General features: G+C 41.5%; 1 protein-coding gene and 1 pseudogene across 5 annotated transcripts; one reads left to right on the top strand and one right to left on the bottom strand.

Annotated features, from left to right (window-relative positions):
- The first annotated feature begins 7,480 nt into the window (after window positions 1-7,480).
- Window positions 7,481-45,492, top strand: LOC119245978 (NACHT, LRR and PYD domains-containing protein 12). 5 transcript variants are annotated; one of them, XM_037512095.1, is made up of 15 exons: window positions 7,481-7,566; window positions 9,423-9,488; window positions 11,165-11,202; window positions 24,219-24,289; window positions 25,663-25,707; window positions 26,382-28,047; window positions 30,170-30,259; window positions 34,212-34,382; window positions 34,497-34,667; window positions 36,681-36,854; window positions 37,542-37,712; window positions 37,819-37,989; window positions 38,290-38,460; window positions 38,579-38,749; window positions 45,203-45,492. In XM_037512095.1, exons 3-15 carry the CDS (start codon window positions 11,186-11,188, stop codon window positions 45,282-45,284), a joined length of 3,171 nt encoding a protein of 1,056 aa, XP_037367992.1. In that variant the 5' UTR covers window positions 7,481-7,566; window positions 9,423-9,488; window positions 11,165-11,185; the 3' UTR covers window positions 45,285-45,492. The 5 variants fall into 5 exon arrangements, with proteins under 5 accessions (XP_037367992.1, XP_037367998.1, XP_037367996.1 ...); XM_037512101.2 differs by lacking the exon at window positions 45,203-45,492 and adding an exon at window positions 39,432-40,053; XM_037512096.2 differs by lacking the exon at window positions 7,481-7,566 and adding an exon at window positions 8,239-8,766.
- Window positions 45,493-52,187: 6,695 nt separating this feature from the next.
- On the bottom strand, window positions 52,188-53,262 carry LOC119245558 (60S acidic ribosomal protein P0-like; annotated as a pseudogene).
- Between the last annotated feature and the right edge of the window lie 5,856 nt (window positions 53,263-59,118).

The raw sequence follows: 59,118 nt of genomic DNA, 5'->3' as shown, positions 1-59,118 counted from the left end.
CTAGTACTGGCTAATCTAACCAAGTGGGATTTTGAAGTGTCAGATGATCACATATTACATGTAGCTTTTGATAAATAATAGAAATCAAGGATTTATTATAAAGGAAACATGTATGTGTATATATAACATAAAATGAATAAATGGTCTGTTATATATTCATTTTATAATTATATATACATAAACTTTTCAGTTTGCTCATTCGAATGAGAAATATACTGGAAGAGAAAATAAATGATACCATCCGTTTTTGTCCCCCAGAGGGATATCAACATCAGTGAATATTTCTCCTACCCCTCCCTTTATCCACCCTTTCTTCGCTCCTGTCACATACACATGCACGTCCACTAATGACATAGATGGTGGGAAGAGCACCAGGTTGAATAAGGGGAGACTGGGGACAAAGTTGCACATGAGTTGCTACATAGCACACCGTCCACTGATGCTACCAGTGGAGTTTCTTCTGAACTGTTAAGAAATCTGCCACAGAATATTTCAAAGAAATATAGGTTTATTACCTAAAGTACATACAGTTACTAGAACTAGGTTAACAAAAAAAGAGGTTCTTTAGGAACCTGGTTTATTTACTTAATCAGTAAGAATGGAGTGTTAGAGATGCCACAGCTATTTGCATATAAATATACTTGTATTTTAGGTAAAACACTTCTGAAGTGCTTAAGAATACCTGAAAACAGTTTTATTAAACAGGCTAAATAATCATTCCTCTTGCTATCTTGTTTACACTATTCATCTACTTCGCCAACCCTTCATGGCAAATGCAGGCATAAACTACATACCGGTCTTGACTGCTATAGTTGCTTTATGGTCTGTGCTTTTTTAATTCCACTGCAGGGGTGGGGGGTGTCAGAACCAGAGCTTGCTCCTTTCCAGGAGCTATGTGTGCTTCAAGGAGTCAACTCCTTGGGGATTGTGAAAATATTTCTGTTGTATAAAGCGATAGCTATAACAAGCCCCCGGATTAGAGCCCTGGAGCAATGCTAAAACTTTTCTCCCTTCTTCGTTTATGCCACCCCAGTGAGTGTTCATTTATCAATTCATTTAACAAACTACTAGATGCCAGGTACCATACTGCTGCTGAAATATTGACAAAACACAGTTCCTACAATGGTTCTCTACCATTATGTAATAATATGGACAAAATATCGAACTAAATTCCCTAAATAGCAGTTATGTATTGCTTGTTTACCCAACAGGGAAACAAGACTGATACAGATACAGATGGCAGGCTTAAACTTACATATGTAGTAGCAAAGGCAGCTTTTCAGTTTAAAAAAAAAAAAGATGTTATTTACTGCTAATCAGGAAATGAGCAAGCTCGGTAAAATTCAGTAGTATTGGGAGATACTTTCCTATAATGGAAAGCTCATACCCTTTGGATTAAAATAATAGTAGTTCCTCTGCCATTTATTAGCTGTGTGACCTAGGGCAAATACTTCATTTCTCTGAGCCTCTGTTTCCTCTTTTGTGAAATAAAACCTACCTCACAAGACTGTTACAAAGATTAAAAAAGAGAACATGTAACAATATAAACTGCCTAGCATAGTGCCTGGCATTTAGTAAGCGCAACAGAGATCAGTCTCCTCTTGGGCCCCAACCTCAGCCGCAATACAGTGTGGCTGTGCTTTAAAATGTATGCCCTTCACTTCTAAATCACCCTGGTCTCTAGGACCTGTCCCCAAATTCTTTAACAAAATAAATGATGTCACCCTCTTCTTTATAAATCTTTTCACGGACTCCCATGGCATATTCAGTAGAAGGTCCCATACTTTGGGTTTGGCTTTTCAGGTCTCTGTTTTCCCAACTTTTTCTCCTGGCTGGTCCCCCCCACTCACCCATACACACACACACACACACTGGTTACTAGAATCAGGCTTCAATCACATAAGTTGTTCTCTGGGCCTGAACAGATACATTGTTAACAACTTTGACCCAGAGAGGACAGTAGAAATTATTCTTACATTAATGGGATAGTGTGAGAATGCTGTAAGGGCAGAACATTCCACCTCTGCCCCAGTCCAGTTTCCTTTACCTTCTCCTTGGGTCTCCCAGGCCATGCATTTTTGTGTCCTTTAGATGTTAGTGCCCTGGGATAATGCTTATATTTCCCCACCAGACTTGAACTCTTAGTCAGGACTACCTTTCTCGCCCCCAACCCTCTCAGCCAGATTAGCTTCTGACCTCCTAGGCTGTTCTCTACAGAGCTCCTGATTCCTTAGTTGCCCAACCCCTTGGTTCTCTACAGAGCTTCCCTGGCATCCTGACCATCCCCTCTCTCAGCAATAATCACATTGTATACCAGTTTTTTTTTTCCAAAATGTGGTCCTCAGACCACCTATATTAGAATCACTTGGTGTTTGTTAAAAGGGTTGATTCCTAGACCCCATTCCTGATCTACCTAATTAGAATATCTGGGCACACAGATAGAATGTTATATTTTTAACAACCTCCCCAGGTAATTCTGATGCACGCAAAAGTTTAATGTATAAAAATCATCTTCCCTGCTAGACTGTGAATGTCTTGAAGACAGGAGCTATGTCTTCTGTTGTATTTTTAACATCTGGAACAGTGAGTGGAGCAGAGTAGTCACCTGGCTAATGTTTATTGAATGAATGTATGAATGAGCAAATGAATAATCAAAGTTTCCTTCTTGTACTCTGATATCCATACTGGTATTTGTTACTTCCTAGGCAGAAAAGCTTGATTACTTCTCTACTGGGTCTGTATTGGTATTATTTTACAGATGTCCCAGGATGCATTCATATAAATGAGCATTGTCATCCTCAAAAACTCTTTGGAAGTTATTTTGGGGAAATTTCTGGAGCATGCGGCACTATTCTTTTCAATAACTTTTCCAACTTCCTTCTTTGATGAAAGTGAATTTAAGGTTTGGTTATAAGCAAAAACCATTGAGAGCTAAGCCTACTGAATAAACTGGGACATTAGACTAGGTTCGGGGTAATCAATAAAGTTTCTAAGTCAAATAATGAAAAGTGCTTTCCAAGAAACAACGTGGTAACAGAGTATTCAGAGGAGACTTTCACAGAATACTGGCATTGCCAGGGACCTTAACAGAAGTTGTTGACAAGCTCTGCCTAAACACAGCTGGGCAAAGGGAATAGGACCTGTATTTAACATCCTGGGGAAGGTGACACCATAAATTTTTGTTGTTGTTGCTCTGCTCAATCTGTTCTCCTAAAATCTTTTCTGCTAAAAATGTTTTCGTTCTATCTGCAATTGATGCTTGTTTCCACTTTTTATATGATCTTATTGAAGAAAGCACAAAAATAATCAAAAATAAAATCAAACCTGTTTTAAGATTATGAAAGAAATTTTAATGTCACATTGAAATTCTGCCTACTTGTAAGTAAGAGTAACTGCATCTGGATGTATTTTTATCATGTAATTCCATTGTGTAAATTTGGATGCAGTGAAATTCAGATTACAGCAAGATCACTTATGTTCTTTTCAGCTAAAATACACTAGGTGAATTTTCTACACTTCCATGGTTTACATATTTATATATGACTACCTGGATGGAGCAATCCATGGATGGACTTTTTGATAAGCTCACGTCAAATATTTGATACACTTTCCTCCACAGAATGGAGAAGGTGAGGCTGATAGATAAGAATCACTCCTGCAATTATTTCAATTCCTGGAGCCACTTGCACCCTCAGAACCATTGGGCTATATTTGGCTGTGTATTCCAGGTTGACCAGGCTGACTGCCATCAGGTTAGGTGAAACTGCCTTTTATGGTTTGGTTTGCTGGCTTCAGACATGTGCTGTGTTATTATGGGCTAAGAATATTTATTAGACTATGGTTGGACTATTTTTTATCAAATGCTTTACCCCAGGCTTATTTGTACCAGGAGTTTCAGACCACCAGTGTCTCTCCTAGTGACAAATCTGAGCATCTGCGAATTACACAGCCTCATCCCTCAAAAATATCCCAGCCCATCCAAAATGCTATATTATGAAATAAATAAATATATATGTATTCATGAGTTCTTGGTTGTTTTTCACTGGGATTTAATTGGGGGAATATGGGCAAAAGGTAGTGGAATTGTCTGTCTTGGAGGGAATGATCATAAAAAGTAGAGATGTGGGCAGAGAAGATTTGAGAATCTGGAAACCAAGATCCAAAATGAAGACTTTGGTTTCAGGAACAGAATTCAATCAGGAAGACTATGGAAATGAAAGTATAAGGCATAAAGAAACATGACACATTCAATTCCAGGGATTAGAGCAGAAGGTGAGAATTAAGGAAGAAAAAAGAAAATCCCAGTGCTGGAGTTCACTGATTAAATTCCGAGTAAGGCCAGAAGCCAGTGAGCAGACTTGCTGTTGAACACCTGGCCTATAGGAGGAGACTGGGAAAGTTAGGAGATCCCTCAGAGTTGCACTTGGGCAAACAATCATACCTAGACTTCACTGCAAGTCATTTTATCATGCCTTGCCTATTTTATTTTTTAAAAAACAAATTGAAGGTTTATGACAACTTTGTGTGGAGAAAGGCTGTGGGCGCCACTTTTTCCCAGCAGCGTATGCTCACTTCCTGTCTGTCACATTTAATGATGGTATATATATATATATATACACACACCCACACACACCATATATATACATATATATACCATGTATATACCATATATATACATACGTATTAGGTTTTTTTAGACAATGCCAAATTGCACACTTAATAGACTACAGTATTGTGTAAATATAACTTTTGTATGCATCCAGAAACCAAAAAATTTGTATGATTTGTTTTATCAAGATACTCGTTTTATTGTGGTGGTCTGCAATGAAGTGTGTAACATCTCAGCGGTGTGCCTGTACTCTAATCAGAGTTGTGGAAATTAAAGTGGGCATACAAACATAAATGAAGCCAAAGTGACTTGAAACAGTTTGCTGTACTGAGAGCCCACAGTAACTATAGCCCAAAGGCAAAAGGATTAAAGCATAAAAAGAATTTGGAATATGGAGGGTTAGTGGTCCAATTGGACAGCCACCTGGATAAAAGCCAAATATAGGACTATTATACACAGCTATGATTTTATATGTTTGGGGGGGTATAATGTTTGGAAAGGCTGGTTCCACTTAAGGTGCCAGGTTAAAGCGGACTTGGGGAGCTTTATGTTCCCCCACCTAAGAGCAGGGTTGACCTTAGTCTCAGTGAAGGTAGGTGAGGGCAAGTGGTCTTTTGCAAAGATTAGGAATAATATAATACAAATATTGGAAGTATGTGGAACAAGAAAGGCAATGAGAATGATTCTGTGGGGCTTAGCCTTGTACACAGAATACAAGGCCAAACGAACTGCTATTCCTCCAGCCAGTTTGGAATTTGGGCTTATTCTGATGTACAGTGGAAGGAAAAAGCCACTATGATGTACATATCTTTTTGTCCAGCTCAACGCCCTCAGTGATAAGGGAGAGCACTGTGATATACTTGAAATGTGAGTCATAGCAAACAGCTGTTAAGCACACAAAGCAAGGCCACTTTCAGACATGATTCAGCAGGTAAAAATACAATGAATCACATCTTATTATTTACACAGTGAAAGAAAAAGTAACAAGTTTCCTGCTCTTAATAGTCCTTGTCCCAAAGTCCAAAAAGAACAACACCCAAGCAAAAGGGGTCAGAGGACGACAGAGGTATTGTGGGATCGCCCATTGCTAGGAAGCCAGTTCTAGACTGCAACAGCGACTTTATCTTCTGTTACTCTATCCCAGGGGGGATGAATGAGGAAGACTTGTACCTCAAATACAACCCAAGATGTGGAGAGCAGTGAAAACCTGTCATGACAGCTTCCCAGGACAGATGGGAGATAAGGGAATGAGTGAGAGATGGCTTTGAAGCCATCCCTTGCAGGTCCCCATCCTCTCACGGTGGATCACAGGTGGTGTGCTAAGACTGCGATAAGCTGCAGGTCAAGCTTTTTACCTGCGGAGACTATGTGGACAGTGCAAGATTGCCAGGGAACCAAGGCGGAGCTCTTCTAATGCAGTTAGCTGAAGTCCCAGGCACCTTCCCTGGGGATAGGCAAAAGGAAGTGAAGTCAGGGTCTGTTGAGAAACTGCCTCTCTCCCTCTCTTCTACTAACCTATTTAGGTCCTTTCTTTCTAAGTCTCTGGGGTTAGGGTGGGGTGGGGGAGGGATTAAGGAATAATAGGACACAACACATGTAAGCCCCGCAAGATTCAGTACCAAGGCCAGAGAATTCCAAAGCGCAAGGCTTTTGCTCTCTCTGGATCTTAGTTTTTCAGCTATGAGTTGAAATTAGTTTCTAAGGTCCCTTCTAGCCCTGAAAGTATGAATTTATATAAGTCCAAACTTAGTGCACGTAGTAGTAAGAGCCTAATTTTCATACCGACACCAAGAATGTTGGGTTACAGGGAACCCTATGACTAGGAGAGGTGGATAGTGTTATTGTTATTTTAGTACCTGCATCAGATTCATTTTCGGGTGACTTGTACTCCACCGTACACACTAAACTTCCCCTACCAATCTCCCCCACTTTCATTTGCCAAGATTATTTTTGAGCTTTCAATCGTAGTCCTCTCCCCTACCCTGCTTTACTCATTAACTGCTCAAGATGCAAATGCTGCTCCAGCTAGGCCTGTCTCTCTTTCAAATTTCAGGCAGCTGTCTGGCAGTCTTCCATGTCTCCATGGAACGTGAAAAATGAAAAAGAATTCCATTTTCCAAAGGCAGAGCAAGTCACTTGATGTAGCATCCAATGGGTGTCTTGTGTGCTAACTTCCCCAAGCATAGCCTTCCTTTCTCAAGCTCCCACAAATACACCCTGTATATCACAGAGGGGAACGTCTTGGCATAGCCACTAGTCCAAGTTATTAATTATTCACTTAACAAATAATTTATTGATAAGCTTTAGGTATTGGAGTCGGTGATGGGTAAGACACCTAGTCTCTACCTTCGTGAGACTCATAACATTGAGGGGAGACAAACCATAAAGAATGAACACTTTTGTAATAAGAGAGCTCACTGATTGCTTCCCCTGTCCCTGGCATTACTCTAAGCACTTGAGATGTAGTAACTCATTGAATCCTCCCAGGAACCCTATGAGGCAAAGACTATTATTAGCTCCACAGAACATGAAGAGTTAATCCCTGTGCTTTAGCCCCAACCAGCAGATTCCCTGGCCCCTGCTGGTGAGCTGCTGGCAAGGGTCTTGGCCTTGGCTGCCTTTGGCAAGACCTGAAAGAACTTAAGACCCAGCAGGAGGAAATGGCCCAGCCCAGGGGCTCCTGGATTCCAGGTTGACAGGCAGGATTCCCGGGGCTGTGCCAGGCACCCTGAAAGCCTCCCGGCGGCAGTTTTGCCATCTTCTTTACCTCCCGCCCCCTCTTCTTTTCCCTCCCAACGCTCCCCTCAACCCCCCCTTTCCAGGCCAGCCCCTCCCTCTGAGCCGCCTCCTCTCTGAGTCATTTCCCCTTCTCCGCCCCGAAGACCTTGGCTCTCCCTCTCGGAATCCCTTCCCGCTGGCAGGAAGTAGGGGAAAGACTAACTGGCTTTGGGAACCAGGTGAGCACTTTCCCGGGCGAGGTAGAGAAAGGCGGCCCGCGGCCAGCCGTCCCGCCCGCTCCCCCATCGGAGGAGGGACCGGAAATCCAGGGTGCTCCTGCAGCCTGAGCAGCCGGCTTCCCTACGGTGTGCAGGCCCCGGTGGCCCAGCGTGGGAGGTGCCCCGCCCGCCTCATGCCTCCTGGGACGGGGGGAGGGAAGTGGCGGCCCAGTCGGGACGGGCCTGCGGGCGCGGGTGCGGGCTCGGGCCGGGCGAACCCAGCGCGCCTGGGAGGGACCTGGGGGCTCAGTCAAGTTGCGGGCGGGGGTGGGGGGAGGTCTCGAGAGGACCCCGGGGTCCAGCACGGGTGAGGGAAAAGGTTCCCGAGGCCGCGCGTGGGTGTTGGGGTGGACAGAGGGGCCGATGTGGGGATGCGTGGTGTGCAGCCGCATGTGCGCAACTACGTTTAGGGGTGTGCGTGGGGCTTGCCAGAGCGTGCGTGGGGTGCGTGCCGTTGGGGGTGCGTGCGTGTGGGGTGCATGCGTGGAGGCGTGCTTGTGGGGGAGGGGAGAAGGGAAGCATTGCTGACAGACGCGGGAGCTGTGACAGACTCTGCGTGCGTGTGTGCGGGCCGGAGGTAAAGTTGTCCCCGATCAGGATTCTTAACTTTTTGCAGGAGTGGTGAGCGGGTAGGAGGGGAAGGTGGACAACCACCCTTGGGGAAATCTGAGGAAACCTATTGATTGTCTCCTTATAATAAATTAAAAATCAAAATCAACAGGCAACTATAAATCAGAGCCATTCTGCAGGGGACGAGGAGGGAGCAGAGCGCAAGGACTGTGGTGGTGGTGCACGGGTGAACTGGTGGTGGGAATTTCACGAGGACCACACCTGAGAGGAGAAAACATACATTGTACAAGAATGATGTAAAACAAATATAAAATGGGAAAAAGTGAGCATTTAAAAAAAAAAAAAAGGAAGAGCTTTCCTGGGCCCGTGGACCCCAGACGACAGAAAATGATGGAGCTGGGTAGAGTTGGGATTTGAACTACATTTGTCTCTAGGCTCCAGATGACGAAGAGGAGAGGAAAACCAGTAGGTTACTTCAGTATTTGGCATGGGATCTTTTGCTTCTGTGAGAGGAGAAATGGAACAGGTGATGGAGCTGTTGCCTACTGTGTCTGTGGACCCATCCTGGTCTTGGCGTGGCTTACAGATTAGGTTTGTTGTTCCTCCCGGACATGGTGTGTGTCAAAAGGGCTGCACTCCTTCACGCTTCATGCCCTTCCCCATAAGATCATGGTGCTAGATGCAACAAAATCCGTTCCCCAAGCCCCACTCCCTTCCATAACAATCTCCTCAAGTCTGCTGCTCAGCTCCTTGCAGGTAGGAGCACCGAGATCTGTGGCCTTGTCTGATTTCCCCTCCTGCCTAGTCCTCAAGAGTTCAACAGCCAGTGTGTATAGCGGGGAGTGTGGTCTAAGATTGAGACGTGGTGTTGGGTGACTAGAAGATCCCATCTTGCCATGAACTCATTGTGTGAACTGATGCAATTTTCATGATCTTCCTGTGACTCCCATTCATCATTTACAAAATTGGAGACGAGCTCCTTTGTAGGGTTGTTGGAAGTGGAAATAAGACCACAGTATATTCCTAGTACAAGGAACAGTTAATAATAGCAGCATACCTAGAAATAGATCTCTAGCTATAAGCATATATATATATATTTTTTGTGGGACCCTCGCCGGCGGCCGGGGAACGAACTAGTGCTGCGCCACCAGGGGAGGCCCTGTAAGTATATATCTTCAGGTAAGTTAATATAGAAATTTTATTCAAAGAACGTATTAAACTGCTGATTTCTTGTTGTTTTCTTGTAGGCACACCTAGCTGTGTGATCCTCAGCCAAAGTCCACCAAGTTCATCTGTAAAGTCACACATCTGAAGTAAGTGAACTTGTTTGAATTCTTTCCAAAGTTCAGGTAGATAATGATTAGTCCAACATCATCTCTCAACTGGTTTGCTGCCTTGCTCTCCAAGCCTTGCCTGCTTCCCTCTCCTTCATTCTCCCCATTGGAATCAGTTATCTTTCCCCCTGAGAGACAAAATACCTGACTGGTTCAGAGCACAGACTTTGGTGTGAGACAGATCTTGTTTCAATACCAGCTCTATCCAGCCCGACCACTTTCTAGTTGTGTAACCTTGGACAAGTTATTTCACCTCCTTAAGAATTGTTTCCCTTATCTGTAAAATGGGATAATTACGAGCTCTACCTCATACAAATGTTGTGAGAAATTAGAGAGAATGCTTGTAGAATAGCCCATGGTAACTGCTCGGTAAATACTAGGTCTCAAGGGGTAAGATCAGCGAGGTTGCTAAACAAGAGTGGGTGAAGTGATGTACCATGGTCTTAGATTGAATAGTGAGTAAAACAATGAGGTGGTAATGGGAAGAGTCAAAGGATAGGAGATCTTGAGAATGAAGAGTTGAATTCTGAGAACCAAGAAGTTATAGGGGGCAGGAGGTTGTAGCCAGACATAATGATAGTGAGGTTCAGGAATTTTTCCGAAGTGGAGCATCTCCATGTTAATCAGGTAGTCTAGGACACCAGTGGCTAGAAAAGGCTAGTGAAGGGCCATGTGGTCAAAAGCTGTTGAAGTAGCAGAGATGGATGAAGGGACAGTGAGGGAAATATGATGGGTGAATCATCTGCACTCATTGAGGTTGCTCAGATGGATGGAGGATTGGAATGGAGAGAAAAATTGAGCTTCTACCAAAGCCAAGAATACACCCTGACTAATATGGAGCAATTATTTATTTCACAAATTTTCACTGAGTTCTTAGTAGATGTCAGGATATAACAAGACAGACAAGAACCCTGTTCTCATGGAGCTTACAGTAGGAGTGATAGGAGGGATTATATTACCAATCCCATCTCTAAGTAGAAAACTGCAAACAATGGTAGAGCTATGAAGAAACAATAAGAGTTCTATATGTGCTTATAGTAGGAAGACCTGATCCTATCTGGGAAGTTAGGAAAGGCTTCCCTGAAGAAGTGATGAAAAATTAATTGGGGTAGATGATGGTGGATTGGTGGGGGTGGAAGAAATGCCTGGGTAGAGGAAGCTTACGGCATGTGCAAAGGCCGGAAGCTAGAACACTTACAAGGGACTTGAAGAACTGAAAGCATCTCTGATGACTACAAAATATTAAGCAAGGGATGGCATTGTGGACTGAAGATGGGTGTCAGGCTCCCTAATTATTTGGGCTTTATTCTAGGAGCAATGAGATTACCCCTATTAAAAGGTTTTGATTAGGTGAATGACAGCAGATTTCTCTGTATTTGTATGTGTATTTTCCCCCAGTATATTTATATGTAATTGATGTATAACATTGTAGAAGTTTAAGGTGTACAGTGTATTGATTTGATATATGTATATATATTATACATATGATTATCATTATGCTTATTATTATCATAATGCTTCTTAAATAATTCAGAACTATGTGCTTATTGTAAATAATAGTGAAACAGCAAAAGTACACAAATTGTCAAAGTCCAGTTTGTAGTTGTGTGTGTGTATGGTAGACTATATACAGACACATCTCAAATATATTGCAGGTTCCAGACCACTACAATAAAATGGATGAGGCCATAAAGTGAGTCCGATGAACTTTTTGGTTTCCCAATGTATATAAAAGTTATGTTTACACATTGTTATAGTCTATTAAGTATGCAATAATATTATGTCTAAAAAAACAATGTACATACCTAAATTAAATGTGACATAGAGACAGGCATTGAGATCTTGCTACTGGAAAAATGGTGCTGATAAACTTGCGGATAATGGGCTGCAACAGACTTTCAATTTGTAAAAAATAAAGCAGTATCTGTGAAGCACAGAAAAGTAAAGCACAATAAAATGAGGAATGTTTGTATATGTATATACACATGCACACACATTTATAATACAACAACTGTATACACTATGTTATATTACAAACATTATATTATGTATAATGTAGCAATTAGTTTTTTTTCTACTTAAAAATCTGTCTTTTTTCTCCATGTCTTGTTTTTTAACTACTTAATAATACACAAGTATATGTTCATGGTTAAAGGTCAAATACACAAGTATAAAGACAGTAAATTTTGGGACTTAGTTTTTTTGTTGCTTTCCTATTTGCTGTCCCACCACAAAAAACAAACAAACAAACAAACAAACAAACCAACAAAACAAAAAAAAAAAACAAACCAACTAACTGTCAACAGTTTGGTATCTTTAGTCTTGTTTCCATGCATTTGTATGAGTAACTAGTATGTATACACAGATAAATTTTTATACATAACTGGATTTACTCATATTGTTATGCAACTTTAAAATTTTTATTTATTGATTTAATTACACACAGGACATGTGAATACATTTTTTCTTTCAAGGGATTAAATGTTATAGAGAAGTCTAAAACCACCTTTGGTTATCTTTGATTTCCTCCCCTCTATATTCAATTTGACTTAACATCTCCCAGATCTTTCCTATTATTTATTTGCAAACATTTTCATACACAGACACATGAAGAATATATAGTATTATTTAGTGTTTTTAAAAGATATAAATTGTATTATGCTAATGTATTTTTCCGCTACTGCTACTACTTTCACCCAATATTATGTCTGAGAATGTTTTCATGTTAGTATGTGTAAATCTAATTTGTTCTTTTTCACCGTTGCATAGTATTCTACAGAACAGATGTCTCTATGATTGTGTAACCATCTCCCCATTGACACGGTTATTTCCAAGTTTTTGCTAATATAAAATATGCTTCAATGTATATCCCTGTACATGCCTTCCTCTTTGCTTTCCTACTGGCATTTCTCTAAATGCTACTTTTAAGCAATACTAGATTCTTAGGAATATTCAGGTTTGTTTCAGAACTCTCTATTTGGTTCTATTGATCCATTTATACATGCTTACATTCAAGCACACTTTTAATTTTCATAGTTTAGAATATGTCCAATATTTGGCATGGAATGAGTTGTTTTCTTTGGCTTTTTACTATTTTTGAATGTTTACTTTTCGTGAGGATTTTAGTCTCAGATTATGATACTGATATAGATCTTACTGGCATTTTTGTTGGCATTGCATTGGGCTTACAGAGTTAACTGGCGAAGAATTGATATCTTATATTACTGAGTCTTTATATGAATAAATGTGATATGGCTCTCCATTTATTCAAATTTTTAAGTGCCTTAACTATAATGTTTCATAATTTTCTGCATTAATGTGTTGAACATATCTTTTTTTAAAAGATTTATTTTTATGTATGCATACAAGAACTGGGGTGTAAACCAGAAGTGCGGGGGGTGCGAGGATTCACCAGAGAGAATGGGGAGCAGCACAGGTGAATCTACTGAAATACACTGCCGAGGGGAGCAGCAGGCGAGTCAGGAGAGGTCTGCTGTGCCATGTGGGTTGCTCCCTGGCTGGCCAGGGATCGAACATGTGCTGCAGTGGCTGGCGATATCTTGATAGTGCTATCTTTAATCCCTGCACCACCAGGGAGGCCCAATGTGTTTGGGTTATTTCTGGATACTTTTATAATTTTTGTTGCTGCTATATTTTTCAAATTAATTACTTTAAAATTGAGGTAACATTGGCTTACATTACTGTTGGTATTTGGGAATTATAGGATGCCCCACTCAGGTGTCCCAACTATAGTGGGACTCTATATAGTTATAGTCCATTGTGTTCCCTTCCCTTTTTGTCCTCACACCTCCCCCACTCTCTCTCCCACCATGCTTCAGTTCTGTAGTCAGTTTCATTCTTTTGCATGTGTCTCTCCAGTTTTCCCAACACCATTTATTGAAAAGGCTTTCCTTATACATGTTTTTAAAAAGTGATAGCCTGGGCCTCCCCTGGTGGTGCAGCGGTTGAGCGCTGGGCTTCGAAGCTGCCCGCAGCCTCTGCAGCGTGGGTATTCCCGGCCCCCAGCAAGGGTCCCACGTGGCACGCAGACCTCTCCTGCTGCGCCTGCTGCTCCCCTCAGTAGTGTATTTCTTCGTCAGTCTGCCTGCTCTGCTCCCTGCTCTGGCTCTGGTGAATTCTCTCACCCTCACGCGCTTCTGACTGTATCCAGTGCTTGTATAAATAAATAAATAAATAAATAAATCTTTTTTTTTTTTTTAAAGTGATGGCCTATAGTTTTCTTGTGTTTTTCTGATTTTGGTATTAAGGTATTTTTACATCTCGGTTCATAGGTGACATGGGCTTATAATTTCTTTCTCTTTACTTGTCAGTTTTGGTAGCAAGATTATACTAGCCTTATAGCTGTGTGGTGTCATTTTCCTTTTACTTTATTATGGAAAGTATTATGTTAAATTTAACTCATCTATTCCTAGATGGTTTGCTCAAGCTCTCCCAGAAAATATTTTGGGGCTGATGACTTTTGAGGTAGATTATTATTTAACATTCTTCTATGATTAATTGATCTATTTGAACTTTGCAATTTTTGAGACCTGTTTCAGTTTATTTCCTTGGAAAGTATTTATTTCACGTAGATTTAAAAAAAAATGGTAAAAAAGTTATGTATCGTAGTTTTAAAATATTTTTAATATCTCTCCCCCTATTTTTCCTTTAAAGTTTGTTTTATTTTTACTTCTTTTTATTTATTTATTGCACTTAGGCAACACTGGTTTACAACATTATATATTTCAGGAGTACATCTTCACACTTCATCAAATAAATGTGTCATACCACACCCACCAGCAAAGTTCTACCTATCATCTACCACCTTCCAATTGACCGCCCACCCCACCATTTCTCCCATTTCCATTCTTGTGGTAACCACCAGAATCTAAGGTTTCTTTTTGTTTTGTTTATTCATTTGTTTTGTTTCTTTATATTCCACATATGAGTGAAATCATAAAGTATTAGTCCTTCTTCTGACTTATTTGACTAAGCACAATCCCCTGAAAGTCTATCCACATTGTTGCAAATGGCATGATTTCATTATCTTTTACCACATCTTCTTTATACATTCACCAGTTGATGGGCTTAGGTTGTTTCCATATCTTGACTATTGTGAATAGTGCCACAGTGAACATAGAGGTATATATTTTTTGATATTAGTGTTTTCATATTTTTTGGATAAATAGCTAAAAGTGGAATTTCTGGTTCATATGGTAGTTCTATTTTTTTAAGATTTATTTTATTTATTTATGCATACAAGAACTGGGGTGTAGGGCAGAGGTGGTGGGAGGTGAGAGGATTCACCAGAGACAGAGTGGGGAACAGAACAGGCAGATCGACTGAAATACACTGCTGAGGGGAGCAGCAGGTGAGGCAGGAGAAGTCTGCTGTGCCATATGTGGATTAGCTCCGTGGCCAGGCATCGAACTCATGCCGCATTGGCTGGTGATAGAGCTGAGACTTTAACCCATGTGCCATCCAGGAGGTACTGGTAGTTCTATTTTTAACTTTTTGAGGCTGCACCAATTTATATTCCCACCAACAGTATATGAGGGTTCCTTTTTTTCCATATCCTTTGTAACACCTGTTGTTTCTTGTTTTTTTGAAGTAGACCGTTCTTGTGAGATGATATCTCACTACATTTTTCATATGCATGTACCTAATAATAAATGATGATGAGCACTTTTTGTGTGCTTATTGCCATCTTTATGTGTTCCTTGAAGAATTGTATATTCGTTTTTATGTTAATTTGTGCTGCCTTATTGTTGAAATTATACTTGCCAAAAATGTGTCCTTTATATTGGTCTTATCAAAGAGCTATCATTTCCTTTTATTGATCTAGTCTAATGTTTACCATTTGCTTTCTATTTTAGTACCTATTGACTGAATTTTATTTCCTTTTGATTTAGCTTTTTAAGTTGAAAGCACTTTTTATCATTTTTCTAGATTTTTAATAAATACATTTAAGACCATAAACTTCTCTATTCCCATATCCGATGGATTTTTCTCAATATCTTATTATAATTTTTGTGGGGGCCCTGCTGCTGGCGCAGGGGGATAAGCACCGCACTGTGAAGCAGTCCGCAGCCTCTGCAGCATGAGTTCGATCCCCGGCTGGCCAGGGAGCAGCCCACATGGTGCAGCAGACCTCTCCTGTCTCGCCAGCTGCTTCCCTAAGCAGTGTGTTTTAGTCTGCCTGCCTGTTCTGTTCCCTACTTGTCTCTGGTTAATCCTCTCACCCCTTGCGTCTCCTGCCTGTACCCCAGCTCTTGTTTGCATAAATGAATAAATCTTTTTTAAAAATATCATATTATAATTTTTAAACATGTCAAAATCAAGTAAATAGCCATTATACCCAACTCTTAGATTCTATAACTTTTAACATTTTGTTGTATTTGCTTTATCACATATCTGTGTATTCATCAGCTTGTTATATTTTGATGCATTCAGAGTAATTTGCACTTCTGTTCACCTCTGTACATTCCAGCATGCATATCATTAATCAGAGTTCAATATTTTTTTTAAGATTTATTTATTTGTGCATACAAGGACTGGGGTACAGGCCAGAGGTGTGGGGGGTGAGAGGATTCACCAGAGACAGAATGGGTAACAGAACAGGCAGATTGACTGAAATACACTGCTGAGGGGAGCAGTGGGCGAGCCAGGAGAGGTCTGCTGCGTCATGCGGGTATCTCCCTGGCCGGGGATCGAACTCATGCTGCAGTGGCGGCGGATCGCTTCACAGGCTGCGTCTTAACCCCTTGTGCCACTAGGGAGGCCCCAGAGTTCAATATGTCTTTATGATTTTTTTTTTTGCACGAAACTGGGGTGTAACAGGCCAGAGGTAGGAGAGGTGAGAGGATTCACCAGAGACAGTGGGGAGCAGAGCAGGCAGATTTAGTGAAATACACTGCTAAGGGGAGCAGTGGGCAAGACACGAGAGGTCTGCTGCACCAGATGTGGGTTAGCTTCCTGGCTGGGGATCAAACTCAGTCCGTTGCATTGATAGTATGCTGAGAATAAACCCCTAGACCACCAGGAGGCCCCCTTTATGATTTTTTTTCCTTTATGATTTTTTTAAAGATAAAATTTACTTATAGTGAAAGAAATTGTTGCATTGGGTGAGTTTTGACAGGTAACATAACTGAAACCTGTATTTTGCCACCAGAAGCAGTCGTTGTTTTGATTTATTATGATAGATTGACTTTGTACATTTTGGAGCTTCATATAAATGGAATTACACAATATGTACTCTTTTGTATGAAGTTTCTCCTGCATAATGATTTATCCATACTGTTGCCTGCATCAGTACCTCATTTCTTTTTATTGCCGAGTAGCACTCCATTGTATGGCTATATCACAGCTTGCTTATACATTTTTTTTTTTTGTTAATGCCTGCCTGGACAGTTTTGGTTTGGGTTATTGTGAATGAAACTGCTATAATAGACATTCTTGTATAATTCCTTTTGTGCACATGTATCTCCATTTTTCTTGGGTTAATAACTAGGAATGGAACTGCTAGGTCATGGGATAAGTGTATGTTTAGATTTATGTGAAAGTATCATATCATTGTACCATTTTACTCTCCCAGCAACATCCTTGTGAACATTTAGTAATGTTAGTCCTCTTAATATTAATCATTCTGGTGAGTGTGAAGTAGAACTTCAGTGCAGTTTGTTTTTCTTTTGCATTTCCCTAATAACGAATGATATTATACATCTTTTCATGTGCTATTGACCATACGTATATATTCCTTTATGAAAGGTCTGTTTAAATATTTTATAAAATTTATCATTTTAATGATTTTTAAGTGTACAGTTCAGTGGTATTAATTACATTCACATTCTTGTGCAACCATCACCACTGTCCATCTCCAGAACTTTTTCATCTTCCCAAACTGAAACTCTTTAACCATCCTTTCCCCCTAGTCCCAAGTAACCACTGTTATACTTTCTGACTTTATTAATTTGACTATTCTAGATACCTCTTGTAAATAGAATATGCAATATTTGTTTTTCTGTGTCTGACTTACTCATTAACATAGTGTCTTTCAGATTCATCCAAGTAGCACGTTTCAGAATTTTCCCCCTTTTCAAGGCTGAATAATTTTCCATTGTATGTATATGTCACTTTTTTTACACATTCATTCACTGGTGGATATTTGGGTTGTTTCAATTTCCCCATTTTTTTATAATTGCATCTTTATTGACTTTTTTCTATTTTTATAATTTTGTCTATTTTTATTGAGATATAATTGACAAGTTGCATTGATTTTAAGTGTAAACATATTGATTTGGTATGTTATAGTGAAATGATTACCACAGTATGTTTAGTTTATTTCATTTAATTTATATTCATTGATTTTATTCACATACCATAAAGTCCAACCTTTCAAGCCATGTAATTTAGTGATTTCTAGTATATGTGCTGTGATGTGCTGTGCTGTGCAACCATCACAACCAATTCCTGAGTATTGTTGATACCCCAAGCAGAAATTATGTAATCGGGCCTCCCCGGTGGCGCAGCGGTTGAGCGCTGGGTTGGGAAGCTGCCGGCAGTCTCTGCAGCGCCGGTTCAATCCCCGGCTGCTCCCCGGCCTCGGGAGGAGGGTCCCACATGGCGCGCAGACCTCTCCTGCCGCCCGCTGCTCCCCTCAGCAGTGTACTTCAGTCCTTCTGCCTGCTCTGCTCCCCGCTCTGGCTCTGGTGAATTCTCTCTCCCTCCCGCGCTTCTAACTGTACCCAGTGCTTGTATGTATCAATCAATCAATCAATAAATAAATCTTTAAAAAAAAAAAAAGAAAAAAGAAATTATGTAATCATTAGAAGTCACTACCTAGTCTCCCTTTCCCCAGTCCATGGCAACCAATAATGTACTTTCTGTCTCTTTGGATTTACCTATTCTGTACATTTCATATAAATGGAATCATACAATATATACAATGGCTGCATAATATTCCATTGTAAATGCATGTACCACATTTTATTTCTTCATCAGTTGACAGACATTTGGGTTGTTTCTGCCTTTTGTTACTATGTATAGCACTACTATGAATGATCTTATACAAGTTTTGTTTAAATACCTTTTTTTAATTCTTTTGGTTTTATACCTAGGAGTAGAATTGGTGGGTCATATGATAATTCTATGTTTAACTTGTTGGGGAGCTGCCAAACTGTTTTCTACAGTAGCTGTACCATTTTATATTCCCACTAACAATGTATGAGGGTTCTACTTTATAAAATTATAGCCAATCTAGTGGATGTGAAATAGATTATTCACTTATAAAAAGGAATGGCATACTGATTTATGCTATAATAGATGGCTCTTGAAAGCATTATACTGAGTATAATGCTTATACTTAGTGTAAGGTCACAAAGAAGTCAGACGCAAAAGGTCACATATTGTATAATTCCAGTGATATGAAATATTCAGAATAGATTAAAACCTTAGTGACAAAAAGTAGAACTGTGGTTGTCAGGAACTGGGGGTGGGGGGTGGGGAGAGGAGAATGTTTGCTTAATGGGTTCGGCATTTCTTTTTGGAGTGTTGAAAATGTTCTGGAATTAGTGATGTTGGTTGCAAAACTTTGTGAATATAATACAAATCATTGAGTTGTACACTTTAAATGGACAAATTTTATGATACATGGATTATATCTCAATGAAAAAAAAAAACAGAGTCTCATTTTAGGCTTAGAGGTGAGATTTGATGTAAATTTGTACCATTTTTTCTCCCTTGTTTTTGGCAGCATTCATACCGTGTAGAATCATCATAGGCAATTGTGCAGTTTGTTGGCTGAAAAGGCACACAGCCAAGGGTGTGAATGGGAACTGAGGTTAGCCCATACCCTGCTCTCTACCTCTTGTGCCCCAGCTGGGTGCTGCCTGAGTGAGAGAAAGAAGCACCACTTACCATTTTGTAATTCAACTGCCCAGAGGGGATATCATCTTTTACAATTATTAACAAAGTCCAGGGCCTCCCCGGTGGCGCAGCGGTTGAGCGCTGGGTTGCGAAGCTGCCCGTGGCCTCTGTGGCGCTGGTTCGATCCCCGGCTGCTCCCCGGCCACCGGAGGAGGGTCCCACATGGTGCGCAGACCTCTCCTGCCGCCCGCTGCTCCCCTCAGCAGTGTACTTCGGTCCTTCTGCCTGCTCTGCTCCCCGCTCTGGCTCTGGTGAATTCTCTCACCCTCCCGCGCTTCTGACTGTACCCAGTGCATGTATAAACAAAACAAACAAACAAACAAATAAATAAATAAATAAAAAACATGCCTCTATTAAAAAAAAAAAAAAACAAAGTCCAAAGTTTATTCACATTTCCTTAGTTTTCTTGTAATGTCTTTTTTCAATGATTCAATCTGGATACTATATTACTTTAAATTGCCATGTCTCCTTAGACTCCTCTTGCTTAGGGCAATTTCTCAGACCCCTTGTTCTTTTTTTTTTTTTTTTAATAGAGGCATGTTTTTAATTATTTATTTATTTGTTTGTTTGTTTATTTTGTTTATACATGCACTGGGTACAGTCAGAAGCGCGGGAGGGTGAGAGAATTCACCAGAGCCAGAGCGGGGAGCAGAGCAGGCAGAAGAACCGAAGTACACTGCTGAGGGGAGCAGCGGGTGGCAGGAGAGGTCTGCTCGCCATGTGGGACCCTCCTCTGGTGGCCGGGGAGCAGCCGGGGATCGAACCAGCGCCGCAGAGGCCGCGGGCAGCTTCACAACCCAGCGCTCAACTGCTGCGCCACCGGGGAGGCCCACCCCTTGTTCTTTTTAATTGCATTATTTTTATTGAGGTAATGTTGGTTTGCAATATTATATGTGGTTTAGGGGTAGAGGATCACAGCTCTTCAGATGTCTGTTACCAGACCACACCCACCACAAAAGTACTCACTGTCCTCCACCATAGTCATTGGGATCCCAGAGGAGACATTTTACTTTGATCTGTTTTCTTGTTGAGGACACCTTTTAGCACTTTGCATAAAGATCCCATATGATTTATGAAGATTCTAGTGCAGTGGATACTGCATTCCCATCCTGGAATTTGGGCTACCTCACAACCTTTTACTCCAATACTTCAGTTATAAATTATCTCCATAATCCCCCCCATGTCTGTTAATTGTAACTCATTCTACAATTTCTATATCAGAGTTCTTTAGTAGCAGTGAGCAGAAATTCATCTGAATAAATTAAGCAAAAATAAGAATATTTGGAAGAATACTGGAGTTGCTCAAAACGAAAAGTGCAGAAAAATAAGGCCACAAGGAGATCAGTAACCAAGGAAACTTGGAGCATTTAGGTAGTCCCCTATAATTTCCACTCAGGTTTAAAGAGCAAGCACACAGAAGCGGATTATTCCACTTAGAGGGCTAGAATTGCTTATTAAAACAAAGATCAGTGGAAATAATGTTTGACAAAGTATAAAATAACTACTTTGGTTAGAAGAAAGAGGGGTGTCCATGTACAAGAGGAGATGTTGAATAAGCCTTTAGATGTACAAATATGTAGTTCATTAGAGATGGCTAGATTGGAATAGGCTATTAGGAGTTGTAAGGATTATTGAAATATGGGCATTGTTGTGATTGCCCAGAAAGAGAATGAGAAAGCATCTTATTTAATCCTCACAGCAAATTAATAAAGTAGTTATTATTATCCACCATACTTTACAAATGTATTACTGTAGTCTCGGAGAGTTTTAAGTAAGCTATTGCTAGAACATAGTGGAAATAGGGTTTAAGTAAGGTCTATCTGGTTCATAGATATTTCTGTTTGTATCAAAGAAGCAGCAATACAAACATTGTAGTCGAGGACTATTGAGCCCGTCTTTACTGTATACCATGATGTGTGCTCAGTACTTCATATGGTTTATCTCATGTAATTTAACAAGTGAGGGCTCTGAGGCTTAGAGAGATGTTAATTCCATGGCTGTCATATAGTAAGTAGTAGAGTCAGGGCTTGACCTGCGTGCTTCACCAATGCACTCTTTCCTCTATCAGAAATGAGAACAATGGCTCTCTCTCCTGGCTTAGTATTAGAAATACCTGGGGAGCTTTTAAAAAAAATCAATGCCAAACCTCATCATGAATGATTCTGATTTAATTTATCAGAAATGTGGACTAGAAATTGGATTTGTTTTAAAGCTTTTATTCACATTCAATTTATTCACTAAGCATTTAATGAGTGTCTACACTGTTGAAAACAATTGTAGGCATTTACAGTCCAGTAAAATGTGTCAGTTAGCTATTTCCAATACCATATGTAGCAACCACAAAATCGCAGTGGTATGAAAAATTAAGACTATTAAGCACTTATTCTCACTAATCTGCAGGCCGCTGGGATTCAGTTGACTAGGCAGGGCACTATTGAGCAACTCTGATTCAGGCTGGGGTGATTCTACTATTGCTGCAGGACTGTGAGTAAATTGGGGTGACTGCTTCATGTATTTCTCATCCTTCTTGGATCAGTGAATTAGCTGGAACCTTGTCTCTCTCACGGCTTTTCTCATACTAGTGGCAGAATTGAGAGGGGATGTGTCCAACTGTGCACACACATTTTAAGCCGCTGCTTGAGTCACATCTTTGTACACTCCATTAGCCAAAGCAAGTCTCAAGACTGAGCTCACAAACAAGAGGTGGGAAAATAAGCTCCACTTCTTTTGTGTAGACCTGCAAAACTCAGACAAAGGCTGAGAATTGGGCTCAATAATTCAATTTAGATGGAAAGACTAACAATGACAAAATAAGTGCATACATAAGTAAATTATCAAGTGTGTTAGAATGTGGTAAGTAATATTGTGAAAAAGGAAAAAAATTCTGTAGTGTGTGAAGGTGATTCTAATTTGCAGATAGAGAACTATTGCTCTTAACAATGTCCAGTCTGGAAAGAAACCTGGATTAACATCCCTTTAGCCATTTTTTTTTGAGGATTCCTGCTATTTATTACCAATTAGATCACATCATTTTCAGGATACTTACACATACAAAGGTACTATCAACAGCAAAAATCCATTGTTTTCTCACTTCATGTAATTCCAGTATGTTTAAGCTGGAAATTTTTGTGATATCTTTTTTTAATTAGGTATAATTGACAATCAGCATTATATTAGCTTCAGATATACGACTTAATGTTTCACTATTTGTATATATTGCAAAATGATCACTACATAAGGTCTAGTTAATGTTATAATACAGTTACAAAAACTTTTTCTTGTGATGAGAATCTGCTACTATGATTAAGATTACTCTCTTAGCAACTTTTAAATATGCCATAGGATAGTGTTAACTATAGTCAACATGCTATACATTACATCCCCATGACTTCTTTCTTTTATAATTGGAAGTTTGTATATTTTCACCCCCTTCATTCATTTTGCCCATCCCTCTGGCAACCATCTATCTGTTGTTTGTTCTGTGAGCTTGTTTGTTTTTTTTTTTTTTTAAGATTTCACGTATAAGTGAGATAATATGGTAAATGTCTTTCTCTACATGACTTATTCACTTAGCATAATGCCTTCAAAGTCCATTCATGTCACAAAAGGCAGGATTTCCTTTTCATGGCTGAATAATATTCCTGTGTATATGTGTATACATCCTTATGCACACATATGATGTATTTCCACCTGTGATTGCATTTTCTTTCTTCATTCATCCACTGATGGACACTTAAGTTTTCTCCATTTCTTATAAATAGTGCTACACTGAACATAGCAGTTTTGAATAGGTGTTTTCCTTTTCTTTGGAATTATGCCCAAAAGAGGAATTGATGAATCACATGGTAGTTCTATTTAATTTTTTGAGGAACTTCCATTACTGTTTTCCATGGTTGCTGCATCAATTTACACTCTCAGTGACAGTGTACAAGGACTTCCTTTCTCCATATCCTCATTTGCCTCAGCCATTTCAAAAATAATAAAACAGACCCTGAAAGGAGAAAAATCTTACTCAAGGTCCTTAGGTAGATAGTCACAGAAATGGGAGTAGCACCTATGTCTCCTGACTCTCTACATGGTCTCTCTCATACCATCATACTGCAATCTACAGCCATAACTATCCCTTTGCTAATGATGTCAAGAATATGCTGTTGAGTGCAGTCATTTTTTCTTATGTTGACCCCAAACATGAGAGGTATACTCTACTCCCTGTGCCTCCCATAGTGACCCAATTCAGAACCCAATTTTATATTCTCCATATTTGTGCTTTCAAAAGTCTTTATTATTATCTTTTATTAAGTCTTTATTATTATCTTTTCTCATGTTTCTCTTCAGCTTTGGTCTGCTTTTATGCCATTGCCCCAGTCCCACCCCAGCTATCTACTTAGTTACTGGATATTTTCTCTTCCTCAAATGGGAACTGCCTTAAGTGAAGAGTCTTTCTTGAGTTGTTTTTTTAAAAAGATTTATTTATTTATGCATTCAGGAGCTGGGGTACAGGCCAGAGATGCAGTGGGTGAGAAGATTCACCAGAAACAGAATGGGGAGCAGAACCCCTGCTGAGGGGAACAGAAGGCAAGGCAGGAGAGGTCTGCTGTGCCATGTGGGTCACCTCCCTGGCCGTGGATCGAATTCGTGCTGCACTGGCTGCGGATAGCTTCATAATGCTGCATCTCCACCCCTGTGCCAGCAGGGAGGCCCTTGAGTTACTTTTTTACTCTGGAATTCCACTAGACGGTACAATCATCATTTCTATTTTGTATTATAGTCTTTTTGATTTGCCAGGATGAACACTCAGAAGAAAAGAAAAGATATGGAACCTGCTTGTACCTGGAGTTTATTGTCTAAGCAGAACGGTGAGTAACTGAATGAGGTAGGAAAGGGTATCTTTAGACAATTCTGTTCATTCTCTTTCCTCTACTTCTTCTCATAGCCTTTGGGATTCTTCCCAATCTTTTTTTTTTTTTTTGATTTATTTATCTATTTTTACAAGCACTGGGTACAGTCAGAAGCACAGGAGGGTGAGAGAATTCACCAGAGCCAGAGCGGGGAACAGAACAGGCAGACTGACGAAATACACTGCTGAGGGGAGCAGCGGGCGCAGCAGGTGAGGTCTGCACGCCATGTGGGACCCTTGCCAGAGGCCCGGGATCGAACTGGCGCTGCAGAGGCTACGGGCAGCTTCACAGCCCAGCGCTCAACCGCTGCGCCACCAGAGGAGGCCCCCAATCTTTAAAAACTTTTTGCATGTGTATAGATGCATGTATGTTAAGGTACTACATGGATGCAGTATTTACCCTTTAATAATCTGTTGAAAATATCTCTGCAATTTTCTTGCTTCCCAAAATGAGGAAAAAGAAAGGAAAGAGACAACTGTGGTTCCTCCTGTTTTCCATAATCATTAAAACGTTTATAATCTTATAAAGCTCTTAAGTCTTTCCCTTTACTGTAACAATGGAAAATAGCACAAAAGAGCAAAGCATGCAGATTGCTTGAGTATTTCCCTTTGTGACTGATTCCTGAACTCCAAGGATTTTGAGTTGTAAAACCTGTTATTTTCAACGGACCACTCATTGCCTGCTCTTTCTGTGATATTCTAATAGCTGCTTCCTCAGGCTTTGCTTCCTTCTCTCCACTTAGCAACACCTTCTCCCCAATATAGGTCTTTCTCTTGCTTTTAAAGATGTACAAACAGTACTAAAAACCTGTAGGGATGTGAAGGTGCGTTGTGTGCTTGTGCATTTTTATCTATATACCTGTTTATGTGTTTGGATTGAATGTGTGTGTATGCATTTGAATGTAGGTTATTGTATATGTGTCAGACTATCACCAACAATGCCTTTTTCTTTCCCATTAACAAGTTAGGTTCAACAGAAACACTACAAAAGGAACAAGCTTCACTGGAAACCAAAATACCAGAAATAGTCACTTCAAATAAAAAAAATGTCCCTTTATATTTATGCCTAAAATTTTCTTTATTGATCCTATAAACAAAATATTTACATCCTACATATATCTATGTGAGTTCTTATGTTTTACTATTTGCTGGATGTTAGTTATAAACTACCTTTGCAAGCAAGTTAGGAGGGTGATTGACTTTATTCATTGCATTTCTGCTTGGAGAACAGCATGGTGGCTATAACAACATGGCTAAATTACTCTGTAGTTCGTGTTTTTGTTTGTCAATTTTTTTGTGCTACTCTTAACCCTAACTCCTTTCCCCCCATAGCTGCTTCAAGTTCTCTGGCTTCATTTTCGTGGAAGGAGCTTACAGGTAAATGTCCTTTCTGTTTTACTCTTTTTCTGTTTTGGGAATAGTGCCAAAGAGCCTGGCTGCTCATCTCCACTCCTCACCCATTTCTTCCCCCTTAATCATTGGGGCAATAATAATTGATTTTTGTAATATCCAAAAATCCCCAAACTGCCATAACAAATAGGATGTTTATCCTATAGAATAGATATTTGAATACTCAGAAGACCATTGATGGTAGTGGTTAAGTATCAGATGTTAGAGAATTTTATTGTTAAAATAGACTAGTCTGCTTCTGGAATGATCTAGATCATGGTCAATAAATTGCAGCTAGTGGGTCAAATCCAGCCAGCTTCCTATTTATGTAAACAAAAGTTTTACTGGAAAACCACCATCCCTTTCATTTACATATTGTCTTTGGCTGCTTTTGTGCTCAAATGGCAGAGTTGAGTAATTGCAACAGAGACCCAGAAGCCTACATTATTTATGAAATTTTACAGAAAAAAATTGCAAACCCTTATCTACAGATTCCTCAAACTGAGTTCTAAAGAACACTATTTCCAGAAGTTGATAGTTTTCCTTCGAGAAAAGGATTTTGGAGTCATTTAAGACTGGCAGTGCTGGATTAAACAAAGTTGATGGTGGTATTAGTAATAGTTGTTTGTAATGTTTACTAACTCTTGGTGTCACCTTATTAGATTACCGGGAAGCATTTAGAAAACATCTAAAAGAAAAATACCTAAAACTAGTTGATGATAAATGCTATCACCCTGGCAAACATATAGAGTCACGACTGCTTATTATAAAAGATCATGGAATATCAGAAAAGACACCATGTGGAATTCCTCAAGAAGATACTTTTATTGAGATGGAACACATATTTGATCGTGATGAAAAGGGCTTCAGCTCACCCCAAACTGTGGTGCTTCAAGGATGTGCTGGAATTGGGAAAACAACTGTGGTGCACAAGTTCATGTTTGACTGGGCAGCGGGAATGGTTACCCCATGCAAGTTTGACTATCTCATCTATGTAAACTGCAGAGAAATAAGTCACATTGCTAACCTGAGCGCTGCTGACCTGATCACTAGCATTTTTCAAGATGTAAGTGTAAGTGGACCAATCCTGAACATTATTCTGACAGATCCAGAAAAGCTTCTGTTCATTCTTGATGGATTTCCTGAGCTTCAGTATCCTGTAGGTGATGAGGACGAGGATCTTAGTGCTAACCCCCTGGACAAGAAGCCTGTAGAGACCCTCCTACGTAGTTTTGTGACAAAAAAACTGCTCCCTGAATCTTCCCTCTTGATAACTGCCAGGCCTACAACTATGAAGAAGCTCCACTCTCTGTTAAAAGAGCCGATCCAGGCAGAGGTCCTGTGTTTTACAGATGCTGAAAAGAGAGCATATTTTTTAAGTCATTTTTCAGGTGCTAATGCAGCGATGAGAGTCTTTTATGGTCTGCGAGAAAATGAAGTCCTTGATGTTTTGTCTTCTCTTCCCATCATCTCCTGGATGATCTGCAGTGTCCTACAGTCCCAGGAAGATGGTGACAGGACTCTTATGAGGTCACTTGTGACCATGACTGATGTGTATCTTTTCTACTTTTCCAAGTGCCTCAAAACCCTTGTAGGCATCTCAGTGTGGAAAGGACAAAGTTGCCTATGGGGCCTTTGCTCTTTGGCTGCAGAAGGACTGCAGAACAATCGGGTCCTGTTTGAAGTCAGAGACCTTAGAAGACACGGGATAGGAGTGTATGATACCAACTGCACCTTTCTCAATCACTTTTTGAAAAAAACTGAACGTGATAACAGTGTCTACACTTTCCTTCACTTTAGTTTCCAGGAGTTCTTAACTGCTGTCTTCTATGCCCTGAAGAATGACAGCAGCTGGATGTTTTTAGATCAAGTGGGGAAAACATGGGAAGAAATATTCCAACAATATGGAAAAGGGTTTTCATCATTAACGATACAGTTCTTATTTGGCCTCTTACATGAACAAAAGGGAACGGTTGTGGAATCCATTTTTGGAAGAAAAGTTTCTCCAGGACTTCGAGGGGAGTTACTGAGGTGGACCGAGAAAGAAATTAAGGATAAATCTTTTAAGTTTCAGATTGAGCCAATGGACTTGTTTCACTGTTTGTATGAGATTCAGGAAGAAGAATATGCAAAAAGGATAACTAGTGATTTACAGTCAATTATACTGCTTCAGCCTACCTATACAAAAATGGACATTCTAACTATGTCATTCTGCGTAAAAAGCAGTGACAGTCACCTATCAATGTCTCTGAAATGTCAGCACCTACTTGGATTTGAGGAGGAAGAACGAGCTTCTGCATTGATGCCATCAGCTTTGACACTAAATCAGTGAGTATATTCATGTCTTTCTGCCAGAGTTTTGGCCTTCAGAAACGATGGGCCTACTTGTTTATTCCAAGGCTTCTGGCATAGGAGCATTTCTAAATGAAAGAAGTCATCCCTGTTTTCCAAGTTTTATGTCAGTCCACACAGTCAGGACTTACTGAATAGCCACCATATGTTGATCATTGGCCTAGGTAGACACTGAGAGAAATCTAACATTTTTGAGCACTTACTATTGGCAGGTTCTGTGCTAAATCACCATATAGAAGTGTGTGTATGCGTGCGCGCGCGCACTCGTGCGCGCGTATATTAATCTTCATTGTCACTCTGTAAATGTACTTATAGGTATAAAGTGTTAAGAGCATGTTAACCATCAAAGTATCATTGAGAACTCTGCTGTACTGGTATAGATCACCATTCTGGCAAAGGTTTAAACCTAACACTGTGTTGGTCATCACTCTCCTCTACATATACTTCATCACTGAGGCCTCACAGAACTCCAGGTTAGTATGGGCCTGAGCCGCATTTCTGTGTGTATTGCTGGAAAGCTTGTGATCTTGTACCTTCCAGAGGGCCGAGGGGAGAAGTTCCAAGAGGCTTAAGTAAACCGCTTAAATAGTATGGATTCAGTATTCTACAGTTTTAATTGCCGGAGTCCAGCTCCAGTGAACAGGGTTGAGAGAGGAATCCAACTGAGCTGTGGAAACAAAGAAATGACAGACACAAAATAGAGTTCAAGAGAAGGGGGAGCCAGGGGACGCAAGGCCTCTCATCCGTGCTCAAGGGTCCCGAGTGCCCGGTGCAACTTGTTTTTATTGATATAAGCAGCTGCCCCCCACCTCAGGTTAGTTACTAGACAATGAAGTATTCTCTTGGCATTTGGCCTTGTCCAGGCACACATTCACCGCCAAGGTTCTGCACCATCAGGTCATTCTGTTTCTTTTTCTAATCTGGCCTATCCCCTAGACATAGCTTCGCAGACACAAGAAAGAACACTCCAATCTGTAAACGGGCCAGTCCTCCCACCCGGGCTCATCAGTTTCTTAGCCATGACCTTGATGTCTTTCTTGTCTCAGCACTGCAGGCCTTAGGGGTCTCCAACATTTACCGACTTATTCAAAAAGCAGCCAACAAGACTTATACCTAGAAAATGCCCCTGCTTATATCTGTTCTGGGTACTTGGGTTCTGATGGACAATGCTTCTTCCTTAGTTGTGGCTGAGGGGTAAGGTACCTGGAGGACACAAGACATTGGCAAGAAACCTCTCCTTGGAGGGTATCCTCAGTGGGCAGGAGCACAGAGGTGGAAATGAGCGTAGGGCATATGGTTGAGGGAAGCTGGGCGGAAAAGAAAGGTGCAGGAAGAGTTTGTGTTTGAGACTGGTGTAAAAAAGGTAGGGGAGGACTGGGAATTATGACTTATATGGCTATAATGCCTTGACAAATTCATGACATCTTCAATCCAACTGTGTACTATAAAGTAAAATAATGGAATAATACATTGAGAGATTTTAAACACTGATGGAAACATAAAGGGGCTGCTGGTTCATTCTGTGTTTCCAGAACTTCTGCCTTAGATAGAATCTCCAGCCCCAATCCTTATTGTCGTTATCAGAGGGCTTAAACGCTTTTCAAAATTTAACTCAAAATACTCCTTTCCCAAGCATGTTGACTGAGAATTCATTATTGAGCTTTCCTGACTCTCAGTTACTGTCATTTATTCCTCTATTAGCTGACAACCTAGAATCAGTTATATTGTAAAGTTAGTTTGGGCAAGTCATTGACCTCTGTGACCATGTGCAAAACGGTGATGACAATACCTGTCTCTAGGTGAAGGACCATGGGAGATAATTGGTGTTTGTAAAGTGCTTACCTCGGCCTGACACCTGGTTACATGGTTTTGGCTTTGGAGTCAAACCTGAGTACAAACCTCATTTTTGTTCTTCCCCATGTGACCTTGTGCAAATTACCTTTTTGTGGTTTAATTTCCTTACCTGTAAAATGGGATAATGCCTCTTAAGATTTTCAGGAGAAGTGTATTAGGTAACGGAGGCCAAAACAAGCCTTTTACTTAAAATTGTGTTTTTAATTGTTTTATTTCAAAATATTTTTTTTCTCATTTCTTTTAGGCCCTTCCAACTGCTCAATTTGCCACTGTCTCAGCTACACTTGCTTTGCCAAGCAATGAGAAATCCAAACTGTAAAATTAAAGACCTGAAGTAAGTTGAACTTTGCTTTAAACTCTTTTATGTATTTGCAGGTAATGACTGGGCTGCCAGAAGATGCACTCCCAACTGATAGTACAATTGCTCAAACTTTGCATAATGGTGCAGCAAATGAGGAGCTAGACTATGAGCCTAGAAGGGGTGGGGAGTTCAGGTACAGAGCCCTGCCATCCCCTCCTGCCTCTTTCCCTTTTGAATATGTAGCTTTTCCTGTAGCATGTGGGTGACAGTGTTAGACATTTGTGTCCCGTGTCCTTCCAGAGACCTACCTTCTCCTTTTTCTTCCAAGCTTCCCCTGTCCTATTCTTAGATTTTCACTTCATGCAGGTGATCCTTTTTTCTGTCTTCATTCCCCATCCTGGCCTCTGCAGTTATTTCCCAAAGTGCCAGTGCTCTTTGAAGCCCCCCACGCCCCCTTCTGTTCTTGCTCACTCCCACTCTCACTTGCCTTGTCTGTTTGTCCATATCAGAACACACAGGCAGGAGCCTGCTTAGTGTCCTATCCCTTCACCACTCACATCAGTGTCTGCTCTCCTTCCTTCCTGTCCCAGAGAAAGAGGCGTTCTTTTCAAATCCACTCAAATCAGTAAATTAACTTCCCTTTATTTTAATGTAAATTTGTGAACATTTAGTTGTTTCACTTTACACAACACAGAAGTATGTAAAGATATTTAAAAAGATATGAAAACTCTCCACCCTATTACCCCATACCCCACCTGTACCCCAACACTGCTGCCTTGACTCTGATCTCATCTTCCCTTGGCAACACCTTGTTTGTTAAATATCTTTCCAGACCTTGCTGTATGTTTATGTAAACATCAATGTATAACACAAGGCACACACATGTATAACATACTTAGCATACATACACACAGACATTTGGGGCTGGTGGCTGTTTCACACATGCACAAAAATCTGCTCTGTCATCCTTATTTTTTCACTGGACACATGAACATGGCTCCTATACAGCAGTGTGCATGGTCTCATTCTTGTACGTATCTCGTGCGTTGTCGTGCTTTCTTCAGTTACCTCATTCCCCAGGCCTCAAGCTTCCCCCATATTCAAAAGAACCCTCTCTGGCCCATACCTTCCACCTCACTCCTTCCCTTCGCAGCCCTGGAAGAAGAGCCTCCCTCCCTGACTGCATTTCCTCCATTCTGGCTCACTCTGCAGTTTGGCCTCGGGGCCGCCCCCACCGGGATCTACTGCAGATCAATAGTGCAAGCCTGACCCAGTGAACACTTTCCACCTCGGTCTTAGGGGGTCCCTGCAGCCCTGCGCACAGCAGAGCACACTAGCCTTGCACGTCCCTTCCCTCTGTTCTGAGGGCCTGTGTACCTCATTGCCTCCGAGGTCCCCAGCCAGGGTGATCTGGCCCTCCAGTGGCCATGTGGTGATATCCGGAGCCATTTTTGGTGGTTATAGCCAGGGCCGGAGCGGGGGTGTGCTAGTGGTACCGGTGGCCAGGAATTACATCTCGTAACATGTAAACATCATCAGTGTACTGCACAGCCCCCTGTAGCAAGGGATTATGCAACCGCAAGTGCTGAGAGTGCTGAGTTGGGAAACCCTGCCCTAGAAGGATGCACACAAGCCCAAGGGCATTTCTGACTAGGGATCTGGCCCCCAACCCACACCTGCCCCAACAGGAGACACCCCAGAGTCACATCCAGCTGCTGCAGAGAGGTCCCAGGGACACGACTCCTCAGTCTCTAGGTCCACAGTCCCTTCGTGATGGACGGGGGTGCCTCAGTCTGTCCAGGTATGATCCTCCCCATCCTTCCCGCTGCGGACAAAACCAGAGTTAGCCCCTTCGGCACTGAATAGCCGTGGGTGAGGGGGACAGCCCGTCCTCTTCCCCCTCCTTGTTCACCCCCCCTCTTGAGGCTGATTTACACGGGGATAGCCTGCTCCACCTTTGTGGATTCACTGAGAGCTTTGTAGCCAGGCTCCCCTTCCGTAGCTGTCATGTGGTAGATTGTGGAGAGACTCCAGACTGGACTCTACTCTTCAGTCTAGACCAGCAAGGCCTCGGGCACTGTCAGCTGCTGACTCACCTCCTTGGCAGTGGCACGAGCTCCCGGGTCAGATGTGTTCCTGATTCTGCCTCCTGGGAACTGGGAAGGATTCTCCTGTCAAGGGGCTGAAGTCATAGCTGTCCTCATGTGCAGCCAGCGCTGGTGTCCTCCGAATGCAGCCTTGGTTCCGTTAGGGGAGGCAATCTCTGCAGCGTTGTCAGTCCGGGTTAACGCCAGGCCTGTTTTGATCATTTCTTGGGGTAGAACTGGCTCAGAATCTGAATTTTCATGTTGTGGAGATGCTTGGGATGCAAGAATCCCCGCTCCCTTTCTCTCCCTCGTGCACCTCCTCAGTCCAACATTTTCTTTGCTGGTCTATTTTGCAACTGCCATTCTGGAGGCAATTTCTGACTTAGAAATAATCTGGTTACCACAAACAGGAACTCACTTCAAGTTAACTAAAGACAAGGGGTCTGTGTAAAGTGGTTTTTCTCGCAGCACTATTGCAGGAAGGTGAAAAGTGGTGAGGTCCCCTCTCTCCATCTCTGGGGTCCTAGGGTATACTGCTCTGTGCTGCTCTGGGCCTGTCTGCTCTGAGACTTCATACTGGCATTCTCTAAAGACACCTTGCATGTGTGGTTTTGCTCCCCACAACCAGGGCCAGACTTTAGCTGTGGTCCAGGTGCCTGTGCCTCTGACCTTGGCCCCAGCTCCAAGAGACCCCCTGCTTCATTGCCCAACACCATCTTGAAGGAATCTGTCTCTCTATTCAGTCTCTCCAGCTGGAGAATCTGTTTGGTTCAGGATGGGTCAGATGACCTTTCCTGCTCCAGTCATCTAAGACCTAGGTTGGGGCGGGAGTGGGTTGTTATATACATGCCCAGATGCATAAGTACTAGGTTTGGGGAAAGACGGACACACAAATAGAAGCTTTCACCCCTGCACCTCTACAAATCTATAAAATTTGTAGATTTTATTTATTTTATCAAAGATTTATTTTTATGTGTTTATGCATACAAGAACTAGGATGTAGACCAGAGGTGGGGACTCACCAGAGACAGAGTGGGGAACAGAACAGGTGGATTGACTGAAATAGACTGCTGAGGGGAGCAGCAGCCAAGTCAGGAGAGGTCTGCTGCGCCATGTGGGTAGCTCCCTGGCCGGGGAATCAAACTCAGGCAGTGGCGGTGATAGTGCTGAACCTAACCCCTGAGCCACCAGGGAGGTCCCAATAAAATAAATCTTTAAAAAAACTGTTTTTCTACTTTTTTCCATTGTGAAAATTGCTTATAATAAGCATGCATTATACTTTATAAATTATAAAGCCTTTTTCCCTCATATAACTCCTGATCATTTAAAATAATTTTTAAATACCTAGCAAGTAAATGTCTCTGTAGAGTCCCACTCTTCCCCCAGCCTGGAAGATAACCAGTGTTAATACTTTGATATATATCCTTCTAGTCTTTTTAAATGGCCCTTGCAAATAAATGAGTTTCTCAAATGAAGCATCCTCTCTCTTCCTCCCTGGGCTTAGCACAGGCTCCACCACGAGTGAATTTCTCCTTAGCCCCTCATGTTCTCCCCACTTCCTTTATCCTCTCCCACCTAATTCCTACTAAATTCCTATTCCCCTTTCACGATAGCACACAAGTATCTCTCTTCCTCTTACAAATATTTTTGATCCTCCAAACCCTACCCCATGATACTTTGTGCATTTCGCCTGCAGTGCTTTTCACACTGTATTGTAGTCCATGATTTTCTAATCTCTTTCCCCCATTAAATGGTCATTATGTGAGCACAGAGTTTGGGTCTTACTTGTTTTTGTGTTTCAGCAACTGGCACTGCGGTAAGCAGCCAGGGTGTAAACAGGTACCTTTAAATAGATTGGTGATTTCTTCTTCCTTTGAAATGTGTATTTTTCCACACAGACTCATTTTCTGCCACCTCACAGCTTCTTGTGGCAGGGACCTCTCCTTAGTATTTGCAACCAACCAGTATCTGAAAGATTTGGAATTTGTAAAAAATACCCTGGAAGATTCAGGAATGAAGTTGTTGTGTGAAGGATTAAAAGAAGCAAACTGTATCTTACAGGCACTGAGGTAACCAATAGCAGGCGTATTTGTTGTCTGCGTCCATATCTTTTTTGCCCGCTTCTGTTTGTGGAGTGGGAAAGCATGAATGAGGTCATAAAGTCATTCTTCTGTTCTCTGAAGGTTTTACCGATGTCTTATTTCTCCTGCTTCATGTGGGGCACTAGCAGCTGTTCTCAGCACCAATCAGTGGCTCACAGAGCTGGAATTTAGTGAAACAAAACTGGAAGCTTCAGCTATGAAATTGCTCTGTGAAGGCTTAAAAGATCCAAATTGCAAATTGCAGAAGCTCAAGTAAGTTGTTACTGTCAGTTTCCATACTGCAAAAATAACATTTTAAATATACAACTCAAGATGAATGTTATGTGATCAAACACATTTCATAGGCAATGGAGAGGAAGAAAAAAGTGCAAGTTCCTAAAGTTGTTCCTATATAACAAGTTTAGGAAGAGAATTTTCATTGTATATGGCTGGGACATCAGTGACAATAAGAACCCATATTTACTGAGCAATTGGTGTGTACTGAGCATAACACATGATTTCCTTTAATCTACACAATAGTTTTGAGAGGTTCAGATTATTATCTCCATGTTAGCAGATGAAGAAATGGAGACCCAGATATAAAACTGAATAACATGGCGCCAGAGGTACAATTCAAAACCCAGATGTGTCTGACTTGAAAGTCCATGGTAAAGACTTTATATCTATCTATCTATCTATCTATCTATCTATCTATCTATCTATCTATCTAAGAACGTGACTGCTAAATATCTATATGGATATCTAGATATTTATCAGTCAGGTTCTCCAAGATACAGAACTGATAGGATCTGGATAAATATATAGAGAGATCTACTTTAAGTAATTTGCTCATATCGATTATGGTGGCTGTCAAGTTCATATCTGCAGGGTAGACTAGAGACTAGATACACAGGGAAGAACCGATATTGCAGCTGAAGTCCAAAAGCAGTCTGTTGGCAGAATTCCCTTTTCTTCCAGGGAGGTCAGTCTTTTTCTATTAAAACTTTTAATTGTAGTTTTGATTTGCATTTCCCTGATTACCAGTGATGTTGAACATTTTTTTCATATGCCTGTTGGTCATTTGCATTTCCTCTGTGGAGAAGTTTCTTTTTAGCTCTTTTGCCTATTTTTTGACTGGGTTGTTTATCAACAAGCAACTATAAACCAGAGACATACTACGGGAGTGCGGGGAAGGGAGTAGGATCAAAACAAGGGGGGTGGGAATTGTATGGGGACTGTAACCAAGATGAAAATGAATACATTGTGCAAAAATGAAAAATGATGTAAAAAATATATAAAAGAAAAGAAAAGAACTTTTAATTGACTGAGACCCACCTTAATTATGAAGGGGAATCTACTCAATGTCTGCTGATTTAAAATGTTAATCTTAACTAGAAAGTACCTTCACAGAAGGATCGAGAATATGTTTGACCAGATATCTGGGTACCATAATCTAATCAAGTTGACCCACAAAATTAATCATCATAATATAGGTGTTGGATTTTCTAGAGCAAAAACTCTTTAGCATTAAAACTTTCAAAAATCTGCCTTGAAATTTTAATTTTTTGTAAAATACTTCTATTTAAAATTTTTAAATTGCAGAGACATAGCTACACATCCTTATGAGCCCTCTTCAAACTGAGTTTAGAGCTTGATAACTCAAGAGAAAATTGAGTACTCAAAGGTTCTCAATTATCAGAAGTTCTTGAAAGTGATTGAAGAAAAAATTGATGGGAAATAGTTCAAGGAATTTTACTACTTAATATGGAGAAACAAAGATTGAGAAGACAGGGAGGTCAGTAAAAAATAATCTTCATGCCAAAGAAAGAATATTATGTGGATGATGGTGATGACCTGGGTCTCTCTAAGGATGGCAAATTAATAAATAACTTTCAGACAAAAGGAAAAGAAAGCTCTTTTGACTAGAGTTTATTGAGGTTGATAATAGTATTTTTCCCTTGGGATTTGAAAAAGATATGAGATAGGATGCTAAATTCATACAAGGAATTTAGACGAGATTAGATCATCTTGCTGTTTCTTCCCAACCCTTTCCACTTTTGAGAGTCAATAGTTACTGAGATCCCAATGGTGGGAGACAGTGTTGTGGGAGCACTGTACAAATTGCTCCCACGGTGGTAGGGGGGAGGAGGCTATGAAGTACTTGAGGTTAAGGGTCTTGCATGAGTGGGCCTTAGTTTTCTTTGCTCATGAGCTGTTGCATGTAGTGGGTGACTAGGACAATAAGGCAGAAAATTCTGTCCTATGTTCATCCTTCTTTTTCTCCAGGTTGTGTGGCAGCCTTCTCCCTGAAAGTTCAGAGGCTGTTTGCAAGTATCTCGCCTCTGTTCTCATGTATAATACAAACATCACTGAGCTGGAGCTGAGTGAAAACCCCCTGGGGGACACAGGGGTGAAGTATCTCTGTGAGGGTCTCAAACATTCCAAAATGGAGAAATTAGAGTAAGTTTTTTAAAACTAGCATCATCATATGACTATTGAACTTGTTAAATGCCTGCTATGTGCCATGACTTAAGATTGGTGTTTTGCCAGAAGTTTTTCCACTTAATTGGTTCTTTGCAATAAGCATGTACGGGTGTTCTTTGCCTTGTTGTACACTTGAAAAAAGTGAGGATCAGGGGGAAAATGACTTGTCCAAGATCACTCTGCTAAATAGTGGTAAAGTCAAGACATGACCCCAAAATCTGTCTCTAAGTCTCATGCTTTTTCCAGTGTACTGCTCTCCTGCGTGTTTACAAGAATGACGCTTATTAAATATTAATTCTATGAAGAGTTCCTACTATGCACCCTCCACTGCTCTAGATGTGGGTGGAATTATTAGGACTACAAGTGACAGGGCTGCCCTGACAACACAGAGATATGAAGCAACTGGAAAACAACACTGTTCAGTGTCATCAGTCCCCAACACTGGAATCATTTAAAAATGCCAGATGAGCCAGGCAAGGGAGGAGGTCTTTGTGGGCTAGAGACCTCAGGATTATCACGGAAGGCCCTGTGCAGGAGGTGGGCCTAGGAACTGGATGTTGAAGGATGAATAGGACTTAGGTAAACGGGGAGGCTAGAAGAACATTCCCAGGAAGCAAAATGACAGCAGTGGCTGATTTTTTTTTTCTCTTTTTCTCTGAGTAGCTTGAGCACATGCCACCTCACAGATGCTAGCTGTGTGGAGCTTTCTTCTTTCTTGGAAGTGAATCGGACTTTAAAGGAGCTATTTGTGTTTGGCAACCCTCTGGGGGACACAGGAGTACAGCACCTCTGTGAAGGTCTGCGGCACACAAAGGGCATAATCAATAATCTCGTGTAAGTGTCTGCTTGCCCTGGTTCCATTTGTGGGCCTTGGCATTTGAGGTGCGGTGGGAGTCCCTGCTACCCTGGTTAATGGCCACCTGTGTCCCCATCCCTCCAGGCTTTCCGAATGTTCCCTCTCTGCAACTTGTTGTGAGTTCCTTGCCCAAGTCTTGTGTTGCACCCAAAGCCTGACAAGGCTGCTTCTAATTAATAACAAAATTGAAGATTTGGGACTGAAATTGTTGTGTGAAGGATTAAAACAGCCTGACTGTCAGCTAAAGAATTTGGCGTAAGTATCATTGACTATAGCTACAGGCAGGGTTCCTGATGTTTCAGCAACTCCCAAAATTAAATGAGTACCTTTTGGCCTGGTGTTTGACTCTCCAAGGAAGCAATAAATGAAGATCCGAATAATTTAAAGGGAATAAATCTTTCCCTTTCCACAATCTCCACTTGGCTCTGGCCCAAGGGATTTTTTTATGTGACTCTCTGACCTTCCACCGTGTTTTTCAAGTGGGCAAACATAATTCTTAAAGTGACCTAGTACCTATGAAATGATGCCAACTTTCTCTACCTTGCTTCCTGGCAGATTGTGGACTTGTCACCTGACTGGAGAATGTTGTCAGGATTTGTGCAATGCACTCTACACTAATAAACATTTGACAGACCTTGACCTCACTGATAATGCCTTAGGGGATGAAGGCATGCAGGTGCTGTGTGAAGGGCTGAAACACCCTTCCTGCAAACTACAGAACTTGTGGTAAGTCCACAGGGGCTCTGTTTATTGGGCTTTTGTTTAAGGCTGAATATACAATAGAGGGCAGTTGTGGGACTTGAGGTAAAGTTGATTTCTTTCTTGAATCCCCTATCCCCCATAGGTTGGCAGAATGTCATCTTACAGATGTGTGTTGTGAAGCCCTTGCCTCTGTCCTCAACAAAAATGAGAACCTAACGTTGTTAGACTTAAGTACAAATGACCTCAAGGATTTTGGAGTACAAATGCTGTGCGATGCGCTGATTGATCCAGCATGTAAACTACAGACATGCTAGTAAGTTTCTGTGGTTGGGGAAGTGGGAGGGAGAGTGGCAGGACCAGCACGTTGGGTTTGATCATAGCCTGCTGCAGTGAGGAAAGAAAAAGAAAACTGAGAGTAGGCCATACCAATGCCAAATAACGAAGTATGTGAAATTACCTATAGTCCTCCTTGGACACGGAGAGGGAGAGACAGACAACAGGCAACACTGGATCTCACTAAGAGAAGCAGCATGGTATAGGAAAAAGGCCACAGAGTCTAGATTTTGCTAGGTCTGGCTTAAATAATAGGTCTTATACCAGCTTAGCTACATGAGCATGCTTATGTAACCTCTATGAACTTTAGTATCCTTGTCTGTCAAATGGAGATAATACTCCATACCTGACTACCTGTGTTAGCATGGAGACTGAATGAAGTGAGACCTTAATTATGAATATATCCAGAACAATTTTTGGCTCATAGGAGATACTCCATAAAGGTTAGACTCTTTCTCTTTTCTCTTTTAATATATAATAGAGGGTTTAATGTTTACATTTTGAGAGTCTTTAAGACTCGAGGGAATAAAACTATCATATGGTGCAATTACTGAAAGTGGAGATCTTGACCATTTCTGGTCAATGTCCGTCTGCCAGCTCAGCAGGCTGGCATGGCACACGAAGTAATTCTTAATTAGGATACAACTATGCTCTATTGGCAGCTAACCAGTGGCCAAATGGCCATCCATTTCTGGCATTCAGAACTGGAACACATAATGGAAAATAAAGGCCAAGCGCAAAAATTCCACATTCCAAAGCCAATTTGATGGATTGAAATGTAAATGAAAACAGCATAAAGGCCTGATTACAAATCTGGCTGAAACAGAAGCTGGGTTTCTACTAGCAAAGTGAAGTTAGTTTCAAAAGCTCAAGAATGTGGTGATTACTGCCCAGGAGAACGGGAATTATTCACAACATGATAAACCTCAGGGATTAAGAACCTCCATGGCTTCCTTCTTAGAAATAGGTGGCTGGGCAGTATCATTCTCAATGGTGAAAAGCTGAAAGCAATTCCATTAAGATCTGGAACAAGACAAGGATGTCCACTCTCACCATTGCTTTTCAATATAATACTGGAAGTCCTAGCCAGGGCAATAAGACAAGAGAAAGACATCCAAGGAATCCAAATAGGAAAAGAAGAAGTGAAACTATCACTATTTGCAGACGATATGATATTATACATAGAGAACCCCAAAAACTCCACAGAAAAGCTAATTCAACTCATCAATCAGTTCAGTAAAGTGGCAGGATACAAAATCAACACGCAAAAGTCAGTAGCCTTCCTATACACAAACAATAAATCTGAAGAAGAAGAAATCGAAAAGACCATCCCTTTTGTTATTGAAACAAAAAAAATCAAATATTTGGGAATAAATCTAACAAAAGAGGTAAAGGACCTATACAAAGAAAACTATAAAACACTGTTAAAAGAAATAGAAGAAGACACAAAGAAATGGAGAGACATCCCCTGCTCATGGATTGGAAGAATAAACATTATTAAAATGGCCATCCTTCCAAAAGCAATATACAGATTCAATGCTATTCCAATCAAAATTTCAATGTCATTCTTCAAAGAAATAGAAAAATTATTGATGAAATTCATATGGAATCACAAAAAACCCCGAATAGCCAAAGCTCTCCTGAAAAAAAAAGAAGGGAATGGAGGCATCAGACTCCCAGACTTCAAACTATACTACAAAGCCATAATCATCAAAACTGCATGGTATTGGAACAAGAACAGACATACAGACCAATGGAATCGAATAGAAAATCCAGAAATAAACCCACAGATTTATGGTCAACTAATCTTTGACAAAGGAGCAAAGACTATGCATTGGAGCAAAGAAAGTTTGTTCAATAAATGGTGCTGGGAAAACTGGGTCGCTACATGCAAAAGAATGAAGCTTGACCACCACCTCACACCATACACAAAAATCAACTCAAAATGGATTAAAGAACTAGACATAAGACCTGAAACCATAAAATATATAGAAGGAAATATAGGCGAAACACTACGTGATTTGCACATCAAAGACATCTTTACAGACACATCACCCAAAGCAGTGATAGTGAAGGCAAAGATAAACAGCTGGGACTATATCAAATTAAAGAGCTTTTGCACAGCAAAAGAGACAATAACAAAAACAAAGAGAAACCCCACCAACTGGGAGAACATTTTTGCACCCAACACTAATGATAAAGGACTGATCACAAAAATCTGCAAAGAGCTGATGAGACTCAACAACAACAAAGAAAATAATCCAGTCAAAAAATGGGCAGAAGAGCTTAAAAGAACTTCTCTGAAGAGGAAATGCAAATGGCCAACAGGCATATGAAAAAATGTTCAACATCACTTGTCATCAGGGAAATGCAAATCAAAACTACCATGAGATACCATCTTACACCAGTGAGAATGGCACATATTAAAAAAACTAGCAACAACAAATGTTGGCGAGGGTGTGGAGAAAAAGGAACTCTTCTGCACTGTTGGTGGGAGTGCAAACTGGTCCAACCACTGTGGAAAGCTGTGTGGAGATTTCTGGACCTACTAAACATAGAGCTTCCATATGACCCAGCAATTCCACTCCTAGGTATTTACCCAAAGGACACAGAAACATCAATTCCAAAGAACACCTGCACCCCTATGTTTATAGCAGCACTGTTTACAATAGCTAAGCTTTGGAAACAACCCAAATGCCCAAAAATAGATGACTGGATCAAGAAGATGTGGTACATATATACCATGGAATATTACTCAGCATTCAAAAAAGATAAACACATGCAATTTGCTGCAACATGGATGGCGCTGGAAGGGATCATGCTCAGCGAAATAAGCCAAAAAGAAAAAGAAAAATACCGGATGGTCTCACTCATAGCAGGAATCTAGAAAACTTAAATAAGGGACCAGGAAAATGAAAAAACTATAAGAAAGTGAAAATCAAAATCAACAAAAAACTATGAACAGAGACACTTTTAGGGGGGCGGGGCGGGAGGGGAGGGATTGGGGTCAGAATGGGGGCGGCAATTGTATGGGGAATATAACAATAAAATTTATAAAAAAAAAAAAAAAAAAAAAAGAAATAGGTGGCTGGGGTCTCTGTGGTCAACAATTTGAACTAAACTCAACAGTCAATGCTAGTGCTGCTTTAAATACAGAATAATTACGTGTAGCTCTCTGTAGTACATATACTCCCCAAAGATCCTAAAGGACAGCAAGGAGAAATTATTTTGTTGGTGATGGCTGCTATATTTTTTTGTATTATAAATATTTGTTCCATTTCCTGTTTCTCTCACTCTTTGTCGTTTAGCCAATGTGCTTCCATTGTGTTTTCAGATCAACCTTCAAACCTTTATAACTTGTCAGTCGGCAAGTTGATAGCAGTGTGCAATAATAGTTCAGAATACAAAATAAAGGACACACACAAAGTAGACACAGTTCACTTATCTCAAGAAATTGATGAATATTAGAGTTTATAAAACAACATTGAAATAAATAGAAAAATATACTTAGTAAAGTAAGGTGAAAGAAAACGATGGATCATTTTAGATGGTCCCCCAGAGGGACACTCTTCTCTGGAAATTGGAAAAACTGGGGGAAGAAGATTATATTTGAAGAGCTCCTTGAATGTGTGGTTTGAGTCCTACTCCTCATTGCATTTTCCCCTGTAAATTTCCTGGCTCAGTGCTTTGCATATAGTAAATATCTAAGGTGCATATAGAAAATACATAGAGGGGTCTCCCCGGTGGCGCAGCGGTTGAGCGCTGGGTTGTGAAGCTGCCCGCAGCCTCTGCAGTGCCGGTTCGATCCCCGGCCGCCGGCGAGGGTCCCACATGGCACGCAGACCTCTCCTGCCGCCCGCTGCTCCCCTCAGCAGTGTGCTTCGGTCTTCTGCCTGTTCTGCTCCCCGCTCTGGCTCTGGTGAATCCTCTCACCCTCCCGTGCTGCTGACTGTACCCAGTGCTTGTATAAATAAGTAAATAAATCTTTAAAAAAAAAAAGAAAATACAGAGAGGGGGCCAGTTACTAATTTAGAGCTTCCAGAGGCAGGGCAAGGAGATAGTCAATTATATATTATTAAAGACTAGGTGTCTAGACATTCAGAGGTCAACGGGGGAAAAAGAGGTGGGAGTCCTAGAGTGACAAAGCTCGCCTTCATTCATTCCACAAGTACCTGCTGAATTTCTGTTCTGTGCCAGGAAAATGTGCCAGGTGATGGAAGAGAAGAATAAGAAACATGATCTGTGCTCTTCAGGGGCCAGCGTGTCCCTGGTAAGGATAGGCACATAAGCTGAATCCATTAGGGTAATCACGGGTTTACAAGGCCATGGCAGAAGATAGCGCACCAAGTCCTAGTGGGTGAGGGAAAGCTTCATGGAGCAAGGGCCTCCAAGAGAAGAGTTAAGTCTCAAGACTATAGCCAGGAGGATGAGGGTAAGGGTGGAAAAGGGTAGTTCAGGCTTAGGAAATGTAGCCAGACAATGAACAGCATGGTTTATGGTACTTAATGGGAACGGGGTGGGAAGTCTTCAGGACGTTTGTTACTGCCAGAGCATAAAGGGTAAAGCAGAATGTATCAAGGAGTAAGACTGCGGATGTAGGCCGAGCTTTGTAGGCCATGTGTGATTAATAAGACCTGTTAAGCAAAATTCTGGGTGCAAATTCAGTCATCTCTTTTTCTTCATACTCTGGTAGTATATTTAGGGGCCTCTTCTCACTTTTTCAAAACTGGCCCCAAGTTGGAGCCAGTTTCAATTCCAAAGTTGGTTGGAGAGTCAGTCCACTGCTGCTGTTGTTTTTCCCTGCTATTAACGGCTTGATCTTGAGAAATGATCCTACTCAATCCCACAGAAGCTGGGTGACAGGACAGTGATGCTCTGGCTGGTCTGATCTGCCAGCCCTTTAGGGGCATTATACTAAGACTCCAAGGTAATGATATCTTGGTCTACCTCCAAACATGCAGCCACTGTTTTCTAAAATACCGTATGTGCCAGAGTGACTGGGTCTAGAAGAGCTACTAAAATCAACTATAGGTGTGTATGTGTGCAATCTACCCTTGCCCACAAAGATGAAGGCCCCTGAATTGAGTCAGGGACACTATTTAAGGGTCTCTTTCTTCAACATAATTTCATTTTAGGGGTCTTGGTGCCTTTCACAGTCCTGTGCCTTGGATAAAGCCCCCAGCTCATCCTGACCCCAATTCTAAATTTAGAAAGAAGGGGTTGAGAGCAAGTAGCCTTTTAACTCCAAGAAAATCACTGGGTTTCCTCCGTGAATTGCCTACCTCTTCCTTAGCAGTGAGTTCCACATATATCAGGCAGTTGGTCAGTTTTGTTAAGTTACTCAAAAAAATCTAAAGATTGTGTTACACTTCCATGGCATTAAATGTCTGCTTATACTACAGTTGCAAAATAAACAACACTACTCATTTCATTTTGCTAGATAAAAATTAGCTTCTGTCCATTTAAAAGTAGACATGCTACTTCACTACGACTTGAAGGAGCTTGTGTCTTCTTTTGTAGCTAGTGGGCTTTAATCAGGGATACACATGTGGTGTTTAACGTGTCTGTGGAACTTTGGGAATTATGGGAAGTTTTCTGATAGGTAGGCCATTGGATGAGGAGTATACCCTGAAGATGATAGTTGAAGCTATGACAATGGATGAACTATACTAGGGAGAGTGAGGAGAGAAGAAACTCTGAGGAACATCTCTGGGGAATTAGTTCTGGGCAATACCAACTTTTCAGAGGTGGGTATGGGAAAACCATGAAGAAAACCAAGAAAGCAAAGTGTCCCAGAAGCTAAGGGGAAAAGATGGTCTACAAGGAACACATCCTTGATAGTATCTAACACAGCAGAGAGGTCCAAAATGTTGAGTGCTGAAAAGTGTCTGTTGGAATTAGCCATGAGGAGGTCACAGGTGACTTTATTAAGGGCTGTGGTAGGGCCAGAAATCAGACCACAGTGATTTGAAGAGATGGCAGGTAAGCAAGTAGGGAAGGAATGGAGACTGTTTTTCCAGAAGTTTGTGAACAGGAGAAGCAATATTGGGTCATAGCCAGAGGGAATTGTGCGACTACAGGAAGGGCATAGTTCTTTTCCTTTTTTGCCTTGTTTTGATATAAGAAAATTTGTGAGCTGAGAGAAAGGAGTCCATAGAGAGGGAGAGGCTGTAGATACAGGAGGGGGAGTTAATGAATTAAGGGAGCAGGGCCTTGGACAAGGTAGGAGCAACAGAAGTAACAATCTATGAGGATAAACATTTTCTTTCTTGAGACCCAAGGAAAGTGCCTGGCTGAAATAGATGCCAGTGGGTGAAGTAACTGGGTGCACCATGGAGCAAGCGTGAATGGGAATCTTATCTTTGAGAGTAGGAAAGCTACTGAAAGCATCTGCTGGCCTGACTTGACACATGATTCTTTTCATTTTCCTTAGCATCGACACAGATCATTTACATGAAGAAACATTTAGAAAGATGGAAGCTTTAAAAATGAACAAGCCTGGATTTTCCTGGTAGTCTCCAAGGAGAGGCCCTGGTCAGCTGCATGTAGAGCACCGTCTTCAACAGTTGTGCAGTATTCTTGTCCAAACCTCTTACCCTTTGTTGAGGACACTAGTGTGAATCAAGTAGCAGTGACTGCTATTTCTTACATAGAACCATCCACTGAGTAGTATACAAAAGACAGAAGCACTTTTGGTGAAATGTCCAGCAATAAATACCTTACATTCCTATATTGTGTTGCAAAGTTTACTGCGTTTTCACAAAAACCCTTGAAGGTGGGAAGGTGAGGCTCAGAGCAGTGGTGACTTGCTCCAGGTCACCTAGCTTAGAAGTGGGACAGTGGGGACCGGGATCCAGCCAGGTTGCCCAGTACTCAGACCAGGCAGGCAACCAATAGAAAGAAGACATGTGAATGAGACCACTTCAAAGAAACAAGATACTTGAAATGATTAAAGGGCGAGAAAATATAGAAATACATTATATTTTTATGGTGCCGATTTGAAGCAAAAACTGTAATTCACAAGAGAAAACAATGAGCTGATTAATAGCGAAAGGCTTACGTGGAAGTAAGACGACATAGGCCTTGAGAACAGGCAGGATTGAGGCAGGGAGAGAGATGCTGGCCGGAGCTGTAAGACGGGGGCAACAAGGCTGTGCATGTGAGCGGCTCACCAAAAGCACCCGGGGAGAAACAAATGTTTGAGTTAGAAGTTCTTAAGCTCCCGCAGGATCCACATCCTAAGTTCCTGAGGGTGCTTTCCAGTTCCCAGGCGCGAGTCCCTTGCTGAACTTTTAATACCTCCACAATGTTTTTGCACTTGTTCAAAGGGCTCCTCTGACTGACTCCCTCCTCATCCCCGACGGCATCTTGCAAAAGCCTGTGTGGATCCTGCACAGCCCTAGGTGATTCTATGTATTTCACGTAGCTTCCATAAACCATCAGATGAGACAAGTGGAGAAGCAGAATGTCGGGCAAGGAAAATAGCACAAACAAAACCCATGAAATAGGAATGAATGTGATGTAGGATCGATAAAAAGTAAGTGGACCCGATCAAAGTGTAAAATTGTCTCTGGAAGCTACTTAACCAGCTTTGTGACCCTGAATTAGTCACTGGATTCTTGGAACCTCAGTTTTCTCATTGGGATGAAATGACATTAACCTTACAGGGCCGTTCTTCCCAGCACGGGGCCTGTTTCTTAGTAGTAGGTGCCGATTAATGGTAGCTGTGTGTGTACCTGCAATATAACTCAGCTGTGTAGTCTCTGAGCTCCCATATTTTCCTGCTGTGTTGTCAGTGTGAAGTGCATGTTTGAACTAAATGTGTGTGCTGGAGGCAGTGAATCTAGTGGAGGAAGAGACCATGGTGGGAAGTTAATTCTCAGCGAGCAGTCCAGCTGCTCATGTCCTCGTCTGTCTTCGAGTATGGCTCCCGCTGTCCCGGGAGATAGTAACTCTCAGAACGGGGAGACAAGGTCTGGTCTGAGAAGAATGATCAAGAATAGCAATTTGTTTCCAGTTTTTTCAAGCTCCTTTTTCCCTTTAGTTGTTTAGCACTCACTTATTGAGCATTTATTATGCGCCAGGTTTTGTGTTAAGTGTTGGTTTTGTAGAGGAGAATATGCCTTGTCCTGTGCCTTTTCCCTACAGTGTTTTCTCACCACCCCGTTCCCTCTGTCAGTCTGGTAAATATCTGATAAAAGTCAGTCATGATAAGAACTTAAAGATGTAATGTTAAGTGAAAAATTGCAGAACTCTGTGTGTGTGTGTTTTATTCCGTTTGTGTGTGTTCAAATACATATGGAAGGGTATATACCAGAAACTGCTAACAGGAGCTATCTCCAGCAAAAGAAATTTGGCAAGCTGAGGTACAGGGTCAAGAGGAAAGAAAACTGCATTTTCATCTCTAGCTCTCTGTTCCACTTGATTCTTTTTTTTTTTTTACCACGTGCATGTATTACTTTTATAACTAATAAAGTTTGTTAGAAATAAAGCTCATTCAGGGCCTCCCCGGTGGCGCAGCGGTTGAGCGCTGGTTTGCGAAGCTGCCCACAGCCTCTGCAGCGCCGGTTCGATCCCCGGCTGCTCCCCGGCCACCGGAGGAGGGTCCCACATGGTAGGCAGACCTCTCCTGCTGCCCGCTGCTCCCCTCAGCAGTGTACTTCAGTCCTTCTGCCTGCTCTGCTCCCCGCTCTGGCTCTGGTGAATTCTCTCACCCTCCTGCGCTTCTGACTGTACCCAGTGCTTGTATAAATAAATAAAATATAAATAAATAAATAAATAAATAAATCTTTAAAAAAAAGAAAGAAAGAAAGCTCATTCATACCAAGGAGTTATTTTTCTTCTTTTAAAACTTGCCAAATGAGGGCCTCCCCCGTGGCGCAGTGGTTGAGCGCTGGGCTGCGAAGCTGCCTGTAGCCTCTGCAGCACTGGTTCGATCCCCGGCAACTGGCGAGGGTCCCACATGGCGCACAGACCTCTCCTGCCGCACCTTCTCCTCCCCTCAGCAGTGTCCTCAGTCTGTCTGCCTGTCCTGCTCCTCCCTCTGACTCTGGTGAATTCTTTCACCCTCCAGCGCTTCTGACTGTACCCAGTGCTTATATAAATTAATAAATAAATCTTAAAAAAAAAAAAACTTGCCAAATGAGAAGAAAACAAGGCAGCAATTTATAAGCATGACATAAAAATCCAAAGGAAAAGAATGGAAGTTTGACATCCAAATTAAAAATCTCTTCATTAAAAAAAAGTCATCATAAATAAAAGGGCTAGTGATAAACTGGAAGAAGTATATGGCACATGCATAACATGATATAAATAACAAATTAGTATGAAAAAATACAGTACTTCTACTTTGAGCAGTGATGAAACAACAGTGATGAATTCACCCTCCCACTTTAACTCAAAAAATGGGCAAAATATAGGAAAATACTGTTTTCAAATATTGCACAACAGGCAGAGTTTGGACAAATAAAAATCAAATAGCAAGATGGTATTTTTGAACAAAACCATATTGATAACCCTATTAAAGTTAATGTTCTCACAGTAATTAGAAGGCTGAGCTTGTAGAATGGGAAAAAATTTAACAGCAAATTGTGGGATCCCCAGGCACCTTCTTTCTTGAAACCCAGAGTTCCTGCTTGTCAGCTAGGTGTAGGGTCGTGCAGGGGGCCTCTCACCAAGGGCAAAGTCCAGGTATGAAGAACAGTACTGGGAAACCATATCTGCTGAAAACAGCAGGCAGATACTAGAATAGAGATAATATACTTTGAATTGCAGGAACAATGGAGGCCCCCAGGCCACAGCCTCTGATCACTCCACCCTAGCTTACATCCCCAGTAACTGCTTCCCCCAAGCATGTACACTCCCTCCATACTTGCCCCACTTTTGTACTTGATGTTAATAAATACGAGACCCCCTTTGGATGGGGGCTGCACATCACTTCTGGTGTAACCCTTCTAGGCTTCTCATTGCTCCACGTGGACTTGAAATCATCCTTCTCATCCCGCACAGCTTCCAACACTGCTGCCTCTAGGCGACACTGCTCAGACACTACTGCCTGTAGGAAACACACTTTATTTATTTATTTTTAAAGGCTATTTTTTTAAGATTTATTTTTATTTATTTATACAAGCACTGGGTACAGTCAGAAGCTTGGGAGGGTGAGAGAATTCACCAGAGCCAGAGTGGGGAGCAGAGCAGGCAGAAGGATGGAAGTACACTGCTGAGGGGAGCAGCGGGCGGCAGGAGAGGTCTGAGCGCCATGTGGGACCCTCCTCCTGTGGGGGAGCAGCCGGGGATCGAACCAGCGCTGCAAAGGCTGCGGGCAGCTTCGCAACCCAGCGCTCAACTGCTGCGCCACCGGGGAGGCCCTTTAAATATAAAACACAGGGCCTCCCGGGTGATGCAAGGGGTTAAGAGGAAACCTATAAAGCTATCGCAGTCACTGCAGCACAAGTGCGACCCCCGACCCCCACCCCCAAACCCCTTCCCCCAGAGAGCAACCCACATGGCGCAGCAAAACTCTCCTGACTTGCCTGCTGCTCTCCTCAGCAGTGTATTTCAGTCAGTCTGCCTGTTCTGTTCCCCACTCTGTCTCTGGTGAATCCTTTCACCCCTGCACCTCTGGCCTGTACCCCCATTCTTGTATGCATAAATAAATAAATATAGAACACAAATAGGTTAAACCTTTAGATGCACCATGTGAATGTTAGTTTTTAAAAAGGTGAAGCTGTCATCAGAGAATATAGATAGCAAAGCAAAAAATATTACCAGAATAAAGAGGGTTATTTCATAATGGTGAAGTGGTGAATTCATCATGAGGGCATACCAATTGTAAGTAAATATGTACCTAAATAGCATTCAAAATACATGAAGCAAAAACTGACTGAACTTCAAGGGGAAATAGACAAATCTGCAGTTTTAGTCTTAGACTTCAACACTTTTCTCAATAATTGATAGGCCAAGGAGATAAAAAAAATCAGTAAGGATATAGAAGATTTGAACTACACAAACAACAATTTTGACTTAGTTCCTATCTATGCAACGCAAAACATAACAAGAGAAAACATTCATAAGTGCACACTGAACATTTATCAAGCTAGATCATACCTAGGTCATATAACCAGACTCAATGAAGTTAAAGGAGTCAAGTCACAGAAAATTTGTTCTCTGACCATGATGGAGTTGAATTAAAAATTAGATAAAGATACATGGGACGGGCCTCCCCGGTGGCGCAGCAGTTGAGCGCTGGGTTGCGAAGCTGCCCGCAGCCTCCGCAACGCCGGTTCGATCCCCAGCCACCGGTTGAGGGTCCCACATGGCGTGCAGACCTCTCCAGCCACCCGCTGCTCCCCTCAGCAGTGTACTTCGTCCGTCTGCCTGTTCTGTTCCCCACTCTGGCTCTGGTGAATTCTCTCACCCTCCCACGCTCTGACTGTACCCAGTGCTTGTATAAATAAATAAATACATCTTTATTAAAAAAAAAGATACATGGGACATCTCCCGAATATTGGGAAACCACACACTTCCAAACAATTTAATGTTCAAGAGCATGTCTGCAGGGAAGATAGGAAATGTTTTAAACTGAGTGAAAATGAAAACATGAGGCATACAAACTTATGGGATGTAATGCAGTGCTTAGAGGGCAATTAGTACACTAAACAGCTGTATGAGGGGGGAAAAGGTATTAATGATATTACCAATAAGAGTGACAATGAGGGCCTCCCTGGTGGTGCAGCGGGTTGAGTGCAGCGCTATGAAGCTGTCTGCAGTCTCTGCAGCACATGTTCGCTTACCGGCCGGCCCGCCAGGGAGATTCCCACATGGCGCAGCAGACCTCTCCTGTCTCTCCCACTGCTCCCCTCAGCAGTGTATTTCAGTCAGTCTGCCTGTTCTGCCCCCCACTCTGTCTCTGGTGAATCCTCTCACCCCCCACACCTCTGTCCTGTACCCCAGCTCTTGTGTAAAAATAAATAAATCTTTAAAAAAAAAAGAGTGACAATGAGTGTGAGCATTGAAAGAGTGGCTGAAACTTTGAAATGTTTATCGTTGTCACCACCATGAGGACATCAAAGGAGTTTGCTGGGAAGGAACTGCTCAGTCATTTCCCTTTACTTCTGTTCAAGTTTCACTCCACCTGTCTGAGTAGGTAACTGACTAAGCAGCCAAGGAGGAAGTAGCCTCCTTTTCTAAAAGAATAAATAGTGATAGTAATGATAATGATAATAATACAGTTGTGGTAGAGGAAGAATACTAATAGTCGTAATAATAATAATAGAAAGAGCTGTTTAAGCACTTAGCTGTCACAGGCATTGTTCTTTACTATATTTTATCACTAATTCTATGAAAGTAGATATTCATTTTCTTCATGTTATGTATGAAGCATAGAGATATAAAGTAGTTTGCCAAAGTTCACATTGGTAGTAATATCTGACCCAAAATCTGTCCTCCTAATAACCATACCTCTTCATGGAGAATCTAACACAGGAGAAGAAGCGGAGGTGTATTGTGTAAAAAAGAATTGCTACATTCAGCAAATGTGTATGCCTTTCCTGCTATGTGTTGGACCAATGGGTTATAAAAAGGCAAGTCTATAGTCTGTGTCCCTAATGGGATTACAATTATTCTAATGGCTCTGATATAAGGCAGGGTTGGATCAAGACCATAGCAGATATAATGCTAACAGCCACTGGTTATTGAGAGTGTACTATAGTTGGACACTATGCTGTTACATTCTACATTTTCCAGATGAGTAAACAAGACTAGTAAAGGGGTCATTAATTTCTGTGACTCAGAATATTGTTACTGGACTCTTCGGAGGCAGAGGAGAAGAATGGACTGAGTTCTCTTATCCTTCCTTTTTGAATGAACTAAAGGTATTTGCACTCTTATCAGAGCCTACAAACCAAACCCCCCAGCTGCTTCAAGATCGTGTGTACCTCAGCCAGCACCTGCTCTGATGTAGCTTGACACTCTAATGTCATTACATTTGGAAACTTGAGAACAGTGGTGACCACCATAGTCCAATCATTGGCCACCATCACAAATGTAAGCCCACTTTTTTGGGGGGTTTAAACCCATTTATTCATTAAGACTGTACTAAGTGCCACTGAACTACATATTTTAAAAATTGTTTAAGTGCTAATGTAATGATGTGCATATTTTACCATAATACAAAATTTATTGCACAAATGTTAACTTTTGTTAAAAGTTTAATATAGTCTTTTCAAAAAGTAGTGTTGGACCAATTGAACATTCATAGGCACACAAAGAAGAAAAAAATGAACTCAGTCTAAACCTGATCTCTTATACAAAACTGAAAATGAAAATGGACAAATTCATAGAATTATGAACATTCCAGGCTGGATCAGGGAGAAATTGAAAAGCCGAGCTCATCACAAGCAAGGAAACTGAAACAGTAATCAAAAACCTCCCCCAAAACAACTTTGACTGGGGTTGTGACAGCAGCAGAAGCAGCAATGTTGGCAAGCAGTCACACATGCAGATGGGTCTGTCTAGAAGGAATTGAGCTTTTTTGCAAGTGTGAAGGTGTAGTCAGTCTCCACAGACAAAGCCAGGACCACCTTATACCCCTAGATGATGGACGGGGCACTGAGGCAAGTTGGGCAACCAAGCTGTAGGCATGCTGGCAACACCACAAACACTATTCCAGAAGCAAGAAGGCAGTTTTCTCTGTGATTTCAAGCGTTTTGGGTTCTAGATGCTGTCGTGGTTAAACACCCGCTGGACGGTCAGCCCAATGGGGAAAGGGGAGAAATTTGGCGTGTTCAGTAGTGTGGCTTCGCTGCCTCACACTTTGTCTCCAGTCTTCATTAGCTGCACATCACTCAGGATTTCAACAGGGTCCCTGGAGATTTTTTTTTAATATTTTTAAAATTTATTTTATACAAGAACCCTGGTACAGGCCAGATGCACCTGAGGGTGAGAGGATTCACCAGAGACAGAGCATGGGACAGAACAGGTAGACTGACGAAACACACTGCTGAGGGGAGCAGCAGGCGAGGCAGGAGAGGTCTGCTGCTCCATGTGGGATTCCCTCTGGGCCGGGATCGAACCCACGCTGTAGAGGCTGCGGACAGCTTCACAGCACTGCACTCAACCCGCTGCGCCACCAGGGAGGTCCTCCCTGGAGATTTTTGTGGTGATGCCTAGACAGTGGAATAAAGTCCCAGACCAGCATTTTTGGTTGGCACAGTGATTTCATATGCAGCAATAACACCAGCACGGGTAGCAGCTGGCACCTTATTGGCCAACAGCATATCCTGGCAACAAAGTTGGTTTGTTTTCCAGATGTCTTTGAATGGTCTTGTACAACATGGAGTTTTTGCCCATTAGCACTACAGCCTTCCCTCAAAGAATATGTGCATCTGCTGCATCTGCTCCTACAATGAAGCATCTTGGATAATCCTCCAACATTTGGATTATCTAAAGGAAACAGCTGGACATCCAGGCCACCCTTTTTCCCCTGAGCATCATGGTGCATCAGGGATTGTCATGCAGGGTTTAAAGACATGTCACTCTCATGAGGATGCCTGGGAGAGGAGTTTGATATTTTCTTCATTTGTTATTAAATCTATTTTGACTGGACCAACTGCGTTTCCAGTGCATGACAGATTGGGGGTGGGGTGGGGAATGGAGGGGAGAGAAGACATGGAAAAGTAAGGAAGAGGATTGGGAGAGAGGAGAGAGAAGAGACGAGAGCAGAGGAGAGAAGAGATAGATGTTGATATGACCTGCAGGAATACCAAGTAGGTATTAGTTGATGCTCACAGAACACACTTATTATCATGGTAAAGTATTTACAATGTATATTCATCAAAAAAAAAAACAGGTTACCAAACAAAATGTGTATGTATGCATAAGACAGTGATGGGCCAGGAAGAGAAATATTAAAATGTTACCCATTATTATTTCTGGTTTGTGGGATACCCCTGACTCAACAATATCTTCTAACTCTTCTACATTAAACATGTACTTTTTGTAATAACAATTTAAAAACTTTCTAGATACTAGCTTATTCCCTTCCTGTAGCTTCTACCTTATCTCTCTTCTTCCCTTCAGATGTTAACTTTTGAATAGTCTCCACTAGTTATTTCCACTTCTTTCGTCCCCATTGTCTCAAGCATTTGCAATCTAGCTTGAGTTCCCACCATTCACTGAAACTGTCTTCACCAAGGTCTCCCATGACATGGTTGGTGCTAATCTGCCGGACATTTTCTGTACTTATCTGACCTTCCCAAGTTGTTACACTGGATTTGATACTACACCCTGGATCACTCTGTTCTTCCTTATATGCCTTCATCCGTTGGTGCCAGGACCACACTCTTTCTTAAGTTTTTTTTTTTGTTGGCAGCAAGGGTGTGAATTAAAAAGTCTGAAAATCTAGCTTTGAATCAGGGCTCTGCCACTAACAGCATAAATTTGGGCTAAGTACCTTAATGTCTCCAAACTTCAGTTGCATTCACCTGAAAATGGGGTTAACAAACACATCCTTCATAAAATTTTGTTCAAGATTAAATGAGGTGAGGGCCTCCCCTGGTGGCACAGCAGTTGAGTGCTGGGCTGCAAAGCTGCCCACAGCCTCTGCAGCGCTGGTTCAATCCCCGGCCAACGGTGAGGGTCCCACATGGCGCGCAGACCTCTCCAGCCACCCGCTGCTCCCCTCAGCAGTGTATTTCATCAGTCTGCCTGTTCTGTTCCCCGCTCTGGCTCTGGTGAATTCTCTCACCCTCCCGAGCTTCTGACTATACCCAGTGCTTGTATAAATAAATAAATAAATCTTAAAAAAATATATTAAATGAGGTGATGCCTGTAGAACACTTAGCACAGTCGCTGGAATGTGGAAAGTGACAGAATATGATAGTAGTAGTATTAGTAGAAGTATTATTAGTCCTGTCTATGAATTCTCAGTTTCCCCCTTTAAAATATCATCAGCATTCTCGGAAATATCATCTCTGTCGTGGGTATTCTTTTTTGACACAATACACTGTCCCTGGTGATCTTGTCCACGCTCATGACTTCAACTACCATGATATGCTGATAAACTGTTGAATCTTTGCCCTCATCCAAACCCTTCTCCTGAGTTCCAGACCATTCAAACCATCTGCCTGAGATTCATCATATGGATGGTCCCTGCCAGAATTTTAAAGCTGAGTGTATTACATAGATGAGTGATTATCAACTAGGAGCCATTTTGTGTCCACAGAGAACATTTGACAATGTCTAGCGTCACAAGGTGCCACTGACATCTGGTGAATGGAGGCCAAGATTGCAACTAAACATCCTACAATGCACAGGATAGCCCCCAACAACAAAGAATTATCAGTCTCAAAATGTCAATACTGTGTTAACATTGGGAAACCCTGATGTAAATTTTCACTAAAGGCCCACCCAACTCTTGCCTTCTTATAGGGAACATAGAACTGATAATGAACATGGCTCCCGAGGTCTAGAGAAGAAAGCGACATGATGAGTTTCTCTTCCATCTCTATTGCTTTTCTTATTCTGCTAAATTTTAAAATCTCCTTATTCTAACTATTCCTTATACAGCTGTCTTTCATGCTTCTCTCCTGATCTCTGCTCCTCCCAACAACTCGCCCTGAGTGATGTCATCTAGTTCTGTGGCCTCACCTTCAACCTTTATGCTGATTATTTTCAGGCCTATATTTCCAGGCTAAATTAATCTCTCAAGCTCCTGAAAGATATAACCACCTGCTTACTATTATTCTGAATACCTTCTGGAAAAACTCTTTATTTTTATAACTAATGCAAGGCTGGAGGATTTTGAAGGACTATGTGAATGCTATGCTTTTCCCTGAGCCCTCTGCTTTATTTACTTAGCTGTCTACTATTTCAAGTTCTGGACCACTTTAACTTATTTCTATCAAAATGTACCTACTTAGCATTCAATTTCCTGGAATCTTGGAAGGTGGCAAGTTTAGCTAATATTATAAATTTATCACTCAAGCAATTTGCCAAATGACCTTGTATGTTTGAGATACAGCACTGTTTCCTTGGGGAATTCAATATAAGGATATTGTAGCAAAGATAACAGATTAATTATATTATTACAGTTCTTTCACTAAATATACTGTATACTCTGGGTAAGTTAGTTCCATTTCTGGGCCTCAGTTTCCTCATTTGTAAATTGAGAATGTGAGACTAGACCAGTTCCCAGAATGTGTCTGATAATAACAATCACCAGACCTGCTTGTTAAAAATTAAAATTCCTTGGCACCTCTGCAAATCAGGATTCATTATGGGTAATCATGCCATGGATTTTTAAAAAAGCTTTATTTATTTATTTATACAAGAGCTGGAGTACAGGCCAGAGGTGCAGGGAGTGAGAGGATTCACTGGAGACAGTGGGGAACAGAACAGGCAGACTCACGAAATATACTGCTGGGGAAGCAGTGGGCAAAACAGAAGTCTGCCTCGCCATGTGGATTCTCCCTGGCTGGCCTGGAATCGAACCGGCACTGCAGAGGCTGTGGACAGCACTCAACCACCTGCACCACCAGGGGAGGCCCATCATGTCATGGATTTAACCAGGTAAAATTCCCTGTGGCAACTCTAACTCCAACAAGTAAACTCAAGTACTAAAGTCTATGTCTGTAAGAATCAAGCTTCTCCCTCCAGTCCAGCTCTCTTGCACACCAGAGGATCCAATACTTCTCTGCAAGCCTAGTATTAATACCTTTCCATATCCCTCCCCTGCCCACTTTATAGTTATAGGAGAGATCACATCTGTTATTTTTAAGAGGAAGCAAACATGAAGTTAAGAAGGTTTTATGTAAGTGGCTGCATTTGAGCTAGGCCTTGAAAGATAGGGTAGAGTTTCACCAGAGATAGAGGGAAAGGATTTTTCAGAAATGGATCATGGTGTGAATTCATTTATCTAAACATTGTTTACTGGTATCTACTATGCAGCAGATCCAAGAACAAGGTGAAGAATGGAATGGGCTTTGGAGTGAAGGACCTGGGCTCCAAATGCCTGTCATGTCTTTACCCACCCCACTCCCCTCACTGCCAACTGCCGCCTTTTGCCAACTCCAGCCTTCTGTTCTCAGCTGCCCAGGCCACTCCCACACTTGCCCTCACTGCTCAAATGCCGTGTTCTAAAGGACAGTTGTGTTGTTTCACTTTCCCTCCAATTCCTGTTCCCCAAACGTGCTTGCTAAGCAGCTGGAATCTCCTCCTCACACAGAGGCCGATTTTGGTGACTTTGGAATTTGTATGTAGTAAAATATAGAAACTCAGGTGCAAACCTCAGAGTTGTCTATCTCCCCATCACTGGTCAAGAAAACCCTCTCAGGGAGTGTTTATACACTTTGCTCCCCAGCCCTTCGTGCTCATGTAGAGTAGGCTGTGGCCACCATGTTTCCATTTTTCTCTTGGTGTGCCTGTGGCTGTATCATTCCCAGAGGCTGTAGGGGCATATTGGTGAGATTTTCTGCTCTAACTTGAGAAGGTTGACAGCCATAGTGACCCAACAGTTTATTCCCAAGCTGGATTGTAAAAGTGGCACTGCTAATCATTACACCATGACAAAAGTGACTATATATCAAGATTTGCCCTGTAGAGACGCAAGTCACAGAAATAGCAGTGACACTGTGATATATGCCACTCTAATTGTGAGTAGGAGCCACAACTCCAGGGCATAAAATCAAGGATAAAAATTTCCTTATGCAAACAAAGGACCTGATCCAGAAAGGCAGATCAAACCTCTTGGTGATGTGTGAGCATATTGCGTTAGTGTTCTGCAGTATTGGATTGTACCTGCTTGCCAAAAAGTGGGGTTGAAAATCAGTGTAATTGGTCTAATGCCCAATTTCACTGGTCTGTTTTTGATATAGTCATAAAGTGACAATTGCTTTTGTCAAAAGGAAAGGGCCCCTAAGGCCAATGAGACTACCTTAGGCCAAGGTAGTTATAAATATTCAGAGTTTAGGAAATTTTAATTTAAAAATCCCATTAGTTCAAGTATAGCCAGTTCCAGTGGAAAGTAAAAGGTTGGAGATCCTGCCTGGGAGACTTCCTGGCCATGCTGGCCTGTGCTCTGAAGGCACGGATGGGGGGTTGGGAATGGGGGTGATGCCTGGGGGGTGGGGAGCAGTTTCTTTGGTGTTTCAGTTACTCAGAACCCTTGCTGTTGAAGTCAAGGAGGTCCTGGCCAAAGCATGGCAAGCCCACCCTTGTGACCTGACTACTGCCGAGGTCTCTCCCTGGGTCCTTACCATCCCTGCAGGTGACCGACTGCAGGTTTACCAAGGCCAAGCCCTCAAGGACATGGTACCTTTGGGCGGTGTGTTTTGTGTGGTGGGAAAATGGATTTGTTGCTGAAAGTGGGCCAGCTACCCAATGACACAGAAGCCAAATGCCATGCCATCAGCTTTTGAGAAAAGAATGAGTTTAAGGAATAGTCAGCTGGCAAGAGAATGGAGGCAAGACTCTTAAGCAGCCTCCCTGAGAATGGGGCTTTGGGCTGTATTTATGTGGTTGGGAACAAAGAAAGCCACTTTCTTGGCGAAGATCAAGCCATCTAATAAATCTTGAACATACTCACACTGCTTATTGGTAGTACCAGCAATTAGACACTCCATTGTTTTTATGGCATGCCCAAATCATAAACCACACTAAAGGTGTAGCTGTTGTCTGTCTATGTTAGCCCCTTCATTTTTGGATAGCTGGTAAGCTAGAGTGAATTCTGTAAATTCAACTAGTTATGCTGACTTGACTTCAGGAAGTGAATTGTATTCAATAAGCTCTCAGGAAATTGTGAACACATACCCAACTTGAAAATATACTTGTCTCAAGATAGAACTTGTGTCAAAAAATAAGTCCAGCTCTGGGTTTTGTAGAGGAATTTTGAAGAGATAAGAGACAGGGAAAGTTCTTACATTAAAGTTAAAGAATAATGAGCTTCTCCTTCTCAGAAGAGGGACTAAAATAGCTGGATTAAGGATATGACACCACCAAAGAAGATGTATGAATGAATTAAATAAATAAAAAAGAAGACACTCAATAGCATTAGTTATATGGGAAATTCAAATCAAAATCATATGGAGATGCTACTTTATACTTTATTAAACCACTCACAAGAATGGTTTAATTAAAAAAAAAAGCAATAACAACTGTTGTGAAGATGTGAAAAATGGAAACCCTATCCATTGTTAGTGGGTATATAAAATGGAGTAGTCAGTGTGGAACAGTTTGGTAGTTCCTCACAGGTTTAAACATATGATCCAGCAATTCTACTCCTAAGTATATACCCAGGAGAATTAAAAATATAGGTCCACAAAAACTTATGCATGAATGTTCATAGTAATGTTA

This window comes from Talpa occidentalis, unplaced genomic scaffold, assembly GCF_014898055.3.
Source record: "Talpa occidentalis isolate TD23 unplaced genomic scaffold, MPIMG_talOcc4v2.1 talOcc4.15, whole genome shotgun sequence".
Taxonomy (NCBI): domain Eukaryota; kingdom Metazoa; phylum Chordata; class Mammalia; order Eulipotyphla; family Talpidae; genus Talpa; species Talpa occidentalis.
Note: the sequence above shows the minus strand (reverse complement) of the source record. Positions and strands in the feature narration are given on the sequence as shown.

Coding starts and splice junctions, on each gene's coding strand:
- LOC119245978 (XM_037512095.1), top strand. Junction 25,708..26,381: donor TTCGTGGAAGGAGCTTACAG/GTAAATGTCCTT, acceptor TCACCTTATTAG/ATTACCGGGAAGCATTTAGA. Junction 28,048..30,169: donor TCAGCTTTGACACTAAATCA/GTGAGTATATTC, acceptor CATTTCTTTTAG/GCCCTTCCAACTGCTCAATT.